The sequence below is a fragment of the Macrotis lagotis genome, chromosome 1, assembly GCF_037893015.1.
Source record: "Macrotis lagotis isolate mMagLag1 chromosome 1, bilby.v1.9.chrom.fasta, whole genome shotgun sequence".
Classification (NCBI taxonomy): Eukaryota; Metazoa; Chordata; class Mammalia; order Peramelemorphia; family Peramelidae; genus Macrotis; species Macrotis lagotis.
In genome coordinates this window covers 337,074,744-337,146,832 of record NC_133658.1, presented here as the reverse complement: position 1 = coordinate 337,146,832, position 72,089 = coordinate 337,074,744, and positions in this window count along the sequence as shown.

The following is a 72,089-nucleotide window of genomic DNA, read 5'->3' as shown; positions in this document are numbered from 1 at the left end:
AAAAGATTAAATTTAAGATTGACTTTTATAGGAGTAAATGTAAAGTCTTACACTGAGATGGAAATTATATCATCTTCAAAAGTACAAGTGAAGGTGGAATAGCTAAACAACATTACATGTGAAAATGACTTCATCAAGATGCAAGCTCCATATATGGAAGGCAGAAAAAAAGTTATTTTATAATAAATTAACAGTAATGTAGCATCTAGAATGAGGAAACTAAGTCATTATTTTTCTATACTCTAGAGTTCTACTTTATTCTTGTCATATCTCATATTGGGCAAACCTCTGGACCACACATTTTTTTTTGGAAAAATTTTGATAAACCAAAACAAGTCAAAAGGAAAGTAATCAAGATGATAAAGGATATCAGAACTATGCTACCTATGAGTTCATTGAAGAGAAGATCTTTTTGTTTGTTTTTTTGAGTACAGGTAGCATTTGGTAGAATTGGGAGAGTTTTTCTTAGTCACAAAGGAAATGAGTGGTATCAGAGCTAAGAATGGGTAGAGATTTTAACTCAGTGCAGGCAATGACTTCCTAAAAATATACCAAAAGTCAGATTGACTGGAAAGGAAGTGAATTTTTAAGCAATAGAAGACTTAATTTTGAATCTAATTGTGAGGTTATTATAGGAATGATTTAATTTCAGTCAAAGATTATAAGAAATACCATAGATATTTAGACTTGAAGGAATATTATCAACAACCAAGACCAAAGCTCTCATTTTGTAGATGAAGAAACTAAGACAAAGAAAGAGCTACAGGATTATATGACATAATAAGTACCAGAAATTGGATTTGAACTCTGGTCTTCTTGATCCTAAGCCTGGTTCTTTAACCTGACACTTTGCTGTTTTAGAAATTTGCTCTGAATTCCCTTCCAAATCTGAGGTTCTCTGAATTTCCAAAACATAGCTCTTGAATACAATGAGTTTACAATCTAGTAGGGGAGATAAGGAATATTAATAAATATGCATAATATAAAGTAGGCTTTGAAAATGTGTTAGGAGAAGGAAGGAAGGTAATAAAAAATTTGCAATGCCAGGTATAATGAGGAGAAGTTTTTAATTTGGTTAGTTTAATTTATTTTTTAAAGTAATATTTTATTTTTCCAGATACATGTTATGAAAGTTTTCAATATTTATTTATATGAACATAGATATTTTAGAGTTAGATAATATTCTCTCAACCTCCCTTCCCCCCTCCATCCCTTAGCAGTGAATAATCAGGTAAATATTTTATATACACATTTGTGTTAAACATGTTTACCTATTAAATATGTTTGGTATGAGAAATTAGGATTAATGGAAAAGAAAAGTAACATGACATAGGAAAGAAATATATGAGAGTTTTTTTTTTAATAAGTGAATGTTGTGTTCATCAGATTCTGAAGGTTTTTTTCTTTTCATTTTTTTCTTTCCTTCTCTGAATGGGCACAGCAATGTCCATAGCCAATCTAATGGGGTTGTCCTAGTTTTCTGAACCACTAAGAGGAGCTGCATCCATCAGGGTTGATCAACTCACAATGTTGTTGTCAATGTGTAGAATGTTATTTTAGTTCTGCTCCCTTCAGTCAGCATCAGAAGCTGTAATTTATTCCATCCTTCTCCAGATTCTGACCATTTACATTTTCTTATAGAAAAATAACATTCCACAACAATCATATACCACAACTTGTTCAATCATTCCCTAATTGATGGGAATTTCCAATTCTTTGCCACTACCAAAAGAACTGCTATGAATATTTTGAAACATGTGAGACTTTTCCCATTTTTTTGTGATTTTTTGTTCAGGATAGAAGCCTAGTATTGAAATTGCTGGATCAAAAGGTATGATCAGTTATATTGTTCTTTGGAATGGTTGGATCAGTTTACAACTGCAACAAAAATGCATCAATGTCCCAATCTTCCCACAACCCATTCCAACATTGATTGTTGTCCCTTTTTATCATCTAAAATAATCTGATAGATGTGAGGTGATACTTCTTTGTTCTTTTAATTTACATTTTTCTAATCAATAATGATTTGGAGCACTTTTTATATGACTATATATAGCTCTAATTTCTTCATTTGAAAACTGTCTGTTCATCTCCTTTGATCATTTATCAATTGAGGAATGACCTGGAACCTTATAAATTTGATGCAATTCTCTATATATTTCATAAATGATACTTTTTTCAGAACCCCTAAATGAAAATTGTGCCCCAGCTTTCTGTTTTCCTTTAAATTGTGGCAACATTGACTTTATTATTGTAAAAACTTTTTAATTTAATATAATCAAAATAATACATTTTTTCAATTTATAATGTATCTATTTCTTGCTTGGTCATAAATTTCTCCCCTTTCCACAGATCTCATAGAGTATTTCTTGGTCTATTAATTTATCTATGGTATTGCTTTTATGTCTAAATCCTGTACCCAATTTGACCTTTTTTTGGCATAGGGTATGAGATGTGGGTCTATGCCTAGTTTTTACTATACTATTTTCCAGTTATCCCAACAATTTTTTGTCAAATAGTGAGTTCTTATTCCAGAAGTTAATGTCTTTGGGTTTGCCAAATATTCGATTTCTCAAATCTTTTTACTATTGTTTCTTTTGAACCTATCCTAATCCACTGCATTACTCTGTTTCTTAGTCACTACCAGGAAGTTTTGGGGTTTTTTTTGCAAGGCAATGGGGTTAAGTGGCTTGCAAAGGCCACAGGGCTAGGTAATTATTAAGTGTCTGAGGTTGGATTTGAACTCAGGTACTTCTGACTCCAGGGCTGGTGCTTTATCCACTGTGCCACCTACCTGCCCCTACCAGGCAGTTTTGATGACTGCTAAGAACTTTTCTATAAATATTATCTCATTTGATCCTCACAACAACCAATACTTCATTGAGGGAGGTGCTATTATTATGCTAATATTTTATCTGAGGAAACTGAGTTAAAACAGTGATTAAGTGTCTCATCCAGAATTAATCAAAATCTGAAGTCATCTTTGAATTCTAGTTTCATGACTTCAGGTTTCATGGTTAATATATTATTTTATCATCTATTTTTCTTTACAAGATTATATAAACAGTTATACAACAGTTCAAAGGAGGAATGGATTAACCATTTGAAAGGAGAGAAGGGACAAGGGAAGGCTTCATGGAAATGGTGTTATTGAAGCTGGTTTTTAGGCCTTGGTGGGATGTCATAAGAAAAAGATCCAAGAGGAAAGCATTATAGATGCTTACTCATACTAATAACAAAATGCCGCAAATATATGAGCACATAGAAAGAGAGACATAAATGCATATAAATACAAAAGGTTTCACATAAGGATTACTAAACAAAGGATGAATGAATGAACAAAAGCATAATGATGGAACAAAGGGCAATGTATTCATGAAATAGCTAATTTTTCAGTATAGCTATATTTTAGCATTCATATCTATTAAGTCTAGAAAGGTATGTTCGAACAGTTTGTGTAGGCTCTTGAAAAAAAAAGGAAAAAAAAATGCAAAACGTGAGAAGCCTAGATTTTCTTGATGCATATATTTAAAGTCTGGAGGAAATTTCTATCTTAACTTTAGCAGCATATTTTTAAATTTCTTGACTGTCTCAACATCTCTAGTTCCAAGAGAGTAAAGACTTTGGAAAAATGGTCCAAATGGTGACAGGTCAAAATACCTAGCAGACTTTCTATTTCTTGGGATAAAGAAATCTACCATTCAGCAGGTCTCTTATTCCCAAGTCTTGGAAACATCCCTGGAGAAATCCAATATCTGCTTTCCTATTGTAGATGCTTCCCATTCATCACCATATAACAATAAGCAGAGCACAATAAGATCCAGACTGGTGTATTATTGAGAAACTTCTTAGAGTAAGGTAAAAAGAGATTTCCTGTAGGAGTTGAGTAATCTGGTGACCAAACTAGTTCCTTTAATCTCAAAAAGTATGAGTGTGTATCTCTGTCAAAAATAAAAGGTTATCTTTGTAAGAGGGAAATGATAAATAAAAGATAGTGTCCAGGAAGGTAAATAAAGAGAAATAAAAGAAAATTAAAGATAGGACCTTTAAGAATCCTCATATGGAGTCTTTTGTATATATGTGCATTTATATGTCTCTGTTTCTGTGTGTTCATATATTTGTGGAATTTCTATTATTATATTAATACAAGAAAGAAGTCAGATATATTGACAGTGGCAAAGATAAATATAGATTGATGTTTTTTTTTTTGTGTGTGTGTGTGTGTGTGTGTGTGTGTGTGTAAGTGTGAATGTGGGGGGAAAGAGAGAAGAGAAAAGGGAGATAGGAAGGGAGAAAGAAGAGAGAGAGAAATGTAGGGAAGGAGAGAGGCAGAAAGAAAGGCCAAAATAGACATAAGAGATTAAAAATTAGGAAAAGTAGGAAAAATTTTTAGACTCTGAAATCAGCTAGCAGCAGGGGGCATTAGAACTCCATGGCTTAGGATCTGGGAAATGGAAAGGTAAGAAGAAAGAGATAGAGAGAAACAGAAGAGTGGGAAGAGAAAGAGAACAGAAGGAAAGAAGGGAAAGAAGGAAAAGAAGAGCAAAGAGATAGATGGAGGGAGACAGAGATGACCGAGAGCATATTTTCTAGCTTGCCCTTTCATATATAGTTCAGCTTCTTACACAGGGTAATTTTCCAGCTATCCCGATATAAGAAGAAATACACATGGAAAGCTTTTCAGACTTCCCTGACAGAGGCCCCAGTTCATTAGCTCAGTCCTTATTAGACGGAACCATGGATGTACCTCCATCAATGCTGAGAATGAAACCCCTTCAGCTAAACCATTCTAATGTCCCTAAGGTTTAAACCTCAGTTGCTATTGCTAGGCCAAAACAAATTGGAACAATTATCCTGGGTGTTTTATAGAGGGAATGGAGAGAGTGGAGGGAGGGAGATAATGCTACAAGAACCAGGTAATTGGGAAATGACACAGGAAAGCAGCAAGAAGGACAAATTAATTATAAGATTCTGAGAAGGAAATAACCCAAGCTCTAAGATGAATTTTTATGGAAGACTTTTCTTTCTCACCTCTGCCTCTTGAAAGCAAACCTTCATGGTTCATGTTACATACAGATTCCATCAGGATAACATTTTCGATTTTTATGTATGAGCATACTATGTCATATGTATTTTAAGTCCTAGCACAGTGACCACAGCAAATTAGAACTATGACCGCAGGTCTTAAAGAGGGGAATCAGCTAATATTTTCTTCCCATTTCTCTTCAGTGCCTTTTATACTAGCAACAATTCACAACACAATTGGTAAGTGCAATTATTATGCACATTTTACAAATAAGGAACTGGGACTGAGAAAGGGTAAGTGATTTGTCCAGTATCACATAGAAAGGAAATATCTGAGACCACATTTGAACTCAAGTTTTCCTGAGTCCAGGGCCAGCTGTCTATCTGTTGTAACACCAAGTTTCCTTTTATAATTTGAAAGTAATAAATGCTCCAAGATTGAATTATTGATTGATATAATTCAGCAAGGTCCCTAAGGTGCCTTCAAATTCTAATTCACGACATTTTGAAATTTTGTGATCTACATTTGCATCAGAAATACTAGAAGGTATTTAGCAATGACAAAGAAAAAAAAAAAGAAAGAAAACCTGAGGCTCATTTCGATGCTTAAAATCAGCCAATGTCCTCCCTGACCTGAGACTGCTTTTTCCATTTTCACAGGGATCTCAGAATATGAATTGTTTTATTTAACTTCTTTTCCTCCTTCAAGATTGCTCTTGATATTACTTCCTGAGGCAGCCTATTCTACTTTGGATAGCACTTGTAAAGAGGGCCAAAATTCTGCTTTTGCAACTTCTATCTAATACTCCCACTGGGATCAAGCAAAATAAATCTAATCTGTCCTATATATAATGACTTTCAGACATGTAACGGTTGTTATCAAATGTAAGGTTTTGGAGGATGGAGTCTCCTCACATTTACCTTTGCATTTCCAGTGCCTAACAAAGTGCCTCACACAGAGTGGTTTTGTAATAAATATTTATTGAATGATGGGATAATTGATCCTATCTTCAGACAGTTTTATCCTTTCTAAATTCCATATTCCTACTTTCTCTAGTAGACCTTTATATACCAACGTTTTGAATCACTTTATCATCTTAGTGATATATCTCCTCTAGGAGTACTGACTTTTTTAGAATCCTTACCTATATTTAGGGTACAGTCTTAAATCTGTGGTTCCCAGATTGTGATACGATATGCCAGGGTTGATTAGGTAGATCAAAGACAATAGTTTAACTATCACTTTTATTCTATTCACTTTATCTGTTAAGCTTTCTATCGGATGGATCACATCTGGAGAAAGTATGGGAAAGGGGATACTAAGTTGTTTGAAATTTAGGATGTTCTGCTCTTTCTAGCATTAATCATATTATAGCTATGATCTGAGATGGTGGGTTAATGATTCAAATATCCAAAAATTAAACTACCATTCATTCAGATGGTGGTTCCAAATTATGCTCCTAATGATATTTTCTAAAACAGAGAGAGATGGATTTTATTTTTTATTTATACTTTTTTTCTGGTTCTTCTTTAGATACTCTTGTAGAAAATAAATTCACTGTCCATCGAAGGGTTTGAGTCAATTGGTAATAATTAAACCTGTCTTGGATTCTTTTGAGGTTATCACTAAATAGTAGCTCTCTTCTTGCTCAAAGTCACTCTGAAAATCAATCAACCTCCTGATTTCACAACTGAGGATTCAGAGATCCATAGGGGAAGTAATTATTCTAAGATCATGCAGCAAAACAGCAAAGTCAGGATTAGGGCTTTTGTCTTGTGATTCAAAATGCAGAAGTCTTCACACAGTAAATATATTTTCGAATGCTTTGGAAAAATTAGATGTTAGTAAAATGATAATCTATTAGGCATCAAGGTAACTAGGTTATGCAATGTATAAAGTGCTTTCTGAAGTCAAGAAGATGGATTCAAATACAGAATCAGACACATGATAGCTTTGTGATCCTGGGACAAGTCAATTAAATCCTATCTGCTTCAGTTTCCCCAGTTTTAACTGAGGATAATAATAGCAGGGTTGTTAGGAGGAGCAAATGAAATCATATATAAGGTGCTTAGGATAAAGCCCAGAGCATAGTAAACAATAAATGATTTATTCCTTTTCCCCATTAACTTCTGACAAATAAGAATATTAACTTATGTCAGTGTACTGTGAAAACTACTGGACAGAGAATCAGTAGAACCAGTTTCAAAATTCTTATTCCAATGTGAAATCATTTTCTGACTTTGCTCAAATCACGTCCCTTTTGAAGTTTCCTAGGCTCTGGCCGTGAAATGAAGAGTTTAGATCAGCTGTTCTCTAAGGTCTCTTTCATCTCTAGCATTTTTTTTCTTAAACATCCAATCTTTTAAAGTTCTTTCTAGCTCCCATATCCTATATTTTCAGAAATTTCTCTAGTATCCTGTGAAGTCAGACCTCTAATAGCTATAATATATCATGAACTAAAATTTTATGCGTAGACTATTTCAATTCCTCACTGTCCACCCTGCCCACCACCCCCTCACTTCCTATGCCCTTTATTCCACTGTGGTCACTTAGAGATGGGTGGAATTGAAGTCACTTCTCCTTCCGTGTTAACAACAGGAGATGTTGCTATCAGCAAAATATATGGAGCTTGTTTCATCTCTTATCTGCATCTCTAAGAAGTTAAATGATTTCTGTCCCCCAACTGAAATAAATCAAAGGAGAGGAATTTTAATTATAATCACCAGGTGGTAGATTCAATGCATCTACAAGAGACAAGGGCTGAAACTGTTATCAGAAGGACTTGTCTCTCTGAGCAAGGGGATAAAGTTTTGTTAGGTTTGAAACTGAGAATTTTGAGGGATACCAAAGACTGACTGATAAACAACAATATGACCTACCAATATTAAAAAAAAGGAGAGGATTCCCAATTTGAGTCAGGTCAATGTGTCCTACAGTTCCTTTAGCTCTTCATGTCTTCAGATTTATTTCAATAAATATTTACTGAACATCCACAATGTACCAGACATTAAAGAAAATATATGTGTATATATATATATATATATATGTATTTATTTATATAAATATATACATAAATATATTTATTTACATATTATATATTTTATATTTTATTATTCCATATATATATATATGTATATGTCTGATCAATCACAGTAGGACACACAAATTTGTCTCAAATATGGTAATGTCATTTTGGTCTTCCAAACAACCAACCATATGTATCTTTTTCTCCCTCCCTTCCTTCCTTCCTTCCTTCCTTCCTTCCTTCCTTCCTTCCTTCCTTCCTTCCTTCCTTCCTTCCTTCTCTCTCTCTCTCTCTCTCTCTCACTCTGTCTCTCTATCTCTCTCTCTGTCTCTCTCCTTTCTTTTTTCATTGTTTTCCTTGAGAGATAGAGTAGTTAGGATACACTTCATTGAGGGGGCTTATACCTGAGTTGACCCTAAAAGAAAAGTAGAGATATCATTATGGAAAAAATAGAGAGTGATAATTTTATCATGTAGCTCAATTATAATTGAATGAAAGCACAGTGATTTTGTTCTGTTTCTGAATAGGAATAAGCTCAAGGGGAAAAATGTGGAACTGTTCCTATTTTTGTAGTTGATGAGAAATTACTAAAACTCTCTCTCTCTCTCTCTCTCTCTATATATATATATATATATATGAACTCCTAAAAACAAAACAAAACAAAACAAAACAAAACAAACCTTATTTTCCTATAATAAATATATTCTTTTCAGTGAGAAATTGTTTACCAGTCTATATAACTTGGACTTCTAGTTGAGGGTGAAAATGTTGAAAAGAAGAGTTCACTTTAACACAAAGATAACTATAGTCTTTGAATACTTAAATTGTGGGTTACTCAAATGGTAATGAAGAGGTCCCTGATGGTCAAAAATAGTTTATAACATATTACCAATTAACAATTAAGGAAAAATTGAAAAGTGGTCATATAAGTAGTATATTGCTATGAAAGGAGGCAAGCTATTTATTTATTATGATTGAGACAGACTATCATAAATCAAATGTTAGAATTACATTTTAAGATTTTGAGACTAGTAGTTCTTAACATTTGTTTTCCATTTGTTTTCCCTCATGAACAACTCCTTTGGAAGTTTATTGAAACCAATAGACTAGTCTCAGAATAATGTTTTTAAATGAAAAATAGAGTAAAACATATAGAATTGCAAAGGAAATAAATTATATTGAAATTGTTGTATATACATGTATATATATGAAATTATTTCATGAACCCAAGTCAAACAAACCTTGATCTTAAGAAAGAACCTTCAGAATATTGGGTGGATATTTTGTGGAGCATTTGAGAAGAACATGTACAAAACTTGAAAAAATGAAAAAAAGGAGCAGTGATCTCTTCGATTCAATTACTTATAGATATGAGCTCATAAGTTCATTAAATAAAAATATTCTAGGGGTTAACTATTCATTCTCCACTAGAAAAAGAAATTAAAAAGCCTTCATTTTTCCAGTGAAAAATTTCCTTTAACTTCAACATTGTTGCCCATTTTTCAAGTTTTATGATTTGATAATCAATCAAGCAGGGAATCATCATAACTCTCTTTGGCTATATAGATTTGATTCATTTTTCTTCCTCAGTCTTGGTCTTTTTGTATTTAATGTCAAGTTTTATCCTTTCCTTTAAGTTAGCACTTATGCAAAGCTGCTTTAAAAATTCATTTTGTTTTCCTTTTCCTGCACATTCATTATTGTGAGATAAAATTTTTGTTGATGGTATCATTACCAACATTATCACTATTCTCCCCCTCCTCCTCTTTCTCCTCCTACTTCTCCTCTTTCTCTTCTTTCTCTTCCTCCTCCCCCTGCTTCTCCTATTCCTCATCATAATCATCATCATCATCATCATCATCATCATCATCATCATCATCAGGCGTTCCTGTGCTTTTATTGATGGAGGAAATTCCTGATGAAAAAGCTCTCTTGTAAATAAAAAAAAAAGAGGGGGGCGAAGCCAAGATGGCGACAAGAAGGAATTGAGTCTTAGGCGCTCTCTGATAAAACTTGAAACTAAGGACTCTAACTAAACAGAGACAGAACCCACAAAGGGACCCAGTGAGGTAGTTCTCTTACTCAAGGTAACCTGGAAAAGAGCAGAAAGGCTCTGCTCCCCGGGGTCGGAGGGGCGGCCCGCCAGAGGGGCTGCCTGCCAGAGTGAAAGAGCTTCAGCCTCCTGGAGGTAGCCCTAGGGAGCTGGGAGCCATGGCTCACAGCAGTGGGGGAGTCTCCTGATTTGCACCCTGGGGAGCACTGGGCACAAAGTGGGGGAACAGCGGGGGACCTCTGACAGAGCGAGCACGTGGAGCACAGCCCTCAGGGCACACAGCCAGCAGCTTGGTCTTTCAGCAGCCCAGATCTGGAAACAGAAGCAGGCAGAGCCAGTAAGCAGGAACCTCAAGGGCATGAGCCCATTGAGCTGAGGGAGGGGAAAGAAGAGAGACTGCAGAGCTCTGTCCTCTGCCTCTGGAACAGGACTCTGGGGCTCTGACCACATTCACATCCTGAAAGCAGTCTAGGCCCCCCCAATAGAACAGCAGGGCTCCCCCCCACCTCAGTCCCATGGCAGAGGGGGGTGCTTATGGTCATTCACAGACCAGGACGGAGGACAGAGCTTCACACACTGAGACCCTTGTGGGAGTGTCACAAAAGCTCAGGAAGCACCCCAACACCAGGCTCAGGCTGGGAAAATGAGCAAGCAGCGAAACAAGAGGAAGACCATTGAGAAATATTTTGCATATGAGCCTAAGAAGGATCAAAATACTCACTCTGAAGATGAGGAAGCACAATCTCCTGCATCTAAAGACTCCAGGAAAAAACAGAAATTGGGCTCAGGCTATGACAGAGCTCAAAAAAGACTTTGAAAATCAAATGAGGGAGCTGGAAGAATACTGGGAAAAGAAAGGAGAGAGATGCAGGAAAAACATGAAAATGAAGTCAGCAGCTTAGTCAAGGAAATCCCCCCAAAAAAATGCTGAAGAAAATAGCATGCTAAAAACCAGCTTAGGTCAAATGGATAAAACAGTTCCAAAAGTTTTTGAGGAGAAGAATGCCTTAAAAAGCAAAATTGGCCAGATGGAAAAAGAGATAAGAAAATTCTCTGAGGAGAACAAATCCTTCAGACAAAGAATAGAATTCAGGGAGATTGATGAATTTACCAGAAATCAGGAATCAATACTTCAAAACCAAAAAAATGAAAAATTAGAAGAAAATGTGAAATATCTCATTGAAAAAAAATTGGTATGGAAAAAAGACTTAGGAAAGATAATTTAAAAATTATTGGCATACCTGAAAGTCATGATCACGAGAAGAGCCTTGACATCATTTTCAAAGATTTACTACAGTAAAATTGCCCTGATATTCTAGAAGCAAAGGGCAAAATAGAAATGGAGTGAATCCACCAATTCCCCAAATAAAGAGATCCCAAAAAAACAACCCCTAGGAATATTATAGCCAAGTTCCAGAACTCCCACGTCAAAGAGATAATATTACAAGCAGCCAGAAGGACACAGTTCAAATATCATGGAACTGCAGTCAGGATTACACAATACTTAGCAGCAACTACATTGGAAGCTCATAGGGCTTGGAATATAATATACTGGAAGGCAAAAGAGCTTAGAATGCAGCCAAGAATGAACTACCAAGCAATGCTGAATGTTCTCTTCCAGGGAAAAAGATGGACTTTCGATGAACCAGGGGAATTTCAAAGGTTCCTTTTGGAATGGCCAGAGCTGAACAGAAGGTTTGATCTTCAGATACAAGATTCGGGTGAAGCATGGAGATTGGAGGAGAGGGGGAAAATATGAGGGATTAATGATGATGATACTCATATGAACCTTCTCAGTTAATAGAGCAGGTAGAGGAAGCTTTTATAGTTGAAGCACAGGAGAAAGCTGAATTCGAAGATAAAATATGCTGTAAAAAATGGAGTCAAAAGGAATAAAAGGGAAATGGAAAGGGAGAAAGAAAAAGGAGAAGGGAAATAGGCCAAGATATTTCATATAATAAGTTTTTTTCTTTATTTCAATGAGCTACTACCATGATATGGAAGGGGGTAGGCAGGGGGGAATGGGGGAACCTTTGATCTCATCAGAGGTAACTAGGAGAGGAAACAGCATATATGCTCAATGGGGTATAGACTTCTGGAGTAAGAAGGAGGGAGGAGCAGGGGGAAGGGGTGGGGTTGTGAATAAAGGAGGAGAGGATGGACCATGGGGGGAAAAGTGGTCAGATATAACACATTTTCTTTTTTACTTCTTGCAAGGGGCTGGGATTGGATGGCCTGTCTGGGACCATGGGGCCAGGTGGATTCTGGGCCTGAGAGGTGGTATGGGGGCTCGGGCTTCTTTGCCCCAGTACCAGGCAGCTGTCTGCTGTGCTGCTCAGCGACCCTACAGCTGAGTCAGAGTGAAAGGAGAGAGAAAATGTGGTACATGGTAGTGGAGAAATAAGAAAGGAGGGAGTTGCAATCAGCAATGTCAATGTTGGAAAAATATGGAACCAACTTTTGTGATGGACTTATCATAAAGACTGCGATCCACCCATGACATAGTTATTGGTGTTGGAACAAAGACTGAAGCACATTTTTTATTATTATTATTTGGGGGTGGGTGCAGGGCAAATGGGGCTGGGTGGCCTGCCTGAGGCCACATAGCAGGGTGATCTTTGGGTGTCTGAGGCCGGATTTGGACCCAGGTGCTCCTGGCCAAGGGCCAGTGCTCTGTCTGCCACCCAGCCACCTCTGCTATGATTACTATTTATTTTTTTCGTGTCTTTTTTTTCTTCTTTTTGGTTTTTGTGGGGCAGTGGGGATCTGGTGGCTTGCACATCACACAGCTGTGTGATTGTTGGGTCTACGGGGCTGGATGTGGGCTCAGGTGCTTGTGGCTCCAAGGCTGGTGCTTCATCCATTGTGCCACCTGGACATACTTACAATTATTACTATTATTTTTTTAATTTTAATTTTTTTCTCTCCCCTTTACTTTATCACCCATGCAAGTCTATATTCATGGGGGGAGGGGTATTTTGTTTACTCTTAAACAAGAATATTTTATTAATGTAAAAAAAAAAACATTTGTACAAAATGAGAATAAAAAAAATAAAATAAAACAAAAAAAAAGTAAATAAAAAAACTTTTCCAAAAGATTTTTATCTAGGAAGTTGACTGGGGAACTGAGAGGCTAAGTGAATTAGCCAGGGTCACACAACCCCTATATGCCAGAAATAAGACTGAACTGAAGACTTCTACCCTTTATCCCAAGTTAGCATTTTAGTGCCTTCCCTAAAATGCCTCTCATTATATTATTTGAAATTTCTTAAGTCCTAATCTCTCTCCATCTCCTGTCTACCGTATATCTCAAATTTAATCTTTAACTCAAAATGTCAAAAACTGGACTCATTATTTTTCCCAAAAAATTCATTTCTTCCTAACTTCCCAGTTACTGTGGAGTATATATACTCATCATTCCAGTTTTCATCCGTAATCCTCACTCTCTGGTGTCCCACCTCCATATATTCAATATGTTACCTTTGTTTATTATTTCTATAATATTTCCTTATATACTTCTTACTTTCCTTGTCACTTATCATCTACCGGGTCAAGTGTTGAATCATTTCACACTTAGACAACTGTAAAATTTTGATGTTTGATCTTCTTGACTCAAATTTCTCCTCATTTCAGACTATCTTCCATTCCTCTGTGAAAGTGATCTTCCTAAAGATCATATCATAATTTATTATATACACAATAAACTCCAAAGACAGTTTATCACTTCCCAGATCAAAGATAATAACTTCTACTAGGATTTTAAAGTCTTTCAAAATCTTATTCATTTTCCTACCTTTCCAGATTTACACCTCCTTCTATCCTTTACAATTTATTACATTTATTTATTTATTTATATTCATCTAGCTATCTATTTAATCAATATACACATGTACATTTTTTAAGTTAAAACATTTCCTTCCACCCTCCCTTCCTACTCCCTTCCCCTCAGTGGCAAGCAGGTTAGCATTGTACATACATATATTTTACTAAATTTTAAAGTTATTTATTTATTTTGAATTTTACAATTTTTCCCCTAATCTCATTTCCCTCTCCCCCCCCCACCAAGAAGGCATTCTGTTAGTCTTTATATTGGTTCCATGGTATACATTAATCTATGTTGAATGTGATGAGAGAGAAATCATATCCTTGAAGACAAAAAATAAATTATAAGAGACAGCAAAATTACATGAGATAATGTTTTTCATTTTAAATTAAAGGTAATAGTTTTTGGTATTTGTTCAAACTCCATAATTCTTTCTCTGGATACAGATGGTATTCTACAACTCAGATAGCCCCAACCTGTCCCTGATTGTTGCATAGATGGAATAAGAAGTGGATTAGAGATTGGGAAGGTATTTAAGCACTGGTGTTTTGGTAAATAAATGGAGCACTTGGAGATCTTGTTGGAGTACTTGTCTCCTTTGTAATCCTTGTCTACATCCCCTTCAATGCTCACCTGGGGAAAGGATAAGGGAGTCCAGAACTGGGACTCTACAAAAAAAGGATTTTGAAGATTAAAAAAGGAGGTAATAGAAAAATAGAGGAAAGAACTGAGATGCAAGAAAATTACAAAAAGAGAATCAACAACTTAGCAAAAGAGGCACAAAAATACCAAAGAAATGAACACCTTAAAAAGAAAATTGAACAAATGATAAAAAGAAATATAAAAATACACTGAATAAAAGAACGCTTTAAAAAAAGAACTGGAAAAGAACTCATGGGCGGAGCCAAGATGGTGACATGAAGGGATCCAGTCTTAGGAGTGCTCTGATAAAAACTCATCAGCTTAAGGACTCTAACTAAACTTTTGAGAGACAGAACCCACAAAGCAACCTAGTGAGGCAGTTCTCCTACTCAAGGTAACCTGGAAAAGAGCAGAAACGCTCTGCTACCCGGGTTGGAGGGGCGGCCTGCCAGAGGGGTGGCCCACCAGAGCAAAACAACTTCAGCCTCCCGGAGGCAGCCCCAGGGCGATGGGAGTCTCAGCTCACAGCAGCGGGGAGTCTCCTGAGCTGCACCCTGAGGAGCACCAGGCACAAAGTGGGGGAACAGCGGGGAGACCTCTGCAGAGGGAGCACATGGAGCCCAGCCCTCAGGGCACACAGCAAGCAGCTTGGTCTTTCAGCAGCCCAGACCTGGAAAAAGAAGCAGGCCGAGCCAGTAAGCAGGAGCCCCCAGGGCATGAGCCCATTGAGCTGAGGGAGGGGAGTGAAAAGAGGAGACTGCCAAGCTCTGTCCTCTGCCCCTGGAACAGGACTCTGGGGCTCTGACCACATTCAGATCCTGATTCTAATCTAGGCCCCCCCATAGAACAACAGGGCCCCCCCCCCACCTCGGCCCTGTGGGAGAGGGGGGCGCTTATGTTCATTCACAGACCAGGTGGGAGGACAGAACTTCACACACTGAGACCCTTGTGGGAGTGTCCCAAAAACTCAGGAAGCACTCCAAAAAACAGCCTTAGGCTGTGAAAATGAACAAGTCTTCAATTTGTCTTTTCTAAATTTTTTTAAGTATAGTAATTGTGAGTATCAAGAACAGCTTAAGGTAGAAAGTGGCATTTGAGCTAAACCTTAAAAGAAAGTAGGGGTTATAAGAGATGGAGATGAAGAAGAAATGCTTTCTAGTTCAGGATAGAGTCAATGTAGAAGCATGCTGCTGGAAGATGAAATGCTGTAGAAATAGTAAGTAGGCTACTTTAGCTAGAACTATGGTGTGTGTGAAGCAGAGTGGCAATGTGTGATCAACCTAGCAAGTTAGACTAAGACCATAATTAAAGTGCTTTAAAAGTCAGTGTTTATTTCCTCCTAGAGGTGAAAAGGGTCATTAGAGTTTATTGAGCAGAAGAATGAGCTGCTCAGACCTGCATTATAGAAAATGAACTTTGGCATTTATAGTGGGACGATTGGATTAAGGAGAAAACTGAGTAAAGCTGTTTCCTTTGCTTTAAAATCCAACTCAGGCATAACCAACTCTATGATAATATCCCCTAATCCATCTAAATTAAAGGATTCTTTTCACAATTTTTCTTAGAGAAATTTTTTTCTAAAGAAGATGGGATATATTCTACAAAAATTGTGCCACTTTTTAAAAAATATATCTTTATGAAGCAGTACTTATCACAGGGCTTTTACACATAACAAAAACATTTAGTTGGCAAAGTGAATAGAGCACTGAGTTTGGGATCAGGAAAATATCAATTCAAATCTTGCCTCAAACATTTATCAGTTGCCTGACTCTGAGAAACTCACTGAACACCTTAGAATCTGGTGTCCTCATCTAAAATATGGGCATAATAATGTATCTACTGAATAGTGTTTCTATGAGGATAAAATGAGAGAGCATCTGTAAAATGCTTTGCAAAACATGAGATGCTATAAAAGGTTAATCAATTAATTTATTTGATAAGTGATTTATTTAATGAGTGATTGTTGAAACAAAGTGGAAAAAGTGAGACAGAACTCTAACAACTGACTACAGAGCAGTCTGAAAAGGCAAAAATAATCATCTAGTAAGAGAAAGTAACGTGAGTCTTCTACCAGGAGGCCTATTTAAGCAGGAGAGTTAAACCTGGAAGAGTTGCTTACTTAAGGTATAGATTTGTTCTCTCCACATTTATATAGACACCATTAGGTAATAAGTTGGTCTGAGAGAGGCTGATAAGACTTGGAAGGAATGGACAAGTCTTTCTAGATAGTTACCCTTTTGAAGGAATCATGGAGTATAGACACTGCTGACAAGAGATAGGAAGGGCCTTGAAAAATAAGTAAATGAGGGTCTGTTCCCTAATTCCCCAGAGCTGAATTTTATCAGGACAGCCACTTGTGCCTGGAGAAGGCAATAATTACTCACTATAGGAAGCAAATTCACTGGGAGAATTCAGCTGCAGAGTGGGACTAAATGTTCCGGATAAGACCTGAAGATAAATTTCTCACTAAGAGTCATGTTTTCTATCATTTCTCACCCTCCTCTTGTGGGGACTTTTCCCTGAGTCAGGTCAAAGTTCTCATTCTGCTTTTTATTTGAGAAAGAATTTATTTATTTTGAGGTTTACAATTTCTTCCTTTCCCCCACAGAAGGCAGTCTGTTAGTCTTTACATTATTTACATGGCATACATTGATCTAAACTGAATGTGATGAGAGAGAATTCATATCCTTAAGGAAGAAAAAATAAAATGTAAGAGATAACAAAATTACATAATAAGATAAAGGTTCCCCCCCCCTAAATTGAAGGTAATAGTCTTTGGTCTTTGTTCAAACTCCACAATTCTTTCTCTGGATACAGATGGTATTCTCCACCACAGATAGCCCAAAATTATCCCTGATTGTTGCACTGATAGAATAATTATGTCCATCAAGGTTGATCATCACCCCCATGTTGTATTAGGGTGTACAATGTTTATCTGGTTCTATTCATCTTGTTCTGCTCAGCATCAGTTCATGCAAATCTTTCTATGCTTTTCCATCCCTCCTGGTTTCTAATAGAACAATAATGTTCTGTCATGTACATATACTATAGTTTGTTAAGCCATTCCCAATTTGAAGGACATTCTCTTAATTTGCCACCACAAATAGGACTGCTATAAATATTTTGGTATAAGTGATGTTTTTACCCTTTTGCATCATCTCTTCAGGGTATAGACCCAGTAGTGGTATTGCTGGATCAAAGGGTATGCACATTTTTCTTACCCTTTGGCCGTAATTCCAAATTGCTCTCCAGAAAGGCTGGATAAGTTCACAGCTCCACCAATAATGTATTAGTGTTTCAGCTTTCCCACAGCCTTTCCAACACTGATCATTGTCATTTCTGGTTATATTGGCCAGTCTGATAGGTGTGAGGTAGTACCTCAGGGAATCTTTAATTTGCATTTCCTCTAATAAGTAATGATTTAGATCAATTTTCCACATGACTATCTCATTCTTTTTCTCAGGGACTTTGTTTAAAATGGCCTGATATGTGCACCGTAAATACTAGTGCCTTAAATACACTTCTCAATGAAATGAAACCAAATTAAGAGGAAATATTATTTGCTAATAAAATTTCATGATAAATAATATTAAGTATCAACATGAATATCTATGTTTCATAACTATTTTATTGCAATTGATTGATTTCAGGGCATAAAATATTAAATATATATATGTATTATTTCATACCATTGTCATTAATATGATTCTCTTCCCATTGTCATTTACTTTTTATTATAGTTTGTATTATAACTATTTATCTTATTTATTTTCATCTCTGCACTATTTTATAAAAATCTTTCCAGCCTTGTATGAAATTCATAAGTTTAAAATATTAATATATTCATATTATTCCACTAAAGTAGTAACCTGCAATTTATTTACCCACTTCCCTATTGTTGGAAATGAAGGGTACTTTCATTTAAAAGCATTTAATCTCACTATGCAAATATTTTAAAATGGTATCTCTAAAAATAATATTGACAGGGCATATTCTATAGAGGATGAGTTATTTGATTAATGATTTCTTTTCTTATATGAACATCTGTTTCAGGTCATATATGTCTTATATGACAAGTTTTGATGACCTACCTTTCCCTCTCCCTCGAAATTCTTCCATTTAACAAAATAAGTATAATCAAGCAAAACAAATAAATACTTTATCTGTTCCTGAAAATGTAAGCCACACTCAAAAGTGATGATCAATTTTATTAATCTTTGGGTATAGATCCATATTACTTTCCAGAATGGTTGGATATTTTCACAACTCCACCAGCATGCATTAATGCCCCAATCCTCCCACAACCTCCCCAACAATGATCATTTTCCCTCTTTCTCAGCCTGGTCAATCTGATAGCTGTGAGGTGATATCTCAGTTGTTTTAATATGCATTTCTCTAATCAATAATAATTTGGAGCACTTTTTCATATGATTATATATAGATTTACTTTCTTTATTTAAAAACTGTCTATTCATATCCTTTGACCATTTATAAATTGGGGAATGACTTGTAACTTTATAAATTTGTTACCATTTTCTATATATTTTAAAATTAGACTTTTATCAGAGCCCTAGTTGTGAAGATTATTTCCCAGCTTTCTCCTTTCCTTCTAATTTTGGCAGCATTGATATTATTAGTGCAAACCCTTTTTAATTTAATATAATTTAATAATCAAAATCATTCATTTTGCATCTTATAATGTACTCTAATTCTTGTATGGTCATAATTTTGTCCCCTTTCCATAGATCTGATTGAGAGTATTTCTTGAATTTATCTATGATGTTGTCATTTATGTCTGAATCCTGTACCCATTTTGACCTTATTTTGGTATAAGCTGTGAGATGCAGTCTATGCCTAGTTTTTGGCATACCATTTTCTAATTTTCCCATCAATTTTTGTCAAATAGTGACTTTTTATCCCAGATGGTAATGTATTTGATTTCTAACTTTTTTTCATTTGGCTTAATCAGTTTGTAAATTCACAACTATAAGATTTACTAAATCAAGCTTATGAATTTCTTTGGGTTTAATTTTATGTGTGTTAATATGATGATGGGTAGGTAACTATGCCATTTAAAAATAACATTAAAATATTTTTTTAGTTACAGTTTTTTATTCTTTAAATCCCTTCTAAGCCATTGTGAAGAAAAACAGTATGAATTCAATTGTACATGAGAAGTCATTAAAAACATACTTCCATATCAAACACTGATTACAGAAATGAAAATTAAAACAACTTTGAATTGATATCTCACACCTATCAGAATAGTGAATATAATGGAGAAGAAAAATGATAAATTTTGGAAGGGTTGTAGAAAAGGGATGCAGAAAATCTGCTACCCTAATGTTCTATTGGTGGAATTTTGAAGTGGTACAACATTTTTGGAGAACAATTTGGAACCATACTAATAGGACCATCAGGCTATGGGAAAAGGAAAGGAATCCTTATGTACAAAAGTATTTTTGGTAACTTTTTTGTTGGGGCAAAACATTGAAAATTGAAGGAATAGCATGCAATTGGGTAACAATTGAACAAGTTATGGTATAGGATTGTAATGGAATATTAAGAAATAATAAGCAAGATTCATTCAGAAAAATCTCCAAAACAATGCTAAAATCCAGAAAAACAAAAATAAATATTAATAAAAATGAAAGTTAAAAAATTAACTAATGAATAAAAACTAATTAATGTAAAAATAGTAAAATAGATAAACCTTTACCTAATTTAATTTAAAAATAAGAAAACCAATTTTCCAATATTATCAATGAGAAAGGTGAATGTGCCAACAAATAAAGATGAAATGAAAGAAATTATTAGGAGGTATTTTAAGTAATTACATGTCATAAAATGTATAATGTAAGTGAAATAGATAAATAATTGCAAATATGTAAATAGCCCAGTTAACAGATGAGAAAATAAAATGTTTACTAACTCCACCCCAGAAAAAGAAATTGAACAATTTAAAAATGAACTCCCTAAGAAAAACAAAACAGGTTTAGATACAGTTAAAAGTGCATTCTGCCACCCAAAGGGCAACAAAAATGAACAAACCCTTTGACCCAGAAATACCACTACTCGGTCTATACCCTGAAGAGATGATGAAAAAGGGTAAATACATCACTTGTGCAAAAATATTCATAGCAGCCCTGCTGTGATGAAAAAGAATTGGCAATCAAGTAAATGTCCTTCAATTGGGGAATGGCTTAGCAAACTGTGGTCTATGTATGTCATGGAACACTATTGTTCTATTAGAAACCAGGAGGGACGGGAATTCAGGGAAGCCTGGAGAGAATTGCATGAACTGTTGCTGAGTGAGATGAGCAGAACCAGAAAAAAACTGTACACCTTAACAGCAGCATGGGGATGACAATCAACTTTAATGGACTCACTCATTCCATCAGTGCAACAATCAGGAACAATTTTGGGCTGTCTGCAATGGAGAATACCATCTGTATCCAGATAAAGAGCCATGGAGTTTGAACAAAGTTCAAGGACTATTCCCTTTAATTTAGGGGGGAAAACAGATATCTTATTGTCTGATCTTCTTATCTCTAAGATTTTTTTTCTTCCTTAAGAATATGATTTCTTTCTCATCATGCTCAATTTGGATCAATGTACAACATGGAAACAAAGTAAAGACTGACAGATTGCTTTCCTTGGGGGGGGGGAGTAAGATTGGGGTAAAAAATTGTAAAACTCAAAAACTCAAATAAAATCTTTAATAAAAAAAGAAGTGCATTCTACAAAACATTTAAGGGTCAATTAACTCTAATACTATAAAAAAATATTTTTAAAAAGTAATAAAGGAAGGAGAGACTAGGTGGCACAGTGGATAGAGCACTGGCCCCAGAGTCAGGAATACCTGAGTTCAAATCAGGCATCAGACACTAAGTAAGGCAAAGGAAAAAATGAGAAAATTATGAGTCAATTGTCCTAATAAATATTGCTACAAAATTTTAAATCGAATACTAGAAGGAAATTAGAGTGCTTTATTATGCATATTATAAATTATGACATAGGGTGATTAATTCTAGCAATATAGGACTAATTAAATATGAGGAAAACTATAAGCATAATTAACCATTTCAATGAAAAATAAAAACAAATTATATCTTTCTATCAATAGAGGAAGAAAAAGCTTATAACAATGTATAACACCTATTCCTATTAAAATAAGAGAAAGATCTGTAATGAATGGATCCTTTTTATAAAAAACCAAGAACAAGTATTATCTACAATGGAGATAAACCTGAAGCTTTCTAAATAAGAGTGGGGTGAAGCAAAGAAGTCCATTATCATCACTATTGTTCAATATTCTATTAAGATGCTACATTAGAAGTACAAGAAAAATAATTTGAAGGAATTAGAATAGGCAATGAGGAAACAGCTATCACTCTGCAGATAATATGATTACATACTTTATGAATCCTAAAGAATCAACTAAAAAACTAGGTGAAATAATAACTTCAGTACAGTTGCAAGACAAAAAAATAAAACCACATATATCATCAGCATTTTTATATATTGCTTACAAAGTCCATTAGGAAAAAACAGAAAGAGAAATTACACACTTAAAATCATTGAAGACCATAAAAAATATTTGTGCCTACCTTTCAAGATAAACCAAGAACTATATGAACAAAATTGCCAAACACTTCACACAAATAAAGTCAATTCTAAACAATTGGAGAAATATTAATTTCTCACAGGTAGACTGAGTTAATATAATAAAATGACAATTCTGGTTAAATTAATATGCTTATTTAATGCCATATCAATCAAACTCACAAAAATATTTTATAGGGATAGAAAAAATAATTAATTTCATCTGGTACTAGATAAAACAAAGAATATCAAGGGAAATAATAAAAAATATGAATAAAAGTGGCCAAGAGATACAGATTTCAAACTGTATTACATAGCAGTGATCAAAATAATATGGTACTGAAAAATAGCGTGTTGGATCAGTAGAATAGATTAGGTACACAATATACAATAGTAAACGATCATAGTAATCTAGTATTTGAGAAACTCCCAACTCCAAGATTTTGGACAGGAAATAACCAATTGACAAAAACTTCTGGGAAATTTGGAAAGTGGTTTTTACAGAAACTAAGTATAGAACTAACACTGTATACCAAAATAAGTACAAAATGGTTCAGTGATGTAAGCAATAAGAATGATGTCATAAAAAAATAGTGAAACATGGGAAGTTTACCTATCAGGTTCATGGATAGAGAAAATCTTTTTGACCAAGTGATATAGAAATGATCATGCAAAGCAATGTGGCTAATTTTCATTACATGAAATTCAAAAAATTTTGCACAAACAAAACCAATACATGCAAATGAGTGGAAAGCAAGAGAATGGGGAGAAAAAGTGAGTTACTGCAATAATGGCAATATGGAATTATTACAAAATCAATTTAATTAATAAATAATAAATAAAGCATATGACTTTTTTTGGATAGGTTGTAATTCTAAAGAATTCTTTGTTGTAATTCTAGATTCTTCTTAGGAAGAGAATACTAGTAGAGACTGGCTATAGTGCTTCTTCTATTCTGCCATCTTGGCTATATCCCCAAGAAATTCCCATTTCCCAAATAGATTTCTCAGAAGGCTTAAAAAGTGTTTTATCCTGATTGTTGGAGCATGATAGCGTTGTCAAGGCAGGTAAGCAAGGTGCTCAAATATTCTGTATTATTGTTTTTTGTTCTTTTTGTGAATGCAAAGGAAAATGATGAGGCTCAGTAGTGTTCCCAAAACAAGATGAGAGTAGTTGAATCACACTGACATAGGTCTCTTGGAAAATTTTGATGACTCTAACAAAATGGGATCACCTACTAATTAAGTAATTTTTGGGAAGGGTGTGTGAAATTCTGGATGTGCCAGAAATTCATAGATTTTACTCAGTCTTATATCAAGGAACAGGGAAGAGTATCTCTGCTTAATAGTGTGACTGAGGAGATGGAAGAACTTAAATTGGTAACTATCTGAATGTGTTGGTTCTGGGCCTTTCACAATCATATGGCAGCTTGCATTTGAGATTAGAGGTGACATGGAAAAAAAGATCAAAGAAACATAGGATTGCTTTCACAGAGATGTGTGTGTGTGTATGTGTGTGTGTGTGTGTGTGTGTGCACGCACATGCACGTGTATGTGTTTCTTTGATGAGAATGGATTGATTTGCTTCTCTTTGGGGATAACCTTCCTATATGTGAAACCAGGAATATATTTAGAAACATTTTCATAATGCTTCTTTGAAGTCAGATCAAACTCCCTTAAATTCTCTATACTTTGCTATGCTTTGTGAAGTCAGAAATTAGCAAAGTATAGTGATTTAAAGGTTTCTTGCCAGTCTTTCTTACTCCTCAATTTTTTACTTATCCTAAACCTAGGTAGAAAAGATGTTTTCAGTGGTAACCAACAATTGTTTGTTTTTTATATTCTGAACAATATGTTCAGGAGATTTTAATGGATCATTAAAAAGGATTATTATTTTTATTGTTGTCATTAGAAAGGTGGCATGATTCTTAGAACTACTAGATTTTTTAAGACCTGAAATCAAGTTTTAGCTTGGACCTTTTTATATTTAGTAATCTGATCTTGAACAAATCAAAGAATTTCAGAAAAAAATTAGGCTCAGAGATAATTTAGTATAGGAGTTCGTTACCTGGACTATAAGAATAGATTGCAAGAGGGCCAATGAATTTATATATGAAAAAATGCATCTTTATTTTTCCTAATCTATTTTTGTTTATTAATTATATATTATTATTACAATAATCTTGTTGTGAATGTAATCATAAACTCTACTTCTCCCACAAATATATGAGAAAGCTCAAGAATAGTGAGAGAGGAAAAAAGTTTACTTCAGTCTGTGTTCAAATTCCAATTGCTCTATCTTTGGGATGAACTATCTTCCCCATCATAGCCCCCAGAGAATTTGCTTCAATATTTTTCCCACAGTTGCTATAACTAGCTTTATTTCCCTCCACTCTATTCCTCCCTACTCTCATCTATTCCATTCTCTCTCTCCTTTCATACTGTCTCTGATCAGAAATGTGTTGTAACTGAGTACCCTCTCCCATGAGCTTCCCTCTCTTCTATAACCTATTACCTCCTTTCCTTCCCCTGTTCCCCCTTATTCTATACCTTTCCTCTCATTATTCTCTAGGGTAAGATAGATTTATATACCCTATTATGTGTAAATGTTATTTCCTTTCTGAGTCATTTCTGATGAGAATAAAGACTCATTCATTCCCCCTCACCTTCCCGCATTCCACTCCATTAGGAAAGCTTTATCCTGATTCTTATGTGAAATATCTTAGCCCTTTCTTCCTTGCCTTTCTCTTTATCTCAGGAGTTTTTTGTATCACCAACTGACTCCATATTTTTTATTATATTATGCCATTATATTCAGCTCCTTCCTGCGCCTTGTCTAAATATGCTCCTTCTACCTGTTCTGAGAACAATCAAATGAGTTTTCAGTATCTTCTTCTCATGCAGGAATACAAGCAATTCAACATCATTAAGTTCCTCATAATTAGTCCTTCTTGACCACCATGCTTTCCCTTGAGTCCTGTACTTGGAAATCAAACTTTTCAGCTCTGGCTATTTCAATAGGGAAGTTTGAAAGTCCCCTGATTAATTGAAAGTCCTTCTTTATCCCAGAAAGAGGATGTTCAGTTTTTCTCGATACTTGATTTTCAGTTGTAAACCAAGATCTTTTGCCTTACACAATGTCATACTGGAAGCCCTACAAGCCCTCAATGTAGATGCTTCCAGATACTGTGTAATCCTGACTATAGAGCCACAGTAGTTGAATTGCTTATTTCTAGTAGCTTTTAGTATTTTCTCTTTGACTTGGAAGTTTTGGATTTCGGCTATATTATTCCTGGAAGTTTTTCTTTTAGGATTTCTTTCAGGAAGTGATCAGTGAATTCCTTCAATTTCTATATTATACTCTGCTTCTAGAACCTCAGGGCAATTTTGCTGTATTATTTCTTGAAAAATGAAGTCTAGGCTCTTTTCCTGGTAGTGACTTTCAGGTAGCCCAATAATTTTTAAATTATCTCCTGGATTTGTTTTCAAGGTCAGTTTATTTTTCCAATGAGATATTTCATATTTTCTTCTAATTTTTTTTGGATTAGTTTTATTTCTTCCTGGGTTCTCAGAAAATCATAAGCTTCCTTTATTTCCATTCTGGATTTGAAGGAGTTATTTTCATCAGAGAGCTTTTTTATCTCCTTTTCCAGCTGGCCAATTCTGCTTTTTAAGACATTCTTTTCCTCATTTTCCTTTTGTGTTGTTTTTTTCATTTGACCTAAACTCAGTTTTAATATATTATACTCTTTGCTATTTTTTTATTTCTTTCACTGAGTTGCTTACTTGGTTTTCATGATTTATCTGAATTACTCTCATTTCTCCTCCCAATTTTTCCTTTATTACATTAATTGCTTTTCAAAGTCTTTTTAAGCTCATCCATAGCCTGAACTCATTTTTTTTATTTCTCTTGGAGATTTTGTATACAGAAGCTTCGATTTTCTCATCATTTGATTATGTATTTTGATTCTCTGAGGGACCAAAATAATATTCTTTTTCTTTTCTTTTTAATTTTAGAAAGGTTTTATTTATTTTCACTTTTAAAATTTTTGCACCAGTCTTGTTTCCCCCACACTCCCCACAGAAGGCAGTTTGTTAGTCTTTACATTATTCTCATAGTACGCGTTCATCTAAGCTGAATGTGATGAGAGAGAAATAATATCATTAAAGAAGAAACATATAGTATGAGAGATATAGAATTACATGATAATACAATTTTTCAACATTTAATTAAAGGTACATAGAAAGTCTTTGGTTTTTGTTCAAACTCCACAATTTTTCTCAGGATACAGATAGAATTCTCCATCACAGATAACCCAAAATTGCATCTGATTGATTCACTGTTGGTATGAGCAAGTCCATTAAGATTGATAATCACTCCCATGTTGCTTTTAGGGTATAGAATGTTCTTCTAGTTCTGCTCATCTCACTCAGCATCAGTTCACTCAAATCCTTCCAGCCTTCCCTGAATTCCATCCCTCCTGTTTTCTAATAGAACAATAATGTTCCATCACATACATATACCACAGTTTGTTAAGCCATTTCCCAATTTATGGGCATTTGCTCAGTTTCCATTTCTTTCACAACAAAGAGAGAGCTGCTATGATCATTTTAGTACAGGTAATGTTTTTACCCTTTTTCATAATCTCTTCAGAGTGTAGCCCCAGTATTGGTATTTCTGGATCAAATAGTATGCACTTTTTTGTAGCCTTTTGGGCATAATTCCAAATTGCTCTCCAGAAATTTTGGATGAGTTCACAGCTCCAACAATGTCTTAGTGTCCCAGATTTCCCACATCCATTCCTGCATTGATCATTGTTGTTTCTGGTCATATTGGCCAGTTTGAGAGGTGTGAAGTGATACCTCAGAGAAATTTTAATTTGCATTTCTCTTATAATTAGTGATTTAGAGCAATTTGTTCCCTATGACTATGGATTGCTTAGATTTCCTCATCTGTAAATTGCCTTTGCATATCCTTTAACCATTTGTCAATTGGGGAATGGCTTGTCTGTTTTTTTTTTATTTGACTCAATTCTCTGTATATTTTAGAGATGAGTCCTTTGTCAGAAACACTAGTAGTAAAAAATTGTTTCCCAATTTACTACATTTGTTTTGATCTTGGTTACAATGGTTTTGTCTGTGCTAAAGCTGTTTAATTTAATGTAATCAAAAGTATCTAACATGTTTTTGATTATGTTCTCCATCTCTTCCTTGCTAATGAATTGCTTCCCTTTTCATAGATCTGACAGGAAAACTATTCCTTGATCTTCTAGTTTGCTTATAATATTGTTTTTTTATCTGATCTTGTATCCATTTTGATCTTATCTTGGTATAGGTATGAGATGTCTAATCTTCTTCTATACTAACTTCCAATTTACTCAACAAATTTTATCCAAGAGAGAGTTTTTGTCCAAATAGCTGGACTCTGGGTTTATCAAACAGCGGATTACTATAATCATTTCCTGCTATTGCACCTAGGTGGTTCCACTGATCCAGCACTATATTTCTTAGCCAATACCATACAGTTTTGATGACTAATGCTTTATAATATAATTATAGATCTGGTAGGTCTAAGCCTCTGTCTCTTGTACTTTTTTCCCATTAAAATCTCTGGAGATTCTCGACTTTTTATTTCTCCATATGAAGTTACTTACAAATTTTTTTCTAACTCATTAAAATAAATTTTTGGAATTTTGATTGGTAGGGCACTAAAGAAGTGATTTAATTTTGGTAGAATTATCATTTTTAATATATTAGCTTGGCCTATTCATGAGCAGTTGATATTTGCCCAGTTATTTAATTTAGGTCTGATTTTTTTGTGTGTGAGAAGTGTTTTGTAATTGTTTTCAAAAAGTTTCTGAGTCTGACTTGACAAGTAGACTCCCAGGTATTTTATATTGCCTGAAGGTACTTTGAATGGGATTTCTCTTTCTAGCTCTTTCTGCTGCATCTTGCTAGTCATATATAGAATTGTTGATGGTTCCTGAGGATTTGTTTTATATCCTATTACTTTGCTAAACTTGCAAATTATTTCTAGTAGTTTTTTAGGTGACTTTTTAGGGATTCTCCAGGTATACTGTCATGTCATCTGCAAAGAGTGAGAATTTTGTCTCTTCATTCCCTATTCTAATTCCTTTGATTTCTTTTTCTTCTCATTGTGGAAGCTAACATTTGTAATATACATTGAATAGTAGTGGTCATAGTGGGCATCCTTATTTCACCCCTGATCTTATTGGGAATGCTTCTAAACTACCCCCATTGCATATAATGCTTGTTGATGCTTTCAGATAGATACTGTTTATTATTGTAAGGAACAACCATTCATTCCTATGCTCCAATGTTTTGAGCAGAAATGGGTGCTGCATTTTGTCAAAAGCTTTTTTAGCATCTGACATAAACATATGATTTCTGATAGGTTTGTTATTGATATAATTAATTATACTGATAGTTTTCCTAATATTGAACCAACCTGCATTCCTGGGATAAATCTGTCATGGTCATAACGTATTATGCTAGTGATAATTTGTTCTAGTCATTTTATTAAGACTTTATTTATGATTTTTGCATCAATATCCAGCAGGGAGATAGGTCTATAATTTTCTTTCTCTGTTTTTAACACTTCCTGGTTTAGGTATCAGCACCAGATTGGTGTCATAGAAAGAGTTAGGCAGAGTTCCTTCTTCACTTATTTTTCCAAGTTTATATAGCATTGGAACCAATTGTTCCTTAAATGTTTAATTGAATTCACTTTTGAGTCCATATGAACCTGGAAATTTTTCCTTAGGGATTTCAATAATAGCTTGCTGAATTTCTTTTGTGGATATATTGTTATTTAGGTATTTAAATTCCTCTTCATTTAATCTGGGCAAATTATATTTTTGTAAATATTCATCCATTTCATTTAGATTATCAAATGTATTGGAATAGAGTTGGGCAAAAATAATTCCTGAATTATTACTTTAATTTCCTCCTCATTGGTGGTGAGTTCACCTTTTTAATTTATGATATTAGCAATTTAGTTTTCTTCTTTCTTTTTTTTAATAAAATTCACCAGAGGTTTATCAATTTTATTGTTTTTTTTCATAAAACCAGCTCTTGGTTTTATTAGTTCATTAGGGTTCTTACTTTCCATTTTATTATTTTCTCTTTTAAATTTTAGAATTTCTAATTTGGTATTTAACTGGGGGTTTTTAATTTGTTCTTTCTCTAATTTTTTTGGTTGTATATTTAGTTCATTGTTTTCCTCTTTCTCTAATTTATTCATATAAGCATTTATAGATATTATATGTCCCCTGACAGCTGCCTTCAGTGTATCACATAGGTTTTGGTATGTTGTTTCTTTTTTGTCATTATTTCAGATAAAATAATTAATACTATCTATAATTTGCTGTTTGATTCATTCATTATTTAAAATAAGTTCATTAAGTTTCCAATTAGTTTTGGTTCTATATCTCTGGCCCAGTATTGCATATGATTTTTCTTGCATTAGGATCTGAGAAAGATGTATTCACTATTTCTGAATTTCTGCAATTGATTATTAGGTTTTTATTCCCTAATATGTGGTCAATTTTTGTATAATTTTTGTACTGCAGGGAAGAAAGTATATTCCTTTCTATCCCCATGAAATTTCCTCCATAAGTATTATCATGTCTAGGTTTTCTAGAAATCTATTTACCTCCTTAACTTCCTTCTTGTTTATTTTGTGATTAGATTTATCTAAATTTAAGAGTGGGTGGTTGAGGTCTCCTACTATTAGAGTATTGCTGACTATGTTTTCCTGTGACTCCTTCAACTTCTCCTTTAAGAATCTGGATGCTATACCATTGGGTACATACATATTTAGTATTGAAATTGCTTTATTGTTTCTGGTACCTTTTAGGATGATGTGGTTTCCTTCCTTATCTCTTTTAATAATATCTATTTTTGCAGCTGCCCCTGTGGAGATATTGTTATTTAGGTATTGCTACCCCTGCTTTTTTCACTTCAGCTGAAGAAAAATATATTTTGTTTCAACTTTTTACCTTTACTCTCTCTCTCTCTCTCTCTCTCTCTCTCTCTCTCTCTCTCTCTCTCTCTCTATATATATATATATATATATATATATATATATATATATATATATATATATATATATCTGCTTCAAATGAGTTTCTTGTAAACAGCATATTGTGAGATTTTAATCCAATCTGCTATTCTCTTATGTTTTAAGGGAGAATTCCTCCCATTCACATAGAAAGTTATGATTGCTAAATATTTATTGCCTTCCAAGTTATCTTCCCTCTGTATTTTCCCACCTTTTCCCCTTTATCCACATTCCCCAATGTTTTCTTTCTGAATTCCACCACCTTCTGTTTGTTTGCCTTCCTATATCCAACCCCTCTTCCCCCTTTTTTACCCCCTTTCCCTTTGCCCCTTCTTTCTTCCCTTCCTGCTGTTGATTCCCTCCTTTCCTCCCCCTCCCTTTTTCCCCTTTTCACACTTTAAATGTAAGATAAATTTCTTAACTTAACTAAGTGTGTGTATGTTAATTTTAAACCAATTGGTTGAGAGTAAGATTCAGGTGGTTCTTACCACCTCCCTTCTTCTCCTCTATTGCAATAAGTCCTTTTTAGCTCTTAATGTAATGGGACTTACCCCACTCAGTACCCCCTATCCTCTAATCTCTTTACTGTCCTCCTTTTAAAGGAGGTATTATTCTTAAATCATTCTATCTACATCACAGAAACATCATGAATGTCCATCACTTCTATCTGTTCTCTCTACTAAACTTACAATTATGGAGAGTTATTAGAGCTTTTCTCCCAGGTAAGGATATATCCAGGTTCATCTTATTGGTTAAGTTTCTCAAATAAGTCATTTTCATTCATCTTTTCTGACTAATAAAATTCTCCCTAAAAGAGTTAAAATTATGGAGAGTTGTAAAAATCTTTCTTTCAGGTAGGTATATTGCCAGTTTCACCTTATTTGATAACAGTTTTCCCCCTTCTTCCTCCCTTTTTTAAGTGTACCTTTTCGTGTGTGTCTTGAGTCTCCTGTTTAAAGTCCAAATTTTCTATTATGCTATGATCTTCTCATTAAGAAAATTTGGAAATCTCCTATGTCATTAAATGCCCATCTTTTGCCTTGGAAAAGAAGGCTCAGTTTTGACAGATATTGATTTCTTGGCTGCATATCAAGTTCCCTTGCTTTTTGGAACGTTGCATTCAAGGGCCCTCGATCCCTTAATGCTAATGCTGCCTGGACCTGTGTAATCCTTACAGTGGCTCCTTGGTATTTAAATTGTTGGGTTTTTTTTTTGCTTCTTACAGGATTTTCTCATTTATCTGATAGTTCTGGAATTTGGCTTCAATATTCCTTGCTGTTTTCATTTTGGGATTCCTTTCTTTAGGGGATCGATGTATTTTTTCAATAATTATTTTGTCCTCTGGTTCCATGATCTCAGGGCAGTTTTCCATCACTAAATCCTGTAATATTAAGTCCAAACTGTTTTTCTCTTCAATGTTTTCAGGAAGACCAACAATTTTTATGTTATTTTCCCTCAATCTATCCTCGAGGTCACTGGTTTTACTGATGAGGTATTTAACATTTCCTTCTATTTTTTCAAATTCTTTGGTTTTGTATGACCAATTTTTGTTGTCTCATGAATTCATTGGTTTCCATAGACACAATTGTTTTTTAGGGAAGAAATTTTTCATTTACCTTTCACAACTCCTTTTTCCATTTGGTCAATTCTATTTTTATAAGAGTTTTCCCTTTGTTCATTTGAGGTTTTGAGAGAATTAATTACTTTTTGCATTTGTCCAATTGTATTTTACAAAGATTTGTTTTCTTGTTTCAAGGTGTTAATTTTCTCTTGGGTTTATTTTCCAAAATTTTCTAAATGATTTTTAAGCTCTTTCCTTATTTCTTTAAGGAAATCTTTGTGTGCTGGAGACCAAATCATATTCTCCTCAGGGTTTCTATGTCTCTCTGAATTAGAGTCTTTTCCTTCTAGGAATTTTTCTATGCCCCCCTACCACTGGCCTTTCTTCATTTTCATAAGATCTTATGTTGGGGGGGGGGGGGCTGGTTCACAGAGGTTTTATATTGAGATCCCTAGGGGATTTATTCACGGATTATACTATCTCCAGCTGGCTAGTAAGGTGATGCTGGAGGCTTTGCTCACTGACTAACTATTAGGTGGTGCTGGAGGCTTTTCTCACTGGATGTAATATCTCCAGTAGGGAGTGCTATAGGCTAGAACCTTCTCTCCAGCCCTTCTTGTAAGTCCCAGACTGTCAGTTTCATGGCCACACCTCTTCTCTCTGGTTTTTTCTCAGAGCGAAGTGATTCCCACATCTGAATGGTTCTCATGGTGAAGTGGTTTCCCACAGTAAAGTTATTCCCACAGCCAAGTGGTTCCCATAGCAAAAACCCCCAAGGCTGATCTTAGATTAGTCCAGCTCTTGCCCCTCCCCCACTGGCTTTTGGCACTCTGCAATTGCTACATCTCAGATCTGAAAAGACAGACCTTGAGAAAGTGTTGTTCTCCTACCTACTCCTTTTGGATTTTGTCTATAGGACTTTCATTAAGAGGTTTACTTCATATTGTTTATGAAAGAAGAACAGCAGACCTTAGCATAGGACCTGGCTTCTCTCCACCATCTTGACTGGAATTCTCCAAAGTAATTTTCTATGATCAGATTCTTATTTTTCTATTGTTTGCTCATTCCCTCAATCCAGCAGTTCTAAGGCCTTGGGATAGTTTGGGGACAACCCATAGGGACCTTAATTCCCCCAAGATCTTATGAGAGGCTCTGACTGTTCTATTGCCTGTGTTCAGCCCCCCCCCCCCAGCCTGGAGCTGTGAGGATGGTCCCTACTCAGCTATGGTGATCTTATGGGGACCCACACTGCAATGTGGATCTGAGTGTGGGCAAACAGTCCTGCCCCAGAAGCAGAGAGACCTCTGCTGTCTCCCCTGACCCCTTACCATCTATGGACTAAGAAATCTGGATGTGACTGGGTGACTACATATTCTCACTGCAAGGTCTCACTGCAAGGCTGCTCTGGGGCCAGAAGTCCACTTGGCACTCACTGTGGTGTGGCAGAGTTCTCTCACCACCCCTTATGGCACTCCCCAATGATCCCTGGGCCAAGAGGTCTGGAAATCTCCCCTCACCCTGCCCAACTGTGCTGTACTGTGCCTTTGTATGTGCTGTGGCTTTTTTCAACCTCCATCTAGATAGAACAGACTTTTCCTAAATTTCCTTGGATGGGGAAAGTTTGTCACTCAATCTAAATTCTGGCTAGAGTCATCATTTGATGACTTTTGGAGGTTTTGGGGAATGTGTTTCTGGAAATTTCTACCTTCATGCTGCCATTTTGGTCTCAGCCCTCCATTTTTCCTAATCTTTAACCTAATCTTTAACTGAAATTGAACATACCTTCAATTCTGAACATAGATAATAAGACACAGTAATGTTAGATTTTTGCTAGATTTCCAAGAATCCATATCTCACTCTTTCTGCCTCTGTCTCTGTCTCTGTCTCTGTCTCTGTCTCTGTCTCTCTCTCTCTTTCTCAATCTCTCTCTCTCTCTCTCTCTCTCTCTCTCACACACAGACACACACACGCACACACAACATATAATTAAAATTCTCTAATTCTCTAACTTCCACCTAAATAGGATTTTCTTATAAAAGTGTCCATCTAACCTCATTTGATCAAAATAAATTTCATAGGGCAAGGGAACTCATATTCACATTGGAAGAGTGAGAGGCAGAAATTAGCTCAAAGTTGGTGATCTTTGCATTAAATTAAATTAACTATATTTGAGAAGGGCCTTCAAGAAAATAAAAATATGGTGTTTTTTTTTTTTTTTCCAGAGGGGAGATTTACAGACCTCTTGTCCAGGGATCATTGGGGAGTGCCAATGTAGTTGCTGCTAATTCCTGGGTAATTCTGACTGCAGCTCCATGATATTTGAATTGGGTCCTTCTGCCTGCTTGTAATATTTTTTCTTTCACTTGGGAGTTCTGGAACTTGGCTATAACATTCCTGGAGGTTGGGGTTTTTTTTGGATCTTTCTGGGGGAGATTAGTGAATTATCTCAGTTTCTATTTTGCCCTCTGTTTCTAGGATATCAGGGTAATTTTCCCATAGAAATTCTTTAAAAATGAGGTCAAGGTTCTTTTCCTGATCATGACTTTCATGTAGCCAAATAATTTTTAACTTATCTGTCTCGGATCTGTTTCCCAGATCAGTTGTTTTTTCAATGATATATTTCACATTTTCTTCTAGTTTTTCATTCTTTTGGTGTTGAATTATAGTGTCTTGAGTTCTTGCAATGTCACCAGCTTCCTTTAGCTTCATTCTACTTCTGAAGGATTTGTTTTCTTCAGAGAGCTTCCGTATCTCCTTTTTGATCTGGCCAATTCTGCTTTTTAAAGCATTCTTCTCTTCAATAACTTTTTGAATTGTTTTATCCATTCGACCTATGCTGGTTTTTAACATGTTATTTTCTTGAACTTTTTTTTGGATCTACTTGACTAACCTGTTAACTTTTTTCATGCTTTTCCTGCATCTCTCTCATTTCTTTTCCCAATTTTTTTCTATCTCCCTTACTTAATTTTGAAAATCTTTTCTTGAACTTTGTCATAGCTTGAATCCAACTTCTATATTTCTTGGAGTCTTTTGATGTAGAATCTTGGACTTTCTCATCTTTAGAGTGAGTATTTTGATCCTCTGTGGGACCAAAATAATTGTCTATGGTCAGGTTCCTTTTATTCTGTTTACTCATTTCCCCAGGCTGTGTTTGGTTTTGAGTTGCTTCCTGAGTTTTTGATGTTATTGGGATATCCCTGCAAGGACCTCAGTATATGAGGCTCTGGCTGACTGTGGAGGGGGGGACTGGTCCCTGATTTATGGGGGGCCCCCCAGACTGTGACCAGTGTCTGTGGTCAAAACCCCCGAGTCCTGGGGAATCTGTCCCAGGGACAGAGGACAGATGTCAGCAGTCCCGCTCCACTCTACCCTTCTTGAACTGAGCACTCAGAAGCAGCTGCCAGGAGGCTTCTGTTGGGTGATTCCACAGGCCAGCTTTCATCTCCTGGGATCTTGACTGTACTAAGGGCTGTGGAGGGCCACACTGGTCTGGGCTTTGGACTCACTCTGGCAGAGGTCTCCTTGTTGATCTTCCAAGTTGTACTTGATGCTCCCTGGGTTACAGACCAGGAAACTGCTTCTACTGCTAGGAGCAGGAGCTCCCAGGCAACCTGGGCTGTTTCCCAGATGCTGAAGTTCCTTTGCTCTGATGGACTGCCATTCCTCCAACCCCATGGAACAGATTCTTCCCACTATTTTCCAGTTTACCTTTGTCTGGAGAATTGTCTCACTGGATCTTTCTGTGGGTTCTGTGGGCTCTCAAAAATTTAGTTAGAGTAAAAATTTTTAGGTCTTTGAAATATTTTGGAGAAAGTACTTAGGAGAGAATGTACTCTTGCCACCATTTTGGCTCCATCCCCTCTTGCTGGCCCAGATTGAATTTTTTAACAGGAAAGGTACTTTTATCTTGTATACCTTAATAGGATTCTATCTCTCTAATTGTATGATTATCTCTTGTTTTGGTGACTTCCTAGAGTTTCAATCTATATATTTGAATTAATTGACCAAGATAAAAGAGAGGAGAAAGTTTGAATAATGCAGCATAAACATCAGTTTGGGAAAGAAAAAGAGAACAACTTTTCATCAAGAAAACTGACATGGAGAGGATTAAGGCTGCTTATTTCTATATCTAAAAATTGGATTAGTTAATTCTTTGACTAAATACTGTTTCCCTCTGTTCCAACTTATCCAATCCTTGTCCCTACACTATTGTTGAACAACTACCTGATTGTGGTGGTGAATATACTCTTGTATTTATGTGTCATAGTATCATGGAATCATTATAATTTAAACATGGAATGACCCTTAGATATAGAAAGTAAATGCTGGAAATAACTTCACACTTCTTATCTTAGAGCAGAAAGGCACTTTAGAACAGAAGATGCTGGAACATAGGATTTTACTGCTGAATGTGATTTCTGAATATAAAATGCTGGAAAAATCTAATGTTAAAGCTGAAAGGGACCTTAGAGACAACCTACTTTAAAATGCTCATTTTCCAGATGATAAAAACCAAGACCCATTGAGATTATGTGACTTATTGCTTGTGAGTTAGTGACTGAACTGTGACTAAAATTAAGGACTCCTAGTGCCTTGACCAATGCTCTTTCTGCAGATTGCCACAGTTTTTCTCAAAAAAATTGTTTATTTTTCTTTTTCATAAAAATATGCTTTTGCAAGCATAATTCAAGGCTTACTTCTCTCTCAAGTTTTTCAACTTTTCCAAATGCAATCCTAAAGAGAGAAAGAGTATGTCAATCAAAGAGCAGCCCAATCCTGCTGGCTTAGTACATATTTCACTGCTTAAACAGTACCGCCAAACAGTGAGATTCATCTCAGTGCCAGCCGGCCATAAATTTATTTGCTTGTTAATGCAGCTACCCCAGTTCATGTTTTCACTAACTAGGAGCATCAAAATGTCAATCTGTCCTCAGGGTTGTATCAACCTCATGATCTAAACTTGGTAACAAGATTAGAATCCGCACTGCTCAAGACTATGGCTGTCATAGAGTCCTGTACTTATAAAATTGTAGAATTAAAAGAGACCTCAGAGATCCCACTCATCTCTTTTTCTTTCCTTTGCCAACTCTAAAGCCATATTCCCCCTCATTTTTTTGATAAAGTTTCTCTTGTATTGACTCCCTATATGTCTTTTCCAAATCTGTTTTGGTTTCACTGAGCTAGGATTTTTCTCTTTACCCAACTTAATCCATTTTTGAAGTTGAATGGATATGGTGATGTTGGCCAAAGTGGTGACCATGATGGTTTGTGTGAAAAACTAGGAAGCAGATGACAAAAGAATGTTAGTGTTATACCTTTGGCATATAATGATTATAGCAATGGTGATATGATAATGCCAGCTTTATATTAAGAGACTACATGATATAGAAGAAAGGACATTGGATTTGGAATTAGAAGACCTGGATTCAAATCTCAGTTGTACTATTTATTTCCTGTGTGACCTTGCTCATGTTAAGTAGTTCATCTGTTTTTCCATCTTTAAAATGAGGGTTTTTTCTAGTTAATCTCTAAGGTCTAGCTCTAAAACAATAATTAAATGCTTGTAACTGGTGATAAAATGGGATCTGTGTGAGTATGTGTCTGTATGTGTGTGTGATGTTTTATATTGTTTCCATCTTTAGACATCACTTTGATCAAGTGATTCCATAGAGTCAATTCTGTTTTATTCTTTTTTTAAAAATAATTAATTTTTCATCCATTTGCACATGTATATTTTTAAGTTACAAAATTTCCACCCTCCCTTCTTACTAACTCTCCCCTTAGAGCTGAGCAGTCAGTTTGTTTGTTTGTTTGCTTGTTCCTTTGTTTATTTTGTAAGGCAATGGGGTTAAGTGGCTTGCCCAAGGCTACACAGCTAGGTAATTATTAAATGCCTAAGGCCGGATTTGAATTCAGGTTCTCCTGACCTAAGGGCCAGTACTCTATCCACTGTGCCACCTAGCCACCCTGTACATACTTATTTTTGATAAATATGTTTACAAATTGGTCATTTTCAGTATGAAGAATTAGGATTAAGTCAAAGAGATATATGAGAGATAATTTTTATAAAATGTTCTTCAGATTTTGAAGGTTTTGGGGGGGTTTATTTTGTTTTATTTTGTTCTTCTTCTTCTGGATGGGGATAACATTGTCCATAGCCCATCTAAAACAGCTGTCCTAGTTCTCTGAACTGCTGAGAGGAGCTGCTTCCATCGAAGTTGATCATCTTACAACTTTATTAATTGTTCACTGTTCTCTTGGGTCTGCTCCCCTTGCTCAGCATTAGATCCCATAAGTCATTCTGTGCTTCTCTAGAATCTGATCATTTATGGTTTCTTTTAGAAAATTAATATTCCATAATATTCATGCACTATAACTTGTTTAGCCATTCCCCAATTGCTGGACATCCCCTTAATTTCCAATTCTTTGCCATTACAAAAAGTGCTATTTATGAATATTTTAGTATATTTTTCCATTTTTAGGACTTTTCTCATTTTTCTAATTTTTACCAGATATAGACCTAGAATTGGAATTGCTAGGTTACAGGATATGAATGTTATTATTGTTCTTTGGACATAGTTCCATATTGCTCTCCAGAATTGTTGGAGCCTTTCATAACTCTACCAGCAATGAATCAATGTCCCTGTCCTCCCACAATGTCTCCAGCATTGATAATTTTCCCTTTTTCTCATCTTGGCCCATCTGATAGATGTGAGGTGACACTTCATTGTTGTTAATCTTTGCACTTTTTTATATGATTATATATAGCTTTAATTTCTTCATTTAAAAAGTGTCTACTCATATATTTTAATTATTTATCCAATGGGGAATGACTTGCAACCTTATAAATTTGATGCAATTCTCTATATATTTTAGCAATGAGATCTTTACCAGATCTCCTAGGTGGGGCAGCTAGGTGGTGCAGTGGATAGAGCACCAGCACCGGAGTCAGGAGGACCTGAGTTCAAATTTGGTCTCAGAATCTTAATAATTACCTAGCTGTGTGAACTTGGGCAAGTCATTTAACCCCCATTGCCTTCCAAAAACTGAAAAAAATAGTCAATTAGAACAGTTAGATGTGAAGCTTGTTTCTCAGCTTTCTGCTCTCCTTCTAATTTTGCCAGTATTGATTTTATTAGTGCAAATCCATTTTTTATTTAATATAACCAAAATCATTCATTTTGCAGTTTATAATGTAGTTTAATTCTTGTTTGGTCATAAATTTATCCTCTTTCCACATATCTGATAGATAGAATATGTTTTGGTCTATTAATTTATCCATGGTGTCACCCTTTATGTCTGAGTCCTATACCTATTTTGACCCTATTTTGGTATACAGTGTCTGTTCTATTCTTAATCATCCTCTAAATTTTAATTTGATGGATTAAATACCTTTATGTCAGCAACTTCTCCCTTCTATATCTTTCCTATTTTGTCATCTGTTATCTGAAAGCTCTTTTCTCCTGACTCTGTACACAGAAATGGGCAATATCTGGTTACTGCCTCTTTACCTGACTTTCTGTATTGTCTCCTTCCTAATTCTTCATTTATTCATTCACTGTCAGGAAGTACTTCTATTTTCTTCTCTTCTACTCCTCTACTATTTCCTTCCAATTTCAACTAAAGAGGTCTCCTGACTGCCCTTGAACATGCTTTGTGCCTTTGATTTCTCTATAGTCTCTCATGGGAATGACTCCCACCTCCCTATATTTAGCTAAAACTTATCTATCCTTTAAGGTTAAGATCGAATTCTTCTTTCTCCATAAAACTTTCTGGATTCTCCTCACTCGTTTTACCCAATTTGACATAGTTTATATATTTTTTTCTTCTTTAAGAGCATTTTGAAAGTCTATCTATATCATTGGACAATAAAAACACATAACTTGCTTTAACTTTTTATGTGAGTCTCTCATAAAGCCGAAGCCCTATTCTCTGCCCCTCAGAGGTACTCATTGAATTTGTTACTTTTATTCAACAAATATTTATTAAGAAACTACTCTGGGCAAAGAACTGTAACACTCATTGCATATCTTAAAACAGCTTGAACTTAAATAGTGCTTTAAGATTTGCAAAGTGCTTTACAGATTATTTCATTTTATCTTCACAATAACTCTATGAGGCACTGTTATTATATTCACTTTACAGACGAAAAAACTGAGGCAGAGTAGGTAAGTGATTTGTCCAGGATAACAAAGTTAGCAAGCCCTTGAAGCTGAATTTGAACTCAGGGCTTCCTGACCCCAGGGTCATTGTGCAACCTAGTTTCCTCAAAAAAGGTTTAAAAAAGTTGCATTTTCTGCCCTCATGGAAACTCAGAATCTACATACAGGACACTTGACAAACACAAATAACAAGAATATATTATTCATGATTATATCAAGTAATTTGGAGAGGAAAAAGATAAAGTATTGTGGGCACATAACAAAGTCCATGCTAGGAAGGCAGGGATAGGGAAGGTTTCTTTTTTTTTTTACGGTTTTTTTCTTTGCAAGGCAGTGGGGTTAAGTGACTTCCCCTAGGCCACACAGCTAAGCAATTATTAAGTATCTGAGACCGGATTTGAAATAAGGTCTTCCTGACTCCACAGCCGGTGCTCTATCTACTGTGCCACCTAGCCATCCCTAAGGAAGGTTTCTTGGAGATGATATTTGAGCTGGACAAACAGGAATTAGACAAGGAAACTGAAGAAGAGTATTTAAGGTATAAATAAAAGTATATTCAAAGGCCAATAACTAGTAATTTATGCAATGTTGGTATATACCTAATAAATAAATGGTTGCTTATTAATTGAGTGATAATCAGTAGTCCAGTTTGGGAGGAGTTTATGACATAGACAACTATAATAGGAGTTAAAGTTTAAAAGATAGAGTGATTGTAGATGGTCTTAAATGTTGTGCATATGAGTTTTATCTTTGAACAGCAATAGGGGTTAACTGAAATTTTTTTAGCTGAGGATGATAAAATCTTAAAGGCAACATCTCACTTTAATTTTTATAAAGTGTTTTTTTTACATAGATTCTTGGAGTTAGAAAATTTAATTGTGATTGATATTTTACAGAGAAGTAAACTGAGTCTCAATTAGGATAAGTGGATTTCTTGGGGTTACAAAGAATTAGTTAGATTTGGGATTTCAATCCATTTATATTTTAAATATAACTACAATTCTTATTAGTACAGTAATATACTCTTGTACTTTTAAGTATGAATTATAAGGGGCAAAGTGGCAAAGAAAAAGGATTTTTTTATATACTTCCCTTCTAGTTATTTCAGAGAGGGTTAATCCTACATAACAAGGGCTATCACAAGACAGGTCTGAGAAATTGATGCCCTTGCTTGTCATCAATAACATCAAAAATCTCAATGTCCTTAGTACCTTCTCTCCTCCCTTTTTAGAGAACCTGATTTCTTTCCTGGTGTCCATACTGCCTCCCTCCAAGGAACCATTTCTGATATTTCTAATTCCAAATGAACATCGATAGCCTTTATATAGTATCTTAAAAATAACAAATTCATTTACATATCTTATCTCATTTGGCTCTTATGATAAACCTGTGAGCTCAGTACTCTTATTATTCCCATTATAAAGAAAAGCAAACTGAAGTTGAGAAAAATGAATTGATGTGCCTAGTTTATGTTGTTTGAGATAGGATTTGAATCCAGATCTTTCTGGCTTTGAATTCAACAAAGTCTAACAAAGGGAAGACTTGTCCACTGCCCTACCAAGTGGCCATAGAGATCTATTCTCCTGCAGCAATCATTTACTAAACGTTAAAATGAGAGCAGGTAATTTTTGCCTTCCCTCCAAAAGGATACTTTTTTGGAAATAGGATACCCTTAAAACTGGCAAGCCTTGAATCCATGCTGGTTGAATTTTCAGTGAAGAGGGGGAAAGGAGGAAACTGTTAGAGTTATAAATGACCCTAAAGTCAGGAGAATTTGTGTTTAAATCTGGATTCAGACACTTACTAGCTGTGTGACCTTGGGAATGACATGTAATTCTGAGTGGCTCAAATCCAGGGCTATCTCTAGTCATCCTGATTCACATCTGGCCACTTGACTCAGATTACTCTGGAGGAGAAACTGAGGCTGATTATCTATCACAACACCACCTCACTGAAATTCATTTAATGTGCATGTCATGTCATCACTTCTTTGATTTCTTGGTCTTTGAAAATGAAGGACAAACATCAACAGAGTTCCAAAGTGTTAGGGAATCTTATATCCTAGAAGCTCTGTGACAAGGGAAACCTTCAAATAGAGAATACACTTAGTGATTGTCTAATCTGGACTATTCAGGCTATAAAGGACTGAGTCCTAAGAATGTGATATTACTTTCCCAAGGTCATGGTGTGAAATAGTGGAAAATCACGTAGTAAAAACCCAGATTTCTTACTTCCAGTTTCTTTCCACAACCTAAGCTACCTCACAATAAATATGCATCTGAATCTTTCACCTATGTGTAAGGAAATGTCCTTTTACTATTAAGGAAGATTCAATCTTTATGACAGATTTCTTTTTGTTTTCTGTCCTAGACCCACTTGGAATTGATGTATAACCATAGTACTATATACGTCATCATATCCCAAACTGTATTGAAAAACTTTTCCTTTTCTCCAAGAAATCTTTATTAACTCCCAAGCCCCTGCAGGGCCCTGGATACTAAGTTAGTGATTAATGGCTCCTGAATTATGATCTAGGCAGAAATGCTGCTTGGTGTAAATTTATACTGAGAGTGGTAAGATGGAATTCTTCCAGCCCAGGGACTCAGTGTTCATTGCACAACATAATTGCAAAGGGTAGATAGATAATAAGAACTCAGGTGAAGCATGTGATCCAGGAATGAATGTTCTGCATCTAGACATCAGGCCAAAGTCACCTCCAAGTCCCTACATAGAACACCCTTTTCTCCTTTTGGGAAATGTTTTTACTTTAGTTCCTTTGCATTTGTTGGTACCTTTACCTCCACAGCTCTCCTACTATCTGTATTAGAATCTTCCTGGTGCTTCCCTACTCTCATTTCACTCTTGATCTTTACGTCTTTCTGGTCATTTTCAATCTGGCCCTGTCTTAGAATCTCTGTGCTTGGTAACTACTTCATATCAGGATCAAGAATACCTCATACTCTCCTGATGATTTCATATTGGCTTTTCTGACAGGTATTCTAATTTCTTGATGTTCCTCCTACTTTCTTATTCTTTACCTTTGTCTCATCTTCCTGTTTTCTAGGAGCATCGTTGTGTACAAATCACTAATAAAAGGGGCTAGTTGATATTTTTACATATACACACCAGGGCATTTGATCATTGATCTCACCCATTTTTACTCTGCCCTTTGGTTCCTTTGTTCTCTAATGCTACCTGGTAACCATCCTCTCTGAATTGAATAAACACAGAATAAACAACAGTTTATTTTCCGATGATTAATCACCCAACTACAAAGTCATGATGATGTTTTGGTCCTGGCATTACATTCTTCCGTGCCTCATTTTTAGGCCTTGAAAAACATGATACATACTGTCTGTGTTTGAAGACCCAGCCCAAATATTGCCTTCTTCAGAGAACCTTTTTATCCATTGAACTACCACAATCCTTGCTGTTTTTACACTTCAGTAGTCATTTCCCTGAACCATTTGTCATTTTTATTTTTATACATTATCTTCCCTATCTAAAGTCACACCTTAAATACACAATCCTTACTGGGTCAGAAGTGATAGAAGCTATGACCTGCAATCACATCACTACATGGTGAATGCCAACACTATAGACCACCCCCCACAGTTATATCAGAAAACAACAATATTCTTTATGTATTGCATTCTGATTCTGGATTTGAGCAAAGAAGATCTGGATTAAGATCCAAACTCAGATATTTAAGACCCTGGGAACTTAGATAAATGAGGGTAAGTGGGGAATATCCTATCCATTTAATTTGCTCTCTCGTTTAAAGAAGAAAAATTGGGAAATTAAATAATTTCTCCAATGTTTTGTTCAGTCATCTTTCAGTCATGTCAGGCTTTTCATGACCCTATTTGGGATTTTCTTGACAAAGACAGTGGAGTGGTTTGCCATTTTCTTCTTCAACTCCTCTTATGGATGAAGAAACTGAAAAAAACAGGATTATATGATTTACCCAGGGTCACACAGTTATGTTTGAGGGTGGATTTGAACTCAGAAGAATGAATCTTCCTGCTTCATCTTAATCAACTGTGCCACCTAGTTGAGCTCTTTACACAGGTAATAAGTAAGAGTTGGACTTTAAACCCAGGTCTTCTAACTACAAATCTATTATTTTCTCCATCATACCATATTGTCTCTCAATCCTCATTTTGTCTCACCTGGATAATAAGGAAAATAATTGCAGTCTATCTCTTAGGGTTATTGAAAGAAAGGTATTTTCACAAAACTTAAAGTATTATGAATATGAGTGAATCTCCCTGTTCCTGTAATTTTTTTCCTACTCTTGGTTCAATCATGGGTTTTGTTACAGCAAAAAAAAAAAAGGTACCATCTTGGATCAGCTTTTTGACTTAATTCATTTGGATCTTGATTTGGATTGTGTTTCTATACCCATCCTAGACACTATTTGCCACACTCACACACAAAAATTAGACTAGAACCTACCAACTAGAATGTGAATGCTTGGATCCCCAATAGGACATAGATAAATAAGATGTGCTTTTTCTCAAATGAGAGGAGAAAGAAAAAATGGAACAGAGTCCTGAATACGCAATGACAGTGGGAGCCCTGGGATGCATGAGGGAGCTGACTATCTGAGAGATCATGGGGGAGAGACTGGTACACATTGCAAGGATAGTGCTGGAAGGGAACACAGAGGCAGCCTAAGGCAGATGTCTCCTACTTCATGATTTAGCAGAGGGAAAGCCCTAGGCAATGGACTGGTATTTAGAAATTCAGAAAATGAGACTTACATGGTTTGTTCTACATGTAACTAGGATGCAAAGTGATCTAGCAATAGTAGAGAGGGATCTAGGTTAGGGAAGGACGGAAGGAAGGAAGGAAGGAAGGAAGGAAGGAAGGAAGGAAGGAAGGAAGGAAGGAAGGAAGGAAGAAGGGAAGGAGGAAGGCAGGAGGGAAGGAAGGAAGGAAGGAAGGAAGGAAGAAAGGAAGGAAGGAAGGAAGGAAGGAAGGAAGGAAGGAAGGAAGGAAGGAAGGAAGGAAGGAAGGAAGGAAGGAAGAGGGGAGGGAGGAAGGGAGGAGGGAAGATGGAAAGTTTGTGCAGGAGTTCTCCTCCACTCTGAGACTAGGTTTATCTATTCAGTTGACAAAGTATATGCACTAAAGTGGAAAGAACACAGAGCTGGAAGACAGGAGAGTTGTGATCTAATTAACCTTTATCATTAAGTTGTTTCAACTAATTAACAAACATGTAATTAAATGACTACTGGGTTCCTAGGCACTGTCAGTACAAAGATACAATGGATACAATGAAACAATCAATCCCTGTCCTCAAGGAGCTTATGTTATAAGAAGGGATATGTTCTTTATGGAAGGGAGTTTAGTCCAGACCAGGGATTCTTATATATAGCACAGGTATCCCCAGAGCCCATAAAAATCTAGTCATGAATATGAGCAATAGCTGGTAAATAAGTATGTCATTTCATTGGATTAATATATTCTTTAAAGTATATATTCATGGAAAATTTCAGAATTTATTTCCTTTCTTACTTGAATAGGGGATTTAGAGTAGAAAGAATAGGATTATGAAGATAATTGCGAAAAGTGGGAACCCATGATTCACACAGTCCCAGGTATTTTGACATAGAAAGCAAGGGGAGGTGGATGTCCATGAGACAGGAGAACCAATGAACTGGGTAGGCACTGGCATGCTGGTGAATTCCTGAAGGATGATCCTGAAATAACTAAAAACACTGAGTTGAAGTGAATTTTCATCCACTTAGCTTCAGCTTAGCCCCAGGTCAAAGTGCCAAAGATGGTTTTATTTGCTCAAACATATGTGTGGGCTGGGAAGAGAGAACTAGCTGAATCACTTAGAAGAAGAGCTGTTCTCAGTGGAAAGAAGTGTCTGTGTCTGTGTGTGTGTGTGTGTGTGTGTGTGTGTTGAATAGTGATCTGGAGCAGAGTAAATTGTAAGATTGTTATGCTACATAAATCTTGGTGTTTTAGAGTGTGTCTTTTCTTCCTCAAGCCTCAGTTTCTACATTTGGAAAATGAAGACATTAGAATAGGTGATTTCTAAATTTCCTTATATATACATTCAAAATATATATATATATATATATATATATATATATATATATATATATATATATACATACACACACACACACACACACACACACACACACACACACACACACACATATATATATATATATATATATATATATGATTTTCTATTCTGAGGTCTCTTTCTGCTCTGACATCCAACAAGTTTCTCTTTTTAGGCACCAGGTTTTTCATACAAGTTGTAGAAGCAAAGGAGCATGGATGTTGTATTGCCTACATTCACCACCATAGGATCATAAATAATTGAACTGAAAATTGTTCTGAGAGTAGCGCCTTGTCATTAGAGTCCTCTTGGGAAAGTTAGGATTGTGATTTTAGCAATAGATATCTAAGCATTTTTCTGGGTGACATTAGGTGAGTAATGGAGCCCTTTTGGCCCCAGGGTTACATGGAAAATTGGATGGAGAAGGCTGCCAAGAGGTATGTGTAAAGCAAGAAGCCTGGCTGAGCTTCCCTGAGTAAATAAATTGCAAAAATAAAGTATCTTTTTACTTGCATATAAAAACAAGACAACAAATGCTTTTGCATAATTGCTGCAAAGGGCCCAAACCAGCCATTTCCATTTGCAATTTCATATTTCAATAAACTTTTATTTATTTTCATTTGCAAGTGAATTTGCTGCTAGTGAAAAAAAAAGACTCACAGCTCTGCTCTTTGCCAGGTTACTGGGAACCCTTACCTCCCCATACAGCCTTCTTTTCTGCAGCCAAATCTTCCTACCCTGCCCCATCAGCATCCAGTTAACTGCTGACTCAGTCCTACAACTGCCTAAAGCACTCTAGAGTCATAGAATATTAAGGATAGAAGGAATCTTAGCACATGCAATGGAAAAATATATAGAATACTAAATTTAGAAAGAACCTTAGAGCATAGATTGTTAGTCAGGAAAAAGAAATGTGACAATTGGAAGGGAACTTGCATTATCTAGTGCAAACCCTTCAATTCAGAAATGAGAACACTGAGGCCTAAAGAAGTAAAATCACTTGCCAAAAGTCATATAAAGAGTTAGAGACAGAATAAGAAGAGATATTAGGTCATTCAACTCACAATCTAGGATGTTTCCACTCTGTCCACATTATCTATTCAAGTTAGTTTCCTACCAACTCCTTCTCCCCATAAGAGGCCTAGAATAAGAATTTGAAGACTGAAATCTAATCCCATCTCAGGTACTAACTTGCTGGAGTCCTTTAGAAGAAAGTTTGGTAAAGTGAAGAAAGTTTTGGGTTTGAAATAAGATGGACTTGTGTTGATTACTAGTACTTCCATTTGCCACCTAGATAAGCCTTTGTGAATCCTTTAACCTCTTTGATTTGTGGTTTCCCCATATGAAAAATCAATAGACTGGACAAGATAATGTATAGATCCCTTCTGTCATAAATCTTTGATTCCAAATCACTAGCCTTCTCTTGTATTTATTTCCTGCCTCTCAAATGGAAATTATTCATTCAGGTAACATCTTTAAGAACTTACTAGGTAGAAGGCAAGGGCAACCAAGGGGCACAACGAATAAAGTGCCAGGTCTGAAATCATAAACATTCATCTTCATGAATTCAAATCCCGTCTCTGACACTTACTAGTTGTATGACCCTTGGCAAGTCAGTTATCCTTGTTTGCCTCAGTTTCCTCAAATGAACTAGAGAAGGAAATTGCAAACCACTCTGGTACCTTTGCCAAGAAAAATCCAGATAGGTTTACAAAGAGTTGGACATGACTGAAAAAGAAATGAACAAAATAATGTGAAAAGCCATGAACAAAAAGCAATAGATACAAAGAGAGAAACAAAATAATCTGTGGCCTCAAGGAGTTTACATTCAATCAGAGGAAATTCCACATACACAAATAAGTAAATACACAATATAATCAAAATTCAAAGTCATCTCTGTGGTTTCCCAAAGCAAAATTGCGTTTCCTGGTTACTATTCCCATGTGACTATAATTTCCCAAATTAGGGAAATCCATTCCCTACTCCTTAAGGGAAGGGGCTATAGTCATATACTAAATCCTGAGCACATTTCCTCTCATAATGAAAGCAGATTCATTCCAATACAATAGACATTTATTTAGCATCAAGTATGCACCTTATTATGCTAAGCATTGGGGAAAAAAAACAAAAGAGAGGGACATAAAGGATGTTGAAGGAGGCCTAGCCACACTTGAGCAAAGGCTTGCTGAGCCCTTTCTAGGGTTGTTAATCTGCCTTTGGAATTTACTTGATTTACCATCAACTCATATGTGATTACAAGAAATTGTAGACTCTGGTGACCCCACTGGAGTCAACCATCTCATTAGACAGTTTAATTAGGTTGAGTGTAACCAACAAACCTCAAACTTTTGGTGAGACATGGAGGTGTCTACCCCAAGCATGTGAAGACTTCCAGTGACTGAATGGATAGATGAAAATAATTTATTACAACAGCCATGAAAGCAGCTGAAGCAAGTCTTGTGGAATGTTTAGAGTTTAAAACCATCAAGGTAATCCAACCTACTGCATTCTGTTGTATTGACTTTTTTCAGGTCACTGGTCTTCAAGGACTGAAAGAGAGAGAGGCTGATACTTTGTACAACTCTACCTCAAATGAATCCAATTTACAAAGGATTTAGGGCATCACTCATGGTGACAGTGAACCTCTTTGAATTTGAAGGACAAAGAACAATAATATTTGCCCTTAAAGAATTTACAATCTAAAGGGCAAAAACAGTGCTAGACATTATTCTTATGCAGATCCATTAAGATACTGTATCTTTTACTTCTAATTTGGTACCTCCTTGGCTTTTAGAGAGGGTGACTCTGGAAGAACATAAAATAACCTTGGAAATCATTTAATTCCCCACTTATGTTTTACAGAGGAAGGAAACCATTTACCTAAATGTCACACAGCCATTTTATGAGAATTCAGAGACTAGAACGTGGGCCCCCTGATTCTTGGCTCTTTCTACCATACCAGCTGTTCCTCCACTGCAAGATTGGAAAACAGGGAGGAGAGAGAAAAAAGGTAGTGTAGATGAGGATATGGGACACAGCAAAATGAATTCTGTCCATATGGTAGGGAGCATGGTGTTGGCTGTCTCAATATGGAGTGGTTCACCTGGTGATGGATGCTGTCATTAGTACTTACAGCACTTACAGGCCGGCATTTATCCAAGATGACAGTGATTTATGTCTGAGGTGTGTGTCCAGATTAAGAAGAATATGAGACTGCCAATGGCTAACACTAGAGGATTTGGCTGGAAGAACTGAAGAGACTATTAGAATGGGGATGAACTTGGCAAAGAGGCCACTAGAAACACGTGTCTCCCTCTGATTTCCCTTTTCTTCCTTGTCCTTTCCAGTTTTCCTTTCAATCCTGTCATAATCAGCAGGCCTGGAAATCCATCTGATTCTGAGAATGCTTGATGACCCTTTCCTCTGTCTGTGTTAATGCATCCCTGTGACTTATTGACTGATAGTCCCTTCATGACATAAGGTGTATTTTCAATGAAGAGGCTATTATAATCCAAGATACAGAACTAGTACACAGGGTATAATCCTCTCACTTTGAAGTTTGAGGAAAATGAAGTTCAGAGAAGGAAAATTCTTTGCTCAAGGTCACAGAGTTAGAGTCATGGCCAGAACTCTTTCCTGTTTATCACAAAAATTCAATCACCTACTGTGGTTTATATTTAGTGTCTGCATATTATATAGGTTGAGGAAAGGAAAAGGGTTCAAAATATCTAAGGTGAAAAAAATTTGGTTTAATGGAAAGAAAAATGGTTTCAAAGTGAATAAAGAGACTAGGTAATGTTGTCTCAGACTGTCATGGAACAACTCTGGATCTATGTTTCTGCCTCTATAAAAAGTGGATAATAACCAAGCAACAATCACTTATTAAGCATTAATCATATAACAAATATTGTGCTAAATTTAGAGAATATAAATTAAAAGCAAATAATAGATACTGCCCTCAAATTGTTTATATTCTAATGTTTTAGACAGCATATTGATAAAACATTATATACAGGATAATATAGAGAGTAATAAGGATTTCTATTCTTTGTATATGAATATATATTTTTTGGTATTTGTCAAGGTCATATTAACAATTTCGAAGACAAATAAGATCTGTGGAAGACAGACTTAAAGGATGAACTAGCAGTTATGGAAACTACTAGAAGAGGCCTCCTGCAGAAGATGGTATTTGATTTAAATATGAAAGGAGATCTGAGTTCTAATAGATGAGGAAGGAGAACATTCTCGGTACAGAGGGATAGCCAAAGCAGAGGAATGAAGATGGGAGACAGAATTGCATATGTGAAGGACAAAATGTTCAATATGACTGAATTGTAGAGCATGGAGGGGAGTAATATAGGAACCCAGTTATTAAATTATCTAACTGCCAGAGGGCATTCTCTTCAATGAATTTAGTCTTATTCGTCTCCAAAACAAAACAGAAAAAGCAAAAAATGAAAATGGTTCAAATATTTTAAATTTAACTTTATATAAGTCTTTGGGCAACCTGGTTAAACAGAGGGTAGAATACTTAGTCTGGAATAAGGAAGACCTGAGCTCAAATACAACTCCCAAAATGTAACTGTGATCCTGGGCAAGTTATTTAACCCTTTGTTTACCTCACTGTCTTCATTTGTAAAATGAGTTAAAGAAGGAAGAGGCATGGTACTCCAGGATATTTTCCAGGAAAAAACTTCAAATGAGTTCACAAAGAGTTGGACATTACTGAAATGACTGAACAATGAAATACCTTAATTTTCTACTTCCTTATATGCAGCTACTATGAACTACTCATTCACTACTATTTCACATCTTAACTATGCACAGAGAGATGTCATACCATTAAACTTTTCATTACCAAGATATGTTACACTCTTGTATTCAAGAACTCAGAGTTTCCTTCTTGCATATTTTTTGCATCCCTATCTATTCTTCTCATCGATTTATGCCTCATCCTCACTGTGATTAATAATAATCCTCTTTTCCCTTAGCACTGGCCTAACTCAACACTCTGCTCAAGCACAATGTTTTTCCCTTCCCAATCTTAACACCTTGGTGAATCAGTTCAATCAATATGCCAAGTGTTGATGATAAAAAAAAGACAAAAGCTGTCTTTGCTTTCAAGGAACTCACTGTTTAATGGGGAAAACAACATGTAAATAACTGTGTATACGCAAACAAGGTCAAGCGGAAAGGTTTCTCTATTCAATTCAATTTTACAGAATTCTATACTCTCGAATCTATTATTTCCTTCTTTCCCTAATGTGACTTGCTCTACCTCAACCTTGTATTACTTTTTTTTATCTGTCTCTTTTGTTCTTACCTATATCTTAGTGTGTAGATCTAGATGAATTCAGGAAGTCATGCTGCATCCACTATAAAATTGTGTTTCTTAATCTCTACAAGGTTGCTATAAAAGGAAAGCAACACTACTGTTTTTTCCTAGTTCCATTCATGATAGATGACAATTGTTCAAAACCTTATTTTCTTTCTTCCAGGCTCCCATGACAGTTTCTCCAATTACCTCTGAGACGAAACTTTGCCTTATATTTCAACAAAAAATTAAATAAATAAAGATACTAATGAAAAGCAACTTTGTCTCCTCTTTTCATCTCATATCCCTCTGAGGTCAAAATTTCTGAAAAGAACAAAAAAAAGAACAAATAACATAAATGCCATTTAAATAAGTTGAAAACAAGTATAGAAATGCAGGCCTTAAGTATTTCTATAAAAGACTACATGTGCCAGTTGATGGATCATTCAAAAGAGCCTAGAATACATATATACACACCAATGACCCACATGTACATAAATATGCATGTATAAATGTATATGTATATATGTTGATTTACATATATATGTATATATATATATATGTACATATATAACTCAAATAATGATTAAGACAGTGTTTGAGCATGATGAACATTTAGTTCATAGAACTTGGGTGCTGGATAAGCACCATGTCTAACTCTGTCAACATATACACAATGATGAGTCTTCCAGACCTTGAAATTTGCTTAGAAGCAAAATACTTTGCTTCACTTAGTAAGGAAATAACAACTCCCTTATCTACACTTGATTCCACTTTTGTACAAAAGATACTTGTAAGAATATGATTTCCACAATCTAATGGGAGCACATACGAGCTTAAGAATGATGTAATATGTGTAATATGGGGTGGCTAGGTGGCACAGTGAATAGAGCACCAGCCTTGGAGTCAGGCGTACCTGGGTTCAAATCCAAACTCAGAAACTTAATAATTGCCTAGCCATGTGGCCTTGGGCAAGCCATTTAACCCCATTGCTTTGAAAAAAAAATCTAAACCAAATTTTAAAAAGAATGATGTAATATGACTGCATGTAGTCACCAGTTCAGTTTTCAGGGGGCACATTTCTATGACCTGGATAGATAGATAAACATTGATCTGTGGTGCCATTTCTATAAGCATGAAAGTTGAACAAGTTCAATTGTCCATTATCCTAAAGACTTATTTCTAGGTCTCTTTTTTGGACTTTGTAGTATTTCCCTTGTTGGGAAGATATGCTATCATCTCTATTCCTGCCCTGTAGATATTCACATGGGGATATTTTAAGACTTTGATCATAGTCTTGTTTGGTAATCATTTGAAGATCATTTAGTGTGGTCCAGTCCAAGAACTCTTTCTAATTTTTTTTTTCTAACATGAAATTAAGGCCTTTCAGAAACATGGCAGGAGTACTGCTGAGCAAGCAAAAACACACAAACATGCATGTGCACAGAATTTCTTGATGAAGATTTTGCCCTTGTGATTTATCAGACACAGCACCACCCCTCTTTTTAATTGGAAGATAACATTAAGTATTATTTCAATAAAATTTTTATAAAGGCAGTTTCTTGGACAGGTAAATTTACCCATAAGGACTAGTGAATTCTTTTTATGTTCCATGACTTGAGTCCAATATCATGAATTTTAATAATTTGATGCTTAATTAACCAACTCCAAAATTAGAGTATTTGTGTTCATGACCAAGTTCATATGATTAATGTGTATATGCATGTGTTTGTCTCTAAGAGTTTATCTTTTTCATAGTATTAATACAAGATTAGAGTTTGAAATCACCATAGATATTATATAATCCAAATACTTCATTCTAGAGGTCTCAAGGTAATTGATACCTAGAGATGGGAAGTAACTTGAATAAAGTCATATTAATAGTAAATTGTATATAATAGATTCAGGTTTTCTGACTCTAAATGCATACACTCACCATTATTTTCTGTGCACGTGTACATATGTATGTGTCCCTGAGTATGTATAACTGGAATAGAACTAGTATTTATGTGTTTAAATATGCAAAGACACACACATAATAATGTATAGATATATATGATTTTCATTAAAGAATATATTATATATGTTCATTAAAATATATTTATGATATATAATGTGATGCAAATGTACAGAAATAAATAAATATATCTATATATATTTTGTGTGTGTGTCTGTAGGATGTGTAACTAATTACATGTGTCTGTGTATGGATATGGGAGATACAGAAAGAGGGAGAAAAAGAGGGGGGAAGGGGAGAAGCGGAAAGAAGAAAAGAAAGGAGAAATAAACAACAAAAGCAATATATGGATTACTAGTGCCTATTTCATGGGAATGATATGTGTGACTTTGCATGCATGGTGGGGGGAGGAAGATTATACTAATAATAGACAGATATTTTGATTCCTATTTTTAGCCCATATTTCATGACAATCCTGTGAAATAGACAGTGTAGATGCTATTATCTCTACTTTACAAATGAGGAAACTGAGCTTCAAAGACATTAAATGAACTGTTTATGTCCAGTCTTGTATTGCCATGTAAGAAGTAATGCTAAGACTTTAACACCGGTCTCCTGACTCCCTCTCAGTCCTATTTTTATTATATTGCACTGGTCTGCAAGAAAATGACTTAAATGTCTTAACTTCTGAAAAAAAGATGCTCATGACTGGTTATTATTTAGATGTGAGGTGAAAAAGACCACAAAATAGTGACTTGAAAATTGAAGCAAATCTTTGTCTAGATCTTCAAAGGAAGTTCTATATAGTCACCAGCATCATCATCCCTTCCTTCTCTCTCTCTCTCTCTCTCTCTCTCTCTCTCTCTCTCTCTCTCTCTCAACTGCTGTCATATTGCTGAAAGATTCATTTCCACCACACTAGAAGGTATGTCCACTATTTCTGTAGGCCAATTCTTTTCTTTAAAAAATCCTGTCCCTAGGAGACTTTTCAGACTCAATAAGTTTGGCAGCTCCAGGAAGCTTGAAGAATCAACCTAGCAGCTTGAGTCCTTCTCTAAACCTTAGCATCAATGTGGGTTGGATTCATCTCTCAACTTCCCACTCAGCCTATCAGTCCTTTGCCCTCAGGAGACATACAATTTCTATATGTGACTTTTCTAATGTGCAGCAGGTGTGAAAGTCTTACTTCTTGTCTGGTGCCTCATCTCAGAGGATCTTGCTAAACTTTACATCTAGAAAGGTAATGATGCTTCATGCTGGGTGAGATCAGTAATTTAACCAACCTACACATTTCTCCCTTACATACATATGGAGAAATTGAAGTCTGGGGTGAAGGGCAGGGGTGGTCAGGACCCTTGAATGCATTACATTCCATCACCAAAGTCCTAATTCTCATCACTAGTTAAAAATTTTTTTTCTCCTGAACACTATCATAGAATTCTATAATCTTAGAGTTGAAAAAGACCCTAAAATTCATTTTATATATATATATATATATATATATATATATATATATATATATATTTTCCAAGATCAAACTAATTTAATTTTTTCCTTAATGAATAATTAAAAAACACTTCACCATATTTTATCTTCTGCAGACTTAAATTCACTGTAGCTCAAGGGATTTGGACAAGGAGCTGGGAAAGAAGCAGACAAGGAAAGAACATCAGACATAGAGAGAAGGAGGACCATAGGACTTATTCTCTGTTTTCTTATTACTGCTAAAAGATACAAAGATCTTTGATGGTCAATGTTTTGTAATCTGGGAAAAATTTGGCAACTATGAGAAAAATGAATGTAGAGTCTGTGTGAAAATATTTTATAATGTTTTCATTCATTCACCATGTAGTAAATGAGTACCAACAATAAACCAGAAACTGGGCTACATTCTGTGGCTGCAAAGACAACATACCCTTACATTTTATTTTTTAAATCACAGAAAAGTAAATACAACTATATACAAAATAATCTTCAGAGGCAGCCAATCAAATAAACTGATACTAGCAAGTAGAAGCATAGAATGGGGTCCCACAGGATGTGGTAATTTAGGGATGGAGATAGTCTTTAAGGTTGCTAGGAGTTCTATAATAGAAACTCTTTAAAGAAAGGTGTGCATTACAAGAATGCATGGGGAGTGTCAGTAACTGAAAAAGATCAAAGGCAAGGAAGTGAATATCAGGCACATATGACAGCATATACACCAAAATTGCTGGAGAAGAAAATATAAGAATTATTAGAGGAAAAATTAGAAGAAGCAATAGACAATCATTCTATACTTTGTTGCATTTCTGATCAGAGCCTGTATTTAATACAAAATCATCTGCAAACAAACAAAAAAAAATTATACACCCACTCTCCCTCCACTTCAGTCTTGTCGTGTAGTGGCCACTATTCTAGTGGGTGATGCTGATGTCATTTTCATCCTCATTAAAGGCCTATGCCAACATAGAAGGAAGCATCATGCTAAAAAGCATGGGAGTAAGAACAAAGCCTTAATAAGATTGAGAATACCATGAAATAAACCTTCAAAGATAGATTGGAATCATTGCAAAGGATTTCAATTTCCAAGTTGAGAAATTAGTATTTTCTGCTCATGTAAAGTGGGAAATACTGGAACCTTTTGAGCATGAGAGTGATATGTCAAACCTATGGCTTGATTATATCAATGTAATAGCCATATGGATATGGGGGGATTGGTCAAGAGAACCAAAATGGTATCACTTTATTGGAATCAAAGTATAGTGTATCCAACTGTGACTGATCAGACCAATATGAACTTGGAAGCTTTTACCACAGATTGGGCACAGATAATCCACATAAATTTGGAGTGGAGATGTTTTCAAATTTGCACATTTCACATTTCTTTTAGCTAGTGTCATTCTGCTTCACTCATAGAATGCAACACCTTCTTTGATGTGGGCCCACCATTCTGGGCAATCCTTTGCCAGTGTTCCTAATATCATGCAATTAATTCCTAAATTCTTCAGGGAGACCTTGAGAATGCCCTTTCATCTACTCTTCTGACCTTCCTGTCAACACTTGCTTTGTGAAAGTTCTCCATAAAATAGTCATTTTGGCAAGTGTATTATTTTGGCATTTAAATGTAGTTAACCAATTGGAGTTGCACTCTCTGCAGTTGTTTGAGTCCTTGTCAATGCTGCTTGAAAAAGGACCTCATTTTAGTTATCTTGGTACCTTATCTTGCTAGGTAACCTTCAGAATTTTACTAATACAATTCAAAAGGAAGTGATTTGGTTTCCTGTAATAGTTCTGTTATAACTGTCTAGGTTTCACAAGTAAGCACAGTGACTCTGTAGACCCTCAGTTTGGTGGGCAGTCCAATACCTCTTTTCTCCCACACTTTATTTTGAATCTTTCCAAACACTGAGTTAGCTCTGTTAATATGTGCATTAATCTTATCATTCATGTATATCCCTGGAAAATATATGCCAAGGAAATTGAATTTATCCACAGTATTAAAAAAATGTCTCCATTTACTTTAACTGATGGATCCACATATAAATGGTGTGGTGCTGGCTGTGGAGAACTTCTATTTTCTTGATTTTAATTGACCAAAATTAGAAGAAGCAATAGGGAATCATTCTATACCTTGTTGCATTTCTGATCAGAGACTGCATTGAATACAAAATCATCTGAAAACAAAAAAATTTACACACCCACTCTCTCTCCACTTTAGTCTTGTCTTGTAGTGGCCACTACTCTAGTGGCCGACTTTGATGCCATTTTCTTCCTCATTAAACGCCTATGCCAACATTGCTGAAAGCATCATACTAAAAAGCATGGGAGCAAGAATACAGCATTTGCTTCACTCCATTGGCAACTTGGGAAGACAGCGTCATTCATTATCCAGAATTGATATACAATCTGATGAACTTCTTCAGACAACTATATTTGAACATAGTTTCCCAAAGAAGAAATTGAAGAGACTAGATTTTAGGAACTTGTTTAACAGAAGACTATTATAATTATCTAAATGAAAGGAATGAGAACTTGAACTAAAGTGGTTGTCACTAAGAGAAAAGGAGAGATTTGAGAGATTTTAGAGGGGTAGAATTGATGATATTACAACTAATTGGAGAGAGAGCGAGACAAGAGAAAAGAGTGGAAGATACCTCCAAGGGTTTGAACATAGGTAAATGGAATGACCTCAAAGCTTCCTGATCCTAAGTGTAACACTACCACAATAATCATAGCTTATATACTTGTCAGTGAGTCATGGGATGACTTCCTCAAGCATGTGAAGCTTCCCCTTGGCAGAATGGATGGGTAAGAACAATTTGTTCCAATGGTCATGAAGGCTGTGAATCATCTATGGAATGCTTAAAGGTTAATCAGACGTCAAAGAAACCTCAGTTATCTACTACATCCTGGACGATCACCAGTCATCCTAAGTATCTTATCACTGGACTGACAACTTTGTGAAACTCTTCCTCATTTAAATCCAATTCACATACAAGTTATAACATCACCTCTTTAAAAAACTGAAAGATCAACAACAGGTCCAAGTGTACTTTTTTATTCAGTTCAGTTTGATGAAATTTACTAAATATTTACTATATGTAGCATCATGTGTAAGAATCTGGAGATACAACAAGAAAAATGAAATAGTTTTGTCTCTAAGGAACTTGCATTTTACTGAAAGTTGTGGGTGGGGTGGGCCAGAGAGAGTTAAATTTCTATAAAAATAAAGAGAGTTGGATTTTAATTCAAATGTTTCAGTTCTACTATTTGCTGACTGTGGCACTTAGGCAGTTCAATTAACCTGTCTGGGTCTCAATTTCTTCATTTGCAACATAAAGGAATTAGGTGAAGTTTGAGGTCCCTTACAATTCTGCATCTTTGATCACATCATTCTAAATATAGCATAAGGAATATTAAGGAAGTAGACTACCCATAAATGATGGAAAGGACTCATGAGGGAGGAGGCGTATGAGTGAAGAATTAAAAGAATACTTCATTCCCTATGGCAAATATGAACAAGAATCGCTATGTTCAAGAGGAACTATAAGCATTCCATAAAAATATTGGTGATTCTTTGTCCAGAGAAGATCTATTTTATATGCTAAAGATTTGCCTGAAGGAATTTTTAAAATGTGTCTTGATATATTATTTATTTGTTAAATATTTTTCAACTGCATATAAAAAATTTAACATTAATTTTTTAAAAATGAGTGTCAAATTCTCTCCCTTCTTTAGAAGGCAAACAATTTTATCTTGATCATACATATGAACTCATGTAAAACCTATTTCAATATTAGTCATATGGCACAGGACAACAGACAAAAAAAGAAAAAGAAAAAATATTAAAATGTATGATTCAATCTGCCTTCAGAATATATCAGTTATCTTTTTGGATGTGGATAGCATTTTGTCATGCTGGGTTCTTTGAAATTGTTTTGAAATGTTATCTTGATCGGAGTAGCCAAATTTTTCACAATCGATCATCATTACAATAATGCAATTAATGGGTATAGTGTTCTCCTGATTTTACTCACTTCACTCTTTATCAGTTCATATGCTTTTCTTTATTTTTTCTAAAACCATCCTGCTCATGATGTCTTATACCACATTAATTATATTCCATCTTAATCATTTACTCAGTCGTTCTTCAATTGATGCTTATCCCTTTGATTTTCAATCCTTTGCCACCAAAAGCATATTTTTTGTAATAACCATTTTTGGTATATTTCAAACCTTTTTCCTTTGCTTTGATTTCTTTGGGGGTACAGATCTTATAGTGGTATTTCTGGTTCTAAGGGTTTATACACCTGGATTTATGATCCTTTGGCATAAAACCATATTGTTGTCCAGAATGGAGACTCCATACAAAGATTTTTAATTTTTTTGTGAGTAACTAGGAAACAGGAGGGCTATTGATTGGCATGTCTCCATGTTTATATTCCTTTCTTGATTTTGATAAGATGCAAATTATTAAACAAAGTTATTCAAGTGAATACGCATGTCAAGGAATTTTACATCATCTTAATATATGCATAGAAATTACCATTTTGAAGATATCTGAAATACATTTTTAAAGTAATAAGTTAATAATAAAAACATACCTCTCATTGAAATATGAGGCTATAGAGAAGGCTATTTCCATTCCTTTAGCATTGGATCTCTTAGATGCACGTAGAGGATATTCTAAGGAAAGTGTTAAAGTGGAAAGAAATTAGGAAAGTGGGTCAATAGATACTGCTAACTTCTTAGTAATTTTTTTTTCCTAATTTTTATTAATTGCTTGGGTAATGGTTTTTGTTGTGGCTTTGTCATTTTACTTATGTCTGACATGACTTTTGTGGCAACTCAGTGACATGACTGCAACTTTCATGACATCTTTTGAAATATTTTTTGCTAAAGATACTGGAGTGGTTTGTCATTTCATTTTAGTCATTTTAGAATTGTCCAATTATGTGATATGAATGAAACCTTCCTGACCTCTTTTTTGGGTTTTCTTGATAAAGATACTAAAGTGATTTGCCATTTCTTCTCCAGTACATTTTGCAGATAAAGAAACTGTGGCAAAGGTTTAAGCGACTTGCCAAGGTCACACAATGATCTTGCATCCTATAGTAGACAGTTTTTGTCCATTGTTGTATCTGGACAAAGAAAGAAAGGTATTGCCCTAACACTAGCCAAACTGGCAACAAACTTCTACAATGGAAACCAAGCTGCTCTCCTGATGATAGACATACCTTGTCCATTGTTCACTACCTTTCTAATTTGGTAAAAAATAGGAACCTTTATGCTTATTTGTTGACAAAAGCTTTTCAGCTCAGGGTAAGCTTCTTACAAGAATGAGTCCAAAATGTTCGAGTGGATAGGAAAGCCAGGCTACATTTTAGCTTTTGAGGGTCACTATGCTGAGAACATTGGATGTTGTCCTGTAGTTAGGACAGTAGCACAAAGGACCAGAGTCAGCAATTCTGAATAGGAAGAGCACAGTAAATCCAACTTCTGAGCTTCTGAAACATGAAGAGATTTCAAAATCATTCTGATAAAAAGAAGAAGAACTAGGATTCAAAGTCAGGAAAATGACTAATCTGTAAACATGCTTAAGACATGTGAATTTAAAATATTTAACAGACTATTTGCTACTTAGAGGAGGGAAGTGGGAAGAGAGGGTAAAGAAATTTTGTAACTTAAATATATGTGTGTGTGTTTGTGTGTATGCATATAGATGAATGTTGCAAAACTTTCATAACATGTATTTTGAAAAATAAAATATCAATAAAAATGAAAAACAAAACTAAAAAAAGATACAGGGGGAAGGCATTAGTTCCAAATGAGAGATATGGAAAAATTAGAGTTGTAATAAAATTACCTCATTTTCTGACACCCCCCTTTCTATACTTCTGTAATTATCTGAGAATGTAGTTAGACTTAATTCTTATCCTTGTCAGCCCTAGGGTATATCAAGGAAAGAAAACAGAATCATAAATTCATATGGAGAAAGGTATGAACCATTCCTCCTCCCCACCTCATTTTATAGAAAAACAGGAAATAACTTGCTTGAGGTCACCATAATCAGTAAATTGTAGAACTGGAATTTGAATCTGGGTCCTATAGTGCCTATTCTAATACATGTCATTGTATGCTTAGCAGTATCCTAATTTTTAGTTCTTTACCTTGCAGTCCTATTTTACATGTATATTTATAAGCCATATTGCTTACAAAGAGGTAAGAAGACCCCTAAAGATGCCTGAATTAGGATCCAGTTCCTTTCATTCCAAGACTGGAAGTACTTTTCCTTCTTTATAACTTTCTGTATCTTTATGTAAAAATTAGGAGATTGGATTAGATGATGTATGAGTTCTCTTGCATATCTAAAATATATTTATCCTATAATTTATAGATGATCAAAAGTCTTCCTCTTATTCTCTGAGACCCTTTGACCCCAACTTCTCTTACTCATCTCTTTTTCCAAATCTCAATCCATGATTGTGAATATATTGGGCAAATCTCAATAATGGTGTGTTTACAGTCCAATTGACAGATGAGGGGCCTGTGCCTCCTAGAGGCAGATGGCATCAGGGGAGGGTGAGAAAAGTCAGTCCAATGCTCGCCAACCAGATTGTTCTGTGCCAAAGTTATTCCATATGTCTTCCTTATGTAAAGCAGATCCCCCACCCCCAACTTTTTTTCTCCTTCCATGGAGGAAGAAAGGAAAATAAACCAAAAAGGAAATGTTAGGCTGTCAAACTGTGCATAGGAAGCTCCCTTTCCTAGGGCACCTGTAAATACAGACTAGCTAGGTTTGGAGATGATTAAAATATGATCAACTAAGACTAGATAAACTGATTGTGATTTTTAGATCAAGGCTATTAGCCTTGAAAAAGAACTTAGAAGCAGCTGGATAAGTGAGTTGATAGTGCTAAACAGAGTCAGAAACACCTTTATTCAAATGCTGTTTTAGATATTTACTGTATATGTGAACTGGAATGAGCCACTTAATCTGTTAGTCTTGGTTTCCTCATCTAAAAAATGGTGATAACTAAAGCATCTACCACATAAGGCTATTTTAATAATTAAATTAAATAATGTAAAATTTAAGGCAAAATATAAATGTCATTTATATTCATATTATTACATATTATTAATACATTATTGACATGAGGGCAACAGGTGGCACAATGGCCTGGAATAATAAAGATCTGTGTTCAGATGCTAACTTAGATACTTACTAGGTATGGGTCCCTAGGCATGTCATTTAATCTATTTGCCTCAATTTCCTCATCTTAAAAATGAGTGGGCAAAGAAAATGCTAAAAAACATCAAGTGGCTTATGAAGAGCTGGACATGATTGAAATAAATTAACAACAAAAATTAGACATAAAGGGAGTTCTATAGTATAGAAAGAGACAGATGTAATTCCAGAATATGGAATTATCTAAAATGTGTATTTAAGGTCCTACCTACCCTATTCCCCTATAAAAGTTCTGTTATAGGATGATAAATTTAGAACAATAACCTTCAAAAATCTATTCAGATATAAATAACTATGAAAAGCAGAGTTTGAATTCAAACTCAGGGGTGAATATATATATATATATATATATATATATATATATATATATGTATATATAACTTATGTATGTGTTTCTGCCTAATAAAATTGAGGACATCACAACCCCCTGCTCCCCAATAAAATTTTGGTATTTCCCTTTCAAGGCCCTTTCTGTCTCCCTATATAATTAATGGCAGTGAAATGAACTGCTGTTGCTGATGCATCATCTGTATTGCTTGGCATATCCATTTCTTATGCCATCTCTCTGGGCCGTAGCTAATGAAACTTTTGCCAGTGTCCTGATTTATGTAGAGTAGCTTGGCTTACCTGCACCCCAAGGTGGGTCTGAGAAGATGAGTTCCTGTTTGCCATTTCTTTTTTTCAGCATTTTCCAGGCAGAGAACCAAGGAAGCCAAGGGACATTTTTTTTTCTGACAAAGGAACATGGATTTGGATCTTCATTTGGAGGGAAAGGAAGGAAGTAGGAAGTGAAACTCAGAGGACAGATTTGGAAAGCAAGGGGTCCTTTATCTTTTTCATTGAAAAGGACCTGAAATAACTTGTTAACTAGAGAGAAAAAAATGAAGTCCAAAGTGATCCAGGCAAAAATTTATAATATAAATATGAGAACTAAAAAGAATCAGAATTTAAGATGTAGTGACTTAGAATGTGGTAATAAAAAGTGTTTGCTACCTCAAAACTTCCCATGGAACTAGTTTGCAAGAAAACAGAATATAACAATAACCAGGATATTAGAACAGGAACCAAATCAATTTACATGTAACAGAGGTGAGTCCATGGAACATTTGCTCTGTCCAGAGTCATGCTCTAGCCTGTTGAAAAAGGAAATAGTCATCCTGACTGCCAGCCAGTTCCTTGGTTTCCATGATAGGTATGTGGGGTAATGGGCTAAACCTTCCCACTTGATTCATTTCCTATCGTATGTGTACTCTGACCTCTGGAAAAAGAGTATTGCTTGCATGTGACCTGTGAAGTATATGTTTAAAAATTAATCTTCTCTTAACAGGAAAACTATTGTAGACTTAAAAGGAGAAACACCTTCTCTCTCACACCTTCTATTTTTACCCTTTTTTCTGAGTTTCATTTGGGACACATGCATCTGGCTGCTTATAGCATCCACTGCATTGATAGATAAATCTAAGATGCCTGGGAATAATAAAGCTCCTTAGGCCTCAAGGCTTGCTTCTTTCCCTCTCCCCATAGCCACAGTCCAGGGAACACCTTTGTCACGATGTGACAACGATTCTCTAAGAGGGTGCTATAGCTCCTATTAGTCCAGCAGCTATAGTCATTGAAAACCCAGAAAATGGAGTACTTGGCACCAAAATCGTTAGCATTGTCAAATGATTCAACGTCAAAAACATATATGGTTTTATTTCCTTTGCTATTATACTGTAAGTCCCACTTGACCTTTCAGTCAAAATTGCAGCTGAATATGAGTTATTTTTTCCCTTTAAGTTACTTTATGATGGGGGAAAGAGCTTGCTATATCCAAATTCTAGGGATGCTAGATGTATTTAGGGATATATCCCTAAAACCTAGCACAAAATTTTGCACATATCAAACTCGCCCCCCCCATTCATTCTTTTTCTGATTTTACTCAAGTGAAGAAGGGTCTTTCTCCCTCCATATTCCTCAGCTGAGCTATGAAAACTACCCCATTTCAAAGTGTGTATATGTACTTGCCTTAAACCAGTTCTTAAATCCCTAGCCGCCTCTTATGTTTTGTGTTTATTTTTTCCTTGAATACTGGTGATCAAATATTAATCCTGAGATGGATGTGCAGATCTGACCATGTGACTCCCTTACTCAATCAACTTCATTGGTTTCTTATTGCCTCTAGGATAAAATATAAATTCTTTGGTATGGTTTTAAAGTCCAACAGAACCTGACAATCACCTATCTCTCTAGTTCATTATATATTACTCTCCCTCTGGTGCTCTGTGAGCCAGGCAAACTGGGTTTCTATTCCTTAAACATTATTCTCCACCTTTCAAGACCATGTAGTTTCTTTGACCATCCCTCCGGTCCAGAATGCACCTTTTATTTGCCTATTTCATTCATAGTACCTCTCTTCCTCTAAAATGGAGCTCAAGCAATATCTTTTGCATAAAACCTTTTTATTTAGTTTTTCCAAGGCAATGGGATTAAGTGGCTTGCCCAAGGCCACATAGCTAGGTAATTATTAAGTGTCTAAGGTTGGATTTGAACTCAGGTACTTTTGACTCCAGAGCCAGTGCTCTATCCACTGCACAACCTGGCCACCCCCAGAAAGCCTTTCTTTATGTCCCCAACTAACCATGAAGTTTTCCCAAACTGTCTTTTAGAGGGCTAATTTGAACATCTTTGAAAGTATTTACTTGTTATTTATGATATATATATATATATATATATATATGTACTTTCATAAGGATTTGCTCTCTTCTTCATTAGAATGATAGCTCATGTGAGAACAAATTGTTTCATTTTTTGTGATCAATATATATATATATATATATATATATATATATATATATATAAAACTTCATAGATATGTATATAAACTGCATATATAAAATTTTAAGATTTTGAAAGGTACAGAGCTACTGAGAGGTTAGGGTGTTAATTGCTCAAAAGGAGGTGTTTGCTAAAGCTACACTCTCTTCAGAGAGGATGAGGACAACAACCATGGGGAAAGTTGTAAAAGTCAAGGTTGCCTGGGCATTATGTGTCTGCAAAATTCTAAGGGGACTCTAAGCAGATTAAAAAATATAATTGGAAAATATTTAACAAAATAAATAAAAAAGCACAATACAACAGAGTATTCATTCTGAAGGGATTCCCATTCTATTTGAGTTTGATATCATTTGGGTTAACTATATGAATTACGAGTGCACTAGTCAAGGAGGACCCAAGATGTAAGTGAGATACCTGTATAACTGTTTCACAGGTCTCCTGGAAGCCTTTATTTCTCTGGAGAATATAATATGGCATTTGAGTTATTTTCATGTTTTAAGTATCTCTCAATGAATGGTTACAAGTCCTTTGGGCTTTAAATTTGTTTTAGTGGAGGAATAAATAAGTCCTAATAAAATCCTGATAATGATTACTTTTAATTGAGTAGCTGTTCTAGAGGTTTGCATTCTTCATTATATCTGCATGAGTCCACTGACCCCTTCCAGAATGAGCTTATCATTTCTAAACTCACCACCATGTTACTAATGTAAACCTTGATTAACATCACTCCCTTGAGCCTCCCTCTGTTTGAAGGACATACTCCTCCAAAAGATTCATTTTATAAAAGGGAGAAACTGGATTTTCAGTTCCCTCAACTTTGAAACTACTTCCTACCTGATTTCAAGCCCAAAGGATAAGATACCCCAGGACCAGGTAACCTTTGGTGTCCCCCTCCTCTTTTCTGTTGATTCACACTTCACATTATAAACACATTGAGGGCAGGGACTGTCTTTATATTAATTGTATCCCCAGCACTTAGCACAATGACTGGCAAGTTAAAGGTGTTTAAAAATGTTTATTTGAATGATTGGAGGGAATTCCTCATTCCCTTTTAAAGAAAACCTAAATACAATCCCTGGTCCCCTACCCTAATAATCATGTGCCTTCAATTCATAAACCTGGTCTGGAAGAGATTAAAAGTGAAGACCAAGATGACAGGTGAAATATAGATGGGGAAAATTTAGACTCAAAGAAAGGAAATTACTTATTCAAGATTGCAGCACAAATATACAACAAATCTTAAGTCAAGTTTAGGTCTAATACAGTCACATCCTACCTTGGAACACTTTTCTCCTAAATATTTCCATTTATGTTCTCTTACAAGATAAAAGATGAAAGAGTTTTTAAGAAGCAATACAAAGTTGGTAAAAGAGGCCTAAATGAAACACTCCATTTGCTTTTGAGCAGACTGGTATTGTGACTTCCTCTAGTTCAGATTTACATGCATAGATACAGAAAATTGTAGAGAGAAATATATACTAGGAAAAACTAGTTAACTGGAAGATATTAAATTCATAAATATGTTTTAGTTGGAATTTCAGTTTTGGGGGAATGGTAGGACTATACTCAAAACTTAGAAATCTTTTGATTTGTCAGGTCTCATATCAGATAACCCCTTTGTACAGGGCATCAGATAAGTCTTTGGGAAAAGAGGAGCAATTATCCATTAAACATACAATTATGCAGCATTGTGGGAGAGGTGCTATTGGAATGAATGCTTGAAAAAAGTACATGCCAATCTCTTAATATGTATCAAGCATGTTGCTAAGTGCAGGGGATACACATATCAAAGCAAAAACAAAAGGATTCCTTGAACTTTTTTATATTTTAATGAGGAACATAGCACAGGAAGAAGAATGTTGACTGAGGAAAAGACACTTTTGTCCAGAAAAATTACAAGGCTTCTAAGTGGAGCCATTGCTCAATCCTACCTCTTGAGGAGTAATCACAGGTAATTTAACCAGAGTTTCAGAAGTGGAAAGTGTGGGCATGTAGGAGTAAAGAATGGAAGGTCCAATCCCCAGAGCTGTAGTCCCTGGAGCCTTGATGAAAGGAATGTTACCATAAATCAAGACAATATGGCCCCAGGACCCTATGTGTAAAAGGATTAATTCCCACAAGGAGATGGTTTCTGAATGATATCTATGATTTTTTTAGGTTTTTGCAAGGCAATGGGGATAAGCGGCTCTCCCAATGCCACACATCTAGGTAAATATTAAGTGTTTGAGGCTGGATTTGAACTCAGGTACTCCTGACTCCAGGGCTGGTGCTTTATCTACTGCACCACCTAGCTGTCCCAACATCTATGATTTTGTTGGCATAATTCACTCCTTATGAAAAAATTACTTTTACCAATTCAGATCAGTGACCACTCTGAAAATATCGAATCTAGGAGAGTTGCTTGAGACACAAAGGTTAAGTGACTTGTTTAAGGACACTGTCAGTATATATTAGAGATAGACTTGAAGAGAAATTTTCCCTATTCTGAAGTTAGCTCTTTACTGTATTATGTATCACTATTTCATTTGACAATAGATTGTATGATTCATTTTTTACATTGCCCCTGTGGAAGCGGGAAATCAGTTATAGATGTTATGTCCATTATATATATATATATATATATATATATATATATATATATATGTATATATATATATATATGTGTGTGTGTGTGTGTGTATATATATATATATATACACACATATATATATATATATGTATATATAAAATGATGCCCAGATAGAATAAATTTGTGCACAATCATACATGAATGCAGATGTAAATTAATGGTTTAAATTTTTGACAGAATCAGGATTAAAAAGTCATGTTACTAACTATTAATATTATAAAGTAGATGCCCAAGAAATGCAATCAAAGAGAGGATGAAGAAACTGATCTTCCCAATTTTTAGGACTGGACATATGTAAATAACAGGATATAGGAGGCCCAGACAAATCATTCCAATCTTGGGATTCAAATTGAATAAGTGGCCTCTAGCACAGAGCAAAAACATACTGGACTTTTGATTCACATCTTTAGAAAAGAATAAAAATTTTTGGAAGCAATTGATTTGCAAATAGAGTTTGTTCTCTGATCTTTGATCTTCCTTTAATTTCCCTTTTCTGGGAAGACTGTGTTGCCTGGCCTTATCTGCAGAAATGTCTAATCTGCAGCAGCACCTGGCTCTTGACTAGACATGGATGGAGCACATTGGAATACTTTTTGTGTAGGACTGTGAGACATTTAGTCAAGCTCCTATAAGGTCCCTACCTTTTCAGGATGTTCACTATCCTCTAATGCATGCAGAGAAAAGGCTTTGAGAATTCAAAAAAGTTAAAGATAGATGTCACATTGTTAGACTAGATGACATTCAGCTTTTTGATTCACCATCTATCTGTTTCTTCAACGTGTAAGTTAGAATACTACTTATATCTGAATAGAAATGTGATCTTGGGCTGTTTATCTAACCTTACAAAATGGAGATAATTTCAGGCATACAACCAGTTATAAATTGATTAGCCTTTCATTGGCATTATCATCTCTCTTCTATGATGATTTCTAGTTCTGATACAGTATTGCAACTATATGAATAAATTGAAATTTTGAGAGTAGGGTTAGGATGTGGTAGGGAGCTACCATTAGAGGGAGAAATACTCTAGAAGGTTATATAGAATCACAAGAGGAAACAGAAAATATACCTGACCTGCTATATTGGAACATAATACCTTTCCAATTGCACTAAAAGTCCAAAGATTTGTCATTCATACTTTTTATTATATTCACAATATGAAGAAAATAAGGATAACTCCCATTTCTATAACACTTTAATATCCATATATGCTGTCATTTCTCACAGCTTGTGAAGGCATTACAAAGACAAGGATGCACTGACAAATGTTTAACAATTGTCTATATATATGTATATATACAAGCATATATCTGTTAATATGCTTATATATATACATACATTTACACATATATCCATATATCCATATATATATATATATATATATATATATATATATATATATATATATATATATCACAAGTTTAACTTGTATTGTGAAAATTCCATCCATCATTTTCTTGAATGTAGACTGTACAAAATTTTAAATCAATCTCTGATTTGTAGTTTAATGATTTATAAAGTACAAATGCTCACACTTGAAATTTAACAATCTGTTCTCATAAACCAGTTTCAGTATACCCCTGTACAAGGATTAAAGGATCAAAAACGTTTGTGATTAAATCACAGGGGAGAAACTCCTCCACTGACTGAGTTTCACATACAGAATATGACTTAATAGAGAATATTAGAAAGTTTCCTAAGAAATACAAGATTGATTAGCTTTCTAAATGTCACACAGTTAGCAAGTGTCAGAAGCAGGGTTTTGATTCCTAACTTCATTCCTAATGGGATTCAAGCTTTCTGAGGTTAGAAAATGCATAATTTTTCAAGGCATGGAGCTAGAAATTTTTCCTGGGCAACTGATAGCATTAGACATACCTTTGGGAGGAGTATTGAGAATGCTTAGGAACTTGGGTCCTCATAATGGAAAGAGGTATCAAAATCATCAAACTTCATACATTGCTTATAATTATTCCCATGCAAGAAAAGCATAGATTTCTGCAGAGTGCACTAAGTGGGAACCAAGAAATCTAACTTTTGGTCACAAATCATTCACAGTAAACAAGTTATTTTACTTCTTTGAACTTCAATTTCATAAGTAATTATATAAGGTAAATGGACTAGGTGAGCTATATGGAAATCTCAAGATTTGGTTTTCCTCATGCTTATATTCTAAAATTCCATATGCCAAGATCTCTTCTAGCTCTAATATATTCTATCGTTATAAACCAATCAGGGTGGAAATGTAAGAGAAGAAGGGAGGGAGTGGGAGGACAAATCTGCCAGTGAAGAAAAGAGAGAGATATTTCCCCAAGGAGAAGCAAAGAAAGGTTAAAGGGATATTGATCTTGAGGGGGAAAACATTCCAGATGCTTTTCATCCTCTTTTCAGATGATCTGGCATCAAAGAAAGGTCTGTTACTGAGCTCAGCTTTAGTGATTGCTCAAAAAGATACAGCAGACAAACTACCATTTGCTGACACTGAAAGCACCAAAGTGTTTTTGATAATATAAATGGAGCCTCACGAAAGGATGATGCGGAACAAGATAGAACATGTTCGAGGGTGATGAGCAGAGCAGTAGCCAAGGATATGGAACCTCTTGAAAAATAATAATAACTATTATCTTTCCTTGTGCTTACGCAGCGCCTTTGTTCCAAAGCCAGGAAATAGCAAAACCACTCAGCTCAAAACAAAAGGGGCAGAGGTGACTTAGACTTTTCAGATGCATTTGATGTTATATGTCTTTGGATTCTCAGGACAGTCATCAAAGAACGTCTTTCCTGTAAGTTTCCTGTCGACTCAGTAATAACCCTTGGAATGGACCTTGTAGACTCACAGACTATTAGTGTTGAAATAGAGCTTAGAGACCATCTAATGCAACCCTCTCATTTTATAGAGGTGAAATCAGAGACCAAAAGAAGGAAGGTTTCTTGATCAAGGTCACAGAGCAAAGTAGCAAAACTGGGACAAAAATATTGATTTTCTGATTCATTCATCATTACATCCTCCTACTGAGTAAACTCCAATGACTCCCTATTGCCTCCAGGATTGAATTCTTTGACATTTTAATCTCTTCATAATGTTGAATGTCACAATCTTACCAGACTTCTTATATTGAAATTTTCCCCACAAACTCTGTAGTATAACTATATTTGACTTACTGCTGGGTTTCACACATGATGCTCCATCTCTCATCTTCATGCCTGTACCAGCTATCTTCCATATCTGGAAATCTCCCCTTTCACCTTCCTGTCTTAAAATCCTTGGATTCCTTGACCATCTAGTTCAAACTACCAACTTCTAGAGAAGTCTTTTCCCAGATTATCCGGTTACTACTAGGTTCTTCTCTAAGATTATCTTCTGTCAACTCTGTAGGCTTCTGCATGAACACACACACATGTATATATATATATATATATATATATATATATATATATATATATATATATACATATATATATATATATATATATATATATATACCAAATAGGCATGTAGACATATTTATGCATATATAAATATATACGTTTATACATGCATGTGTGATCTCTCCCATTAAAATATAAAGTTCTTTGTTTCTTTTATCACCAGTGCTTAGCACAATACTAAACACTTAGTAAGGACTGATCAAATATGTTTTGAGATATTGTCTGTTCTAATTTTATTACACCTGATACTATCTAATGTATTACATGCAGTTTTTCCATGGTATCTTAGAATCTCTCATGGTTCCTGCCTTAACAAATCTCACCTATAAGTCAACCTCTACATTTTGTTTTCTTTTCTCTTGTAAAGCTGTTGAGCATTGCTGAATTGGGGGTGGGGGTAGGATGTAAAAACAAAAAGGACAATATCATTGCAATGTCTTGCTAGGGTACCCTATTTGGACCCTCATTGAAGTTCATTGGTACTTTTATTAATATTGGATTGACTTCATAATGCTATTTATTTAGGTGACAATTCTTATTTTCTTTTTGGCTTTTGCAAGGCAATGGTGTTAAGTGACTTGCCCAAGGTCACACAGTTAGGTAATCATTAAGTGTCTGAGGCTGGATTTGAACTAAGGTCCTCCTGACTCCAGGGGTCAGTACTCTCTTCACTGCATCACCTAGGTGTCCTGATTTAGGGGATATTTTAAACATTTTCCCTTCTTCTCATATGTTCATCTCCATTTTACTCCATTACCTTCAGAAATTATGGACTCACTGAAATTCCAAATATCTCTCAGTATAAACTCAGAATATCTTTGGCAAGGAGTAGACCATATATATTGTTTCTATTTTTCTTTCCTTCCTTTCATACTACCTTACCTCTTTCTTTTCTTCCCTATTTGTTAATAGCTCTCACTTCCCTTTTCACTTTATTCTCATTCATTCGTTCCTTCTTTTCTTCCTTTTGCAAAGGAAAGGTACTCATTTCTAAAGGTATGTAGAATTCTTCCCCCACCCCGAGGTTAATGTCATAATTATCCTTGATCATATTCTCACTTACTCACTTACTTCCTCCAAAATCCTTACTTCATCAGTCTCTCTCTCTCTCTCTCTCTCTCTCTCTCTCTCTCTCTCTCTCT